General features: G+C 39.4%; 2 protein-coding genes across 2 annotated transcripts; one reads left to right on the top strand and one right to left on the bottom strand.

The window, feature by feature from the left end:
• Positions 1-27,847: 27,847 nt before the first annotated feature.
• On the top strand, positions 27,848-48,012 carry CTSO (cathepsin O). The gene is given in 9 exon segments (XM_060778794.2): positions 27,848-27,911; positions 27,913-28,146; positions 32,046-32,154; positions 34,389-34,528; positions 36,474-36,641; positions 37,828-37,949; positions 41,516-41,679; positions 43,623-43,715; positions 44,933-48,012. Coding segments are annotated over 9 exon segments (1,098 nt in total). The 5' UTR covers positions 27,848-27,878; the 3' UTR covers positions 44,968-48,012.
• Positions 48,013-48,280: 268 nt separating this feature from the next.
• On the bottom strand, positions 48,281-71,696 carry TDO2 (tryptophan 2,3-dioxygenase). Its single transcript, XM_060778793.2, has 12 exons — positions 71,442-71,696; positions 71,021-71,126; positions 69,487-69,577; positions 66,696-66,766; positions 65,357-65,484; positions 64,192-64,378; positions 62,375-62,482; positions 60,863-60,974; positions 60,689-60,746; positions 59,449-59,528; positions 50,696-50,786; positions 48,281-48,440 (listed from the first exon to the last, which is right to left on the bottom strand). The coding sequence occupies exons 1-12, from the start codon at positions 71,582-71,584 to the stop codon at positions 48,287-48,289; spliced, it is 1,329 nt and encodes a 442-aa protein (XP_060634776.2). The 5' UTR covers positions 71,585-71,696; the 3' UTR covers positions 48,281-48,286.
• Positions 71,697-72,089: the final 393 nt, after the last annotated feature.

Genomic DNA, 72,089 nt, shown 5'->3' with positions numbered 1-72,089 from the left:
TGTTCATTTCTCATGTTGATTCTATTAATTCACTATGTTATTTATGGAACTTATTACCTGCTTTAATGATTATTGTGTTATTTGTGAATTCTTAATTGCTTATTTTAATTGTTTTTACTGCTGTTAATTTCTATTTTGTTTTTGCAGACAATCCTGAGTCCCTTCGGGGAGAAAGGACAGGTTATAAATAAAGTTATTATTATTATGAAGAAAACCCTGCATTAAGTCTTGCCTTTGTTGTTAACTGACATCAAGTCCACTTTGGTTTATGGCAATTCTATCAATGAGAAACCTTCAAGTCACCCCTTCATCAACAGTTCTTCTTAAGGTCATACAGACTTAAGGACATGGTTTGTTTATTACATCTGTCCATCTGTAATACAATTTTCCTCTTTTCCTACTGCCTTCTACCTTCAAATGCTATTGCTATTTCTTGTAATTCTTGCTGGAGCTCTAACTTTCTTCTACAGTGAATTCCACTCTATTTGCCCAGATCAAATGACCCCTCAACATTACACCGAGAGGGAGGATATTTGCCATTGGAGGGATGGGAGACACAGAAAACCTTTTATAAGTACAGTAGAACTATCATATCTCTGAGAAATATGTTCCAAGACCCCCATGGATACCTGAAACCACATATAATAATGAACTCTATATTTTGACTATACTTGAGTTGAAGCTTACCATGGAATAGCACTGGAGACCTGGAATAATTCACCAACACTTTTGAAGGGAATTATTTTTTTGGAGTGTGGGTAGTGAAACATGGCTATCAAGGCCATGGATAAGGGAGTCATTTGTTGTTTCTCTATGCTAATTTATCAGTTTCATTGAGGATTACTTGAAACAGGAATATATCTTATAAATCCTCCCGCTCCAATGGTACACATCTGATGCAAATCACCCCAAATCCTTTTAAAAGTAAGTCTGCTTGTTGGCACATTTTTGGGCTCATACATTCTCACATACTTGTGTATTCTATTATAGTCTACTGACATTCTATGTCCCCTCATGTTTAACAACCATTCAAGGTAGATTGCTAATGCTTTTGTGTGTTTTTTTCATTTTGGAGGAAACTTCATTTTCTTTTAATGAAGGCTCTCATTACTGGGAGAAAATGCATATGTTCTCACTTACCTTATGCCTGCTGCTGGCTCATTATCCTTCATTGCCTCTTTAAACAATTTTTTGAAGTGCAGAGAAATCAAACTTCTTATTCCATGCAACCTTATGGGTAATAAGTGACACTTAGTTTTCCAAAGCATGTGGTTTTATGTCTTGTATAATTTACAGGAAAGTGTGTGGATAATATGGAAAATATTCTTTCTTTCTTTAATTAATGGTTTATTGTATGCAAGTCACAGTTCTGAATCAAAACCAGAATAAATTAATTTGGGGTGAAAAGATGCAATCCACAATTATATCTGCATAATGAGCTCCTGGATGACAGATTATAATATCCCAAAATTAATTACTGTGGATTAAATCCAAAGAAATACATTGAGAAACTTTGGAATAAATGCCTACATATATATGTTTATTCTTCTGCCTTCAAAAGATGTATTCAAATGTTATCTTTGTGTTTTATATGTATATAAAAATCAGGCCCACATATAACATAATTAAGCAGCTCGTGATGGGAGTTATGAAGGCTTCAAAGATTATTACCATATTGAAATTGCTTCAACACCTTTAGTATTCTCTATTCTGGAAAAACAGATTAAAGTATCATATAGTTCAGAACTAATATTAGGAAAAACAGTTTTGATTAGGGATGTGGGATAAAGAATGAGAAACAGAATGGAGTAAAATACTCAACCCTTCTCTGCCCACTCCTGTGGTCCTAATCCTAACCCTAATGTTATTTATAATATTAAATATCTGCAGGTGATCTCCAAGCTTGAAAAGGTACTTTTTAGACAATAGCTTCGAGCTCTAGGAGAATTCTGGGAGTTAAAATCCAAAAAAGCAACTTTTCTGAGCTCTGTTCTCTATTTCAGTCTCTGTTGAACTTAGAAGTAAAGTTTTGGTTGAGGACTTTGGATATTTATAAAAACTATTATATTGTACACTAGCCATCCCCTGCCATGTGTTGCTATGGCCCAGTCTGTGTATATGTGTTTTGTGTGAGTATACATTTGTATTTATGTGTATATGTGTGTTTGTGTATATATAAGTGGTTTTGAGCATGCGTTGTAATGTAATTTCTTTTGTTTTTTGGCTGTTTAAGTCTCTTCTGCTGTGTTTTTCAGTGTTTTTATGAGTGATGGTCACTCGTTGGTCTGATATGTGTATTGTGTCCAAATTTGGTGTTAATTCATTCAATGGTTTTTTAGTTATGTTAATCCCACAAACGTATATTACATTTTTATTTATATAGATTGAGAAGATTCTGTTAGTTATAAAGTATTATTAAATGCTCAGAAAACATTTTCGTATCAACTTTGTTTCAAACACTTAAATTTCTACAATTTTAATTAGGTACCATTAGTTCATAGTGCAAGCAACAGAAGAAGATTAAAAAGAAAGTAGTTGGTTGTTTAAATCTTTATTCCATGGCTTATCTTTTGATTGCAATGCTCATTCTTTCTATTGTTAGGCTACTGTATAATAGCTTGTTGTTTTATATCCATGATAGTGCAGGGTTGGACAGACAGAAGTGTTTAAAATAAAATAAAATTTACTTCCTAAGTACTTTTGCACCACAACATACTTTTGCACCGCAAATGCAATCTGTCACAAAGCTCCAAAGCTACAGATCAACAGAAAAACAGGACAAGCTAAAATGCATGCCAAGGGAATAAGAAGAAATATTAGATATAAGTGTGCATTTAGCTACTTGTTTAAGCTATTTACTCCTTAGTTGACTTAGCAAACACAAAGAGTCAAAACAATCCATTATGCGTCCTATGTGTGGGAAGACACATAGGACACATAATGGATTTGCACAAGAAACTTCAGGTCTTTTCCAGTTTCTTCCTGATCTGATTTGATCTATTCCTGGGAGTGTTTCCTCATCCCTGTTATCAAATCCCTGGGCATCCTTTGTTCACTGAGCTGACACCCATTGTATTGACTGGAGCTGTGATATCAAACATCAATTTCAGTCCATTATCGCTTGCCCCACCACATTCCTTTCTGACCGTGCCCCTATCCTGGGTGGATCAATAAACAGACACAGAATTTCAGAATAATCCAATGACAGCTTATTAAAGATTCCCACCATGACGAGGATCAACCAGTGAGGATGTTGGATGGAAATCCTGACCATTCCTAGCCAGCCACTTTCTGGACCAATCAGAAGGCAGCACAATAGTCTTGAATAATTATCAAACTACAATAAATGTGCTATGCATTCACAAATGTGGTATGTCAGTTCTTTGGAGTGCCACCTCTACTGATATCCTCTTTGGCCATTGATAATAATTTCTCTGATTTTGTTTTCAGTCTGTCTGTATCTTATCTGGCTTTCTGGAAAGTTGACACTCTGGGCTCCAAACCCACGGTTCTTGTGGAAGCGAAAATCACACAACATACCAGGAATTCAATAATGATCTGGATGCAGAAGCTGACCAGTAAATACATTAAATATTCAGACTACTCTCTTATTTCTGCTTCCCTGTTGTAGGGGTTCCTGGATGAACCAGATGATCTAGATCAGGCATCCTCAAACTGTGGCCCTCCAGCTATTTGGGCCTTCAACTCCCAGAATTCTTGACAATTGAACAAGCTCGTTCAGGTTTCTGGGAGTTGGAGGCTCAAACAGCTGGAGAGCCACAGTTTGAAGATGCCTGATCTAGATCCATTTCAGGCTAGCTTCGCGTTTGTTTATGGTGATCATCTATACTGATCACTTAGGTTAGTATGTAACTGGATCACCCCCACAGCAGCTGAGCACCAATTGAAACTAATCAGGGTTAACGTGAGGCAAAACTGCCTTGATACGGCTTTGCCCAAGATTAACCAGGCTTCAGACTGTTTTCTGACTTAGGGCAGTTCCTAACTGGAACAGGCCACAACTGCTTTGACTGCCACCTTGTGTTCCACAGGTTCAGGCAGCTTGGGGACAGAGCATGGCATTCCCTTGCTGTTCTCACCACCCCCACCCCATGTCATGGTGGTCCCTAGCCACATTACACCATATACCTGCTCCTCTGATCCCTGGCTGACATCAGTCCTTCTCACATGGAGAAGACTTAAACCTATGTTCTTTATTGTCACATCAAGTGGAAAAGAGATCCAATAACACAAGGTCAGGGTATTTGTTGGTGGTCTTCCATTCAATCAATTACTAACCAAGGATGACCTTGCTGGTAAAATGAAGGAAGAGAAAACACAAGCGATGTTAATAATAAAATGGCAATTAAACTCAAAGACTTTTTAAATAAAAAAAAAACCCTTCCTGCTTGTTAATTAAAAACTTGCAAAAGGCCACAGATGAAGAGATGGTAATTGTTTTCATCTCCCCTCCTAACACATGGATAAAGCGAGGAGGTATTTTACGACACCATAAAAATGCTGGCAATCAAAGAACAAGGAGGAAATAGGTCAAAAGAATTCAGCTTCATAGTGGATGAAGCAGCAGTCCCCTCTGTGGCTGGAATCGAGCATAACCTCCAGGCATCAAAGTTGGAAAATGCTGAAATACCACTATCTGTCTGTCTTGTAGGTCTAAAAATAGCATTGAATGTTTGCTATGTATGTGTGCATTGTGATCCACCCTGAGTCCCCTTCGGGGTGAGAAAGGCAGAATATAAATACTGTAAATAAATAAAGACCAGATTTTCTCTTCCTTCTCTATTTGTATGCTTATGTGCATTCAAACTGCTGGTTTTCTAAGGCAACGAGTACTCAGAGGTGGTTTTACCATTTTCATCCTCTGAAATACAGCACGGTATTTGTTAGTTGTCTCCCATTTAAGTATTAATCAAGGCTGATCCTTCTTAGTTTCCAAGATCAGTTAAGCCCTCTATTATTTTTACGGTACAGAACACTCTGAATAGTACAGAGCTATTTTGGAATCTCCAACACAAAAGAGTCCTTTTAGCAGAGCTGGCGAGGATGCTTGAACTTTCATATAATAACAGGAGGCATCGCCTGGCTCCTTCCTTTTTGGAGGTAATATCAGATCCTTCCATTTTCTTGAAGCTCACTACAAAGAAGGAGGGGCACAAGACAAGCAAAGCAGGCTGCTGCCTGTAGAACTATGACTAACCACATTAGGTCGTGGAAGGATTTGATTCATATGGTGAAATTAAGGCTGTACACCCCCAAATTATAACTCACTTTTCTATAATTGAATTTGACATTTTAGTGCATAGAGGTGGGAAGTCATAAAAGAACCACATCCAGAAGTATAGGAAGCCTACGTGTCCATATGAAATATTTTTCTTGGATGTCTCTGCTTCCTTAACTTGCACACAATTTATACTGGCTGGTATTTTATTTGCCAAAAAGAAACTTTGACATGAAGAACTGAAGGTTGTTTTTTTCCTTGCGAAATAACATCTACATGCAAACTGCCACCTTTCATCCCCACAGTCTTCTCTTTCTGTCTGATATGTTTGATCCTGGAAGGAATAAGGCCATATCATTTTTAACAACAGTTAGCAGAGTTAACTGCTATTAGATGCGGAGGCCCCTTTTAACATGGAATGAAACGTTGCCACCTCAACTGCATTAATTTGTCAGTGATACTGCAGCCTTACAGAAAAATCCCTCAAGAGCTGAACTTTAGAAAGAGGAAGGGAAAGACAACAAAAAAGGCACTGTGTCAGTGTCACACTCACATACATACATGCAGGCAAGCAGGGGCAAAGACATCAAAGAGCACATATGCATGAACAACCTTCAAGGCTCTTCCATTTGGCAAGATGTCTGTGGAAGAGTAGACAGAAGTCTAACAATTAACTGCTTTTGCAAAAATGAGCCAATTTGCAGATTATTCAAAGCAGCTAGGAAGGTGAACTGTCTTCCAGTCCTGCTGTCCTTGTTCAAAATGCAAATGCGTCTAGTTATCATATTCACTTTTGAGTGTACAGAGAAGGATCAAAAATATATACCGTTTCAGAATATTAATCAAACTGGTAATAGAAGCAGATGTGTTGCACTTCAGTGACAGACTCAGCAGGGGAGACGGAAAGGAAATTTTTCAGTTATACTGTATATGCTTCAGAAAGACAGTTTCAGAACTCTTGTCGCATTTTAATGGTGTGATCGCTCATGAAAAGGTCTAAATAATTTTGGAAGGGGACATATTTTTATTCCCAAGGGGAGAATCCCAGGGAAGGGAATAAGCAAGGGGGAAATCATTAATAGTGTGGGTCTAATTCTTTTCTGATTTATTTTTCCCCAAACTTTAACCCCACCGGATGTCCTGTTCATCATTGTTCTCCTCTTAATTTATCTATCCCATAAAGATCAGTAGTAACCTAGCTCTAGGTGTATTTGCACTGTCATGGTTCAGTGCTGTGGAATGATTGTAGTTTGGGGAGGCACTAGCACTATTTGACAGAGGAGTCTAAAGAACTTGTAAAACTTCAGTTCCCATGATTTCACAGCATCGAGCCATAGCAATTAAAGTGGCTTCAAACTGAATTAATTCTACAGTGTAAATGCACCCTCTGCCTCTTTTGTTGCTTTTACTGCTTTGTCTTTGGTGGGTTTTATTATTTTAATTGTTTTATTGTTTTACACTGCCTAAGCATCCAGGTGAAGAAAGTGTTTTAATAATGTTATGATCGATCTCTCTCTCTCTCTCTCTCTTTCTCGCTCATCTATCTATCTATCTATCTATCTGTCTGTCTGTCTGTCTGTCTGTCTGTGTATGTATGTATGTATGTCTTACTTACTTAGGTGATCTCTCATTGTCCAAGTAAGATTACCCCCCAAGGTTGATGTACTGGCGGTGTGTACGTAGGTGACTGTGGACCCCTATTCATGACCTGCATGTTCTCCCGCGGTGAGGGCATCTGTTTCCAGGTCCCGGTCAGGGTTGGCTTGATGCACGTTCCTCTTAACACATTTCTCTCTTCACCCTCCATTCATGCCTCTTCAAATTCTACAGCACTGCTGGTCACAGCTCACCTCCAGCTGGAGCGCTCAAGGGCCAGGGCTTCCCAGTTCTCAGTGTCTATGCCAGAGTTTTTAAGGTTGGCTTTGAGCCCATCTTTAAATCTCTTTTCCTGTCCTCCAACATTCCATTTTTTGTTCTTGAGTTCGGAGTAGAGCAAACTGCTTTGGGAGACATTGGTCAGGCATTCGGACAACGTGGCCGGTCCAGCGGAGTGTGTGTATGTATGTATGTATGTATGTATGTATGTATCTTCTTTGTTTGGTTAGTTTGTACTGCAAAGGCTCTGACGTGGCTTGATGAATCTGGACCAAACATGGCAGACCTACCCTTCATTATCCAACTTAAAATACCTGTATATAGCCAAGTATAAGCTGACCTGAATATAAGCTGAGACACCTAATTTTACCACACAAAAACTTGGGAAACTTATTGACTTGAGTATACATTGAGGGTGGGAAATGCAGCAGCTACTGGTAAATTTCAAAATAAAAACAGATACAAATAAAATTACATTAATTTGAGGCATTGGGTTAAATGGTTTTGAATATTTACATAAAACTGTAATTTAAGATAAGACTGTCCAACTCTGATTAAACCATTATTCTAACTTTCTTCAATGTAAATGTCCTTATATATCCTTCCAATAATCACCATAGTTTATTTTATCTATACATTTTGGGAAAAATGATGTGTGTATATGAATAAGGAAAAGTGGGAAAGACTGGTGCTGAGAGAGGAGGAGAGGAAGGTGTACATTGCACCAAGAGAGGAGGAAAGGAAGGCACATGTTGCACTGAAAGAGAAGGAGAGAAAGGTGTACGCTGCGCCGAGAAAGGAGGAGAGGAAGGAGAGAGCTAGGTTAGTGTTTCAGCCCAACGCCTTCCTGCCAGGACCCTCACCTGAGTATAAGCCGAGGGATGTTTTTTTAGCCTTAAAAAAGGGCTTAAAAACTAAATTGAAGCATGCATGGCCAAGCAACATCAGAATGTGGCCAAGATGGAAAAAATTATTAAATAGGAAAAAGAGACGGATTAGAAGGCTCTAGCAGTTTGATTTCATTTGTTTAGTGGGAAGAACAAAGTTTCACCTTCTCCCTTCTGAATCAATTAGGTACATTGAATTAAATTTATAATGATTGAAGTAAACTGAAAAGAAAGGGGGGAAGGAGTAGAAGAAGAGAGATAATGTCACACTTTATAAGCAGCTGGAAAAGTGGGATAACAGAGGATTAATAAGAAATGTCCTTGCAATATTGGGACACTTGAAGGATATCAGGGCCATAGCCAGAAAAAATCGGGGAGGGTTGACAATTTCGGGGGGGGGTTGACAATTTCGGGGAGGGTTGAAAATTTCGGGGGGGGGGGGGGTGAAACCTGCCTCCTAGCTCATGCTGAAGCAAAGAGCACAGCAGGGGGCAGAGCAACCTTCAATAGCCTGCAGCTCTGCCCCTGTCAACCACCTCCACCAAGCCTGGCCTCCTTAATGAGAGCATTTAACACACACACACCCAACTTGGTTGCTTCACTACATCGGCTATTGCTGCAAGTAATGACAGTGTGAATAAATTGTCAATATTTGTTTGAGATAGTGCTTACAGACTTAGCATGGGGATTTGGTTAACCAGTTAAAATTCATGAGTAAAGCAGGTTTTTTTTAAAAAAAAAATCTGAAACATTTCGGGGGGGGGGGGGGAGGTTGAACCCCTAAAACCACCCCCTCGCTACAGGCCTGAAGGATATGAACAGGTAGACTGGAAGGAATGGTGAAATGGAGGCAGTGAGGAAACCCTCACCCATGTTCCAGAGAGGCCCCTTTTACACCCCATATAATCCAGTTCAAAGCAGATAATCTGGATTTTATATAGTAGTGTAGAAGGAGCTTCTCCAATTTCAAAGTGACAGTCATAATCTGACAATTTGTAGTGGAAACACCCTTATCCATAAATCCATTGCACCAACTTGATGACTTGATTCCACAATTTATTTTATTCTGTATGTCTCCAATCTTACAGAAAATCCCAATATCAGCCCGGTCTGCTGGGGGGAAGTAGAAACAGCAAAGTGCCAAAGATATGAAATGGCTGTGATGCACTAGGAAACTATTTACATAAATGTGATTTGAATTGAGTGCTTGTTAATTATAAGCTTGGCTCAATTTACACTCAGAGGTGGCCTGTTTCATAAGAAAACTTCATACATTAGATAACAAATGAAATGGCAAGATTAATTTCCTTGGAGTAATCAGCGACATCTCTGGTTTTGATCTAGAGCTGTTACTCATGTAGCAAACTGGCATTTATCATATTTAGGGAAAATGGAAAAATATCTGAGCAAAATTTTTTTAATTAGCAGCTGAACTATGATTAATGATGCCTATGTCTATCGGGTGAGAGGAAGAAGAATCAGTTTGGAAAACAAGTTTTTTCTACTTGATAGGCTCTTTCAAAGACTTAGAAACAAATAACAATAGGGAAAATAAAGCTCTATAAGTTGGAAATGTGTACATTACATTAGAACAAATGATGTTAGAGGAATAATAGGGAGTCTAGTGAGTATAACTCATGTTATCCATGAGTTATAATTATCGATTATTCTATTGTTTCTTTTAAAACTGATCTCCATCAGAACAGATACCAGGTCAGTGCATGAAAGGCATGAAAAAACAACATGACACATATGGTCATCTTAATGGCATATGAGCAGCATGAGTCTGAACATTTTTTCACACTGCTCCCACCTTGCACAATCATTGTGCACAAAACATATATAACTACTACTTGAACATTCCATGCAATGGAGCAAAGGGATGGAGTGTCATCCAGAAAAATCATGAGCCACAAGACTCTTTCTGCCTTCAACGTAAAGCGGATTAGCATGGCTACTCCTATGAAAACTACAATATGGTATTCCTTTTATTGTTAGTGGAGGGTGGTGTCATTAAATAGTACAAACAGAATATAATTTGGTTCAAATCCTGGTTTGTTCTGTGCCTTTTGGAGTCTATTCACATTACACATTTATTTATTTATTTATTTACATTATTTTTATTCCACTTTCCCCCGATATATGGACTGAAGGAAAATAAAAATAACTTTAAAGCAATAGTAATTAAAAACAATATGACTACATGGAAATTAAAAAATGAAAATAAACCATTTATGTCATTAAAACCATTAAACATTAAAATAGCAAGATACATTAAAACTTGATACTGTTCCAACACTATGTTCCTTCTTTGGTCCCTTCTACACTGCCCTATACCCCAGGACCTAATCCCAGATTATTTGCTTTGAACCGGATTATATGAGTCTACACTGCCAGATAATCTAGGATAAGGAGATAATCTGGAATCAGATCCTGGGATATAGGGTAGTGTAGAAGAAACCATAGATGCCCATGACTGCATCCTATGGAATCCTGGGGTTTGAAGTTTAGGCAGAACTAGCACTCTCTAGATGGGAATTCTGAAAACCCACCATAAGATGCAAATTCCAGGATTCCCTAGAAAACATTCATTGTGGTTAATATGGATAGTGATATAGGACCTCATCAAATTAAGACTGGGATTTGCCATGCATCATGGGAAATCCAGCAGTTTGGGGATCTCATCATCCCATATCACCTGGTTTTCCCCACACCCCATTTCATGGGGGACATTTCCGCAGCCCAGTTTTCCTGTTTTTGCTTATGCAACACGGGAAACATCCCATCTTGTTACAGTGGCATCTTACAATGCTCCCTCTTCAGTTGTGTGATAATCTCGGATAAGAAGATAATCTGGAATCGGATCCTGAGATATAGGGCAGTGTAGAAGGAGCCATATAGGGCAGTGTAGAAGATGTCCATTATTGCATCCTATGGAATTCTGGGGTTTGTAGTTTAGGCAGAACTAGCACTCTCTGAAAACCCACCAAAGATGTAAATTCCAGGATTTCATAAAACACATCCATAGGGGTTAATATGGATTGATAGTGATATCAGACCTCATCACATTAAGACCGGGATTCGCCATGCATCATAATTTTATGCATCATTCTTTCCCTTCTTATTTCTCTTCTTTCTTCTGTCTCTACCTGTTTCTTTCCTCCCTTTCTTTGCTCTTTGGTTACATCCTTCCTTCTCTCTTTCCTTCCTTCCTTCCTTCCTTCCTTCCTTCCTTCCTCCTTTCCCTCCTTCATTCCTTCCCTCTTTCCCTCCTTCTTTACTTCTGGACTGTCCCTTCCAACGCTATTCTATGAATCTATTTAATTTGTATTATATAGTAAAATATAATAGTAACGTATTATATAGTAATCTATATAAAAGTAATATATAAAATATGGTAATTATACATTATATAATATATATGTTATATATTATGAAATACATATGTATTATATAGCAATATATAAAATAGTAATATATAAAGTATTGTAAGTATATATACATGTATGTATGCATGTGTGTGTGTGTGTGTGTGTGCAACCAGTCAACCAACATCCATAGACATATATATGAGTATATACTGCCATATAATTCAGTGTAGGAGGGAGGGAAAGGGGGAAGGAAGGAAGGAAGGAGAGAAGGAGAGAAGGAGGGAGAGAAAGAGGGAAAGAAGGAAGGAGGGAAGGAGAGAAGGAAGGAAAGGAAGAAAGGTAGAGAAGGAAGGAAGGAAGGAAGGAAGGAAGGAAGGAAGGAAGGAAGGAGAAAAATAAATTTAAAAAGTTAAAGGAAAGAAAGAGGGAAGGAAGGAAAGAGAGAATGAAGGAAAGACAGAAAGAGGGAGGGAGGGAGGGAAGGAAGGAAGGAAGGAAGGAAGGAAGGAAGGAAGGAAGGAAGGAAGGAAGGAAGGAAGGAAGGAAGGAGAGAAGGAAGGCAGGATGCAACCAAAGAGCAAAGAAAGGGAAGAAAGAAACAGCATAGAAAGGGTGATTTTGGGTGCATCTACACTGTAGATTTAATGGAGGGAGGAAGATGAGGTCGGTGAAGGAAGGGGAAGAGAAAAAGGCTTGGAGAAGGGAAGAAGCTGGTGCAGGGAGGAGAAAGAGGCACAGGGAAGTGGAGGAGGAGGCCACCCTTCTGCCATAGCATGGAAAGAAAAGCCTCCCCCCACCTTCTGCAGTGACCATCCACTCCGACCTCACCAACTCTGACAGCCAGTGAGGAGGGGAGGCGGCAGAGGCCACCCTCTCACCATTGTGGTGTGCCTCTGCTCCCAGTAGCCAGTGAGGGGGGGAGGAGGAGGAGGCCCACGTGGGGAAAAGGAAGAGGCGTAGGGAAGTGGAGGAGGAGGAAACCACCCTCCTGACATAGCAGGGCAAGAGAAGGGGCTGCATGTGGCAAGCCTCCACCTTCACTCCCATGGTGCCCACTCTCGCTTATGAGTGTGTGTGTGTGGCTGTGCATGCGCGCCTGGCTCCCAAAGCTTTAAAGGCCACCTGTTTCCCCGCGCTGAGGAGGGGGCGTGGCCATGGTTGTCTTTGTGACATGCGCTGTTTCTCCCTGTAGGAACTTTGGGTGTAGAAGTCCTTTTTTTCCTTTTTTTTTTTTTTAGTGCAGGACATGCATTGGCCTGATTAGGTGTATTGTGTCCAAATTTGGTGTCAATTCGTCTAGTGGTTTTTGAGTTATGTTAATCCCACAAATGAACATCATATATTTTTATTTATATAGATTGTTATGAGCTAAATTGGAGCTCAGTTTTAAATATTAAATGATCGAAACCAAACGATTGTGCAGCAAACTTCCTTCTGTGATGGTTAACATAGTCATGTCCTAGCAGTCTATTATCACATGTCCAGAAACAATTTTCAAAGACACTTTCCCAAAGGATAGAAATGTTAGAGGTATCCATGAAGAGATAATTGCTCTGCATGCCTTCTAAAATGGAACAGATGGCTCCAAAGCTGGACTTTGGCAGGTTATGAAGAGAAAGGTGGAGAAAGAATGTAAAGAAAGAAAATCGTATGGGGATTTAACAAAAGGTGGGCTGAAATCTGAACAATCAAATGAAGAAAGGTACAGGTGTGAAAGATAAGTTTAATAGACTATTCCTAGCCACCAGCATGACAGAAACTCAGTGTTCCATTTTAATGTATTATGCTTCAGACGTCAAAGAAAGGGGACCATAAATAGCGCAGCTAGAAAGAAAATGAAGGGGATTGGTTTTTTATCTCTGTTTTAAATCAGTGTAATGGAGTCCCATTTAGGAAGAAATTCTCATGAAACAATTCTCTGTTCATCATAGGTACAAATAAGCATCTAACTCAGTGGCAAGTAAAAATAAATGCCACTTTCACAAGAGTCTATTATCGTCCAATATGAACAGCAAAGCCTGATTAGCATGCAAATGTGACACATACAATTAACTAGATTCTAACAAGCGGATGAAGCTGAAAGAACATCTCGCTCTTGCAATACATTTTATTATCTCTTCATACCTGTGCAGGCTTTTACAGGACCCCAAAAATGATTATCTATTTTGTTTGCTATAGAAACTCACTGCTACTCTTCTGTGTTGACTTGTGAAGAATTGCTGTTGTCAACTGCTGTTAAGTCAACTTGTAATAAATCAGAGGCCTCCGAATCACTGATACTATCAGTCCTATTTTCTTCCTACTAATTTCTATATTGCCAACTGTTATTGTCTTTTCTAGTGAGTCATGTCTTCTCATGAAATGACCAAAGTATGATAATCTCCGTTGAATCATCTTGGTTTCTAAGGAGGGTTCAAGTTTGTTTTTCTTTAGGACCCATTTATCTTTTTGACTATCTATGAAATAGTGAAAAATTTTCTTCAGCACCACATTTGATAACATTCCATTCTCTTCTTACAGTTTCTTCCCTTTCCGGCTGGGCATACAGTGGCATGGACAACCATGGATACTGTTCCATTATCTGGGCAGAGATCACTAGGGGGCGCTAGAGAGAGAAGGATAGTCCATTTGGGGAGAGGGAGTTGAAGGAGAAAAACAATTTCTCTGTTTTTGATGGTTACTTCCCCTTCCTCCACTTCTTATATCATAAAGGAGCATTGTTTCCACTATGGGGACATGAGTGAGGAAACAGGAGGAAATGGTTTTATTCCTTCAACCCACCATCCACCCCCATAAAATGAAGTATCCTTCTCTCTAGCGCTCCCTAGTGGCCTCCACTTGGATAACCTGTTATCTCATTCTTTCAAAGTGTGGTAGATACATATCACATGATGATGATAAAAAAATTCAGTATTTCATCTGTTGCAAGTCAAGACATTTGATAGATTAAAAATATAATAGCACAACGATTCAACATCTCATGATCAAGAGCCAATCCAATAACCACACTTAAGGGGAAAATACAGTAATTGTATCAAGAAGCTCAATATTGCATCCAAATAACAGATTTGAGTGTGGGAAATTCATCATTTCATGTGAGTAGTGGGTGTTCAGTCACATTTTCTCTGACATTTGAAGTTTCTCTACAGATTGCTTATTCCAGCAAGTAATCAGTTCAAAATTACTGTGAGCTTGGATGAGAGATGAAACATGGCAGGTTTGTCATTAGATGAGGCAGAACTTGGTAACTTGTATAGAATTTGGGCATCTTCTGATTAAAACTTAAAAATTTAAATAGGCCATATTCCACATTCAGAGACCCATGCATTCGAGTAATTGTGTTTGTTGAATTAACAAAATTTAAAGCAGAAATTGTCTTATGCACTATATTAAACCAGGATAATGAAATCTTTGTAGCAGATTCAGACTAGCTAGACTTATAGTTTTTAACTCAAACAAATTGCACATTCTGTCATTTCTCCTAGTAAAAATATGAATGGTTTTGTTGCTACCCTATGGCATGTGAGGCTGCTTGTAGTAAACTAAAACAGCTGGAACATGATGAACTACTAAATAGCAGGAAAACTCAGTTTGTAATTAGCTTTTATATACTATCCAATGTATTGTGGCTTGAATGCGAACACTAGTTGAAATGTGAGATAGGTTGCATAACATTTAAGCATTATGGCTGTTTTGGAAAGAATTGTTGTGTAACTACTTCTGGGCAAAGTTTTTAACATAAATGTGTGTTAGTAAAATGCAAACCCGCTGCTTTCATTTCTATAGCTGGCATTAGCAAGATAGTATTTCAAGCATTTCCCCCTCTTTATAAATTATCTGGATGCAAACATTAGTGCTTGCTTCTATTTGTAAATCTCTCTGCAACCATTAGCCCCTTCAGGGCGGGGACTAATGTTTGCTTCCATTCTCTTAGAACAGTAATGGGATTTATATCCTTCCCAACTAAGCAGATAGGTAATTTGATTATTTGATTATGCATATATGTTCGGATATTGTGTCGAATCCACTGGGATGTATTCCCAAAACAATGTGTATCAGGAGAAAGAGAGTATAAATAAATAAGATAAAAATAAAACCTGGGATTGACATTTTAAGAAGGGGCAATTAGAATTCTCTTCCGGGGCATTGGACTTCTTCATCCAGTTACAAACCTCAAGAGCCCATAAAATAGAACCAAAACAAATAAGATGGAATAACATTGCTATGAGTGTGAAGTGCAAATGGGCCATAGGATACCATTTCAGATCACCTCACATGAAGTCGTGTACAAAGCACATGGAGTTGAACATGGTTACAGAGTCCTCTACAAACTCTCATGCTCAACACATCACATTTTGAAAGGCTGAGTGACATATATAGTGTCTATGTGTACATCTCTATACACTTGCAAGCAGATGGATAGATCTAAGGATATCAGACGTAAAAGAAAGAAGAGAAAAGTGCATATTCTGCCCTTAAGATCTCCCCGTAAGCCATATGCACAAAAGAAACAAAAGCCATATGCACAAAAGAGATATCTAATGTCATAGGCTCTCTTCTGAACATATGTAAACTCTATTGTTGTAGATTTTTGATGGTCTTGTTGGCAGTGCACATATACCCACCTGTATAGTGATAGGCCTAAATTAATGCTTTCCCATTGCCATTGCTGACTAAAGCTTCCACTGCTAGACATGTTTAGGGTGCTATTTTGTTATTCATCTGAGACAGGTTCTCTGATCACAGGATCTCATTTTTTTTTTCCCTGGTACTTCGAGATCTGCAATTTTATCTCATTCCACATTGACTGTGGTGAGTAGCTTGCAGTCCCATCCACATGGAATAAAATCTACCAGTGGCAAAGAGTTCTGCCTGACTTTAATCAAAATCAGTACCCCATTTTGCCCATTCCAATGACACCATCTCATCTTGTTTTTAACTGTTCATATCAATGTGGTAACATTTGAGTATAATCTTAGTGAAATCAGTTGAATTATTTCCTATTATTTCCCCGTATATTCATATATAAGTACAGTATATAGAGTAATATAGTACATCTAGAAATTTTAGTCAAACCAACTCCCAAAAACTTATCCACAGGTCAGTGTAAGTACAGTACCTTGACTCTTCTCCTTCCTTGAGTAGAATGGCAAAAGGAGAGAGCTTAGTCCAGCAATAGTACAGACCCTCACTACTGTTTCTACTGTGATGCTGCTAGTGGCATTTTTGAAAGCCTAGCTGGGAAAGTGATGGCAGCAGTCAGGTGGCATTGTGGCTTTCCCCTCTCCATGGAATGACCTTTGGCTTATCCATGAATCATATCAAAATCCTTAATTTTGACTTCAAGACCAGCCCTCGAACTATGCATGAAATTGACTTATACATTAGTATATACATACGCCAACTGCTTTGGATCCCATGTCAGAAAAAAGACAAGATACAAATTCTAAATAAAGAAATAAATATTTAAAAGAATATTATTTCATAGGCACAGGGGGAAAATCAGCAATTAGGTTTTCTTGTCTTATCTGTAATGACATTACTTGCCAATGGCTAGCAAACTGTGATTAATCAGATTCAGATTAAAAATTAAGATTTTTTTTTGCAAGAAAATGAAGGAATAATTTCACTCATGTACATGGCAATTAGCCAGCAAACAGAATAATATTCAGAAATAGGCCATATGGCCTTATGCTATGAAAACCTGTCAGAATGCTTCACTTTAACAAGGCAGCAAGAATGTCTACTAATCATTAACAGCTGTCTGATTCTAATTGCTATGGTCCCCTCAAACCACTGTGCAAAAGCAAAACAACCCACAGCATAAATATGATGACATTTTTATCAACACTGTTATAACCTGATAGTTCCCATGGGTCTTAAAGATAGTGGTTCTCAACATAGCTTTCTAGGAAGGCCTGTTCGCTGCCAAGGGGGGTGTAATTACCACTGTTTCTTCCAACACATGCCTTGCTTGGGGAGAAAGCAAACACAATCACATCTCTCCTAATCAAAAATATACATTTCGGATTATTGTTGATCTACTTTATGCAACACTACGTCCATTTCAAGACTAGCATTTTTTTGATTCCTTAATAAATACAGGCACTCCCCAACTTATGAACAAGAACAAGGTTCTGTAGGTTTGTTTTTAAGCTGAATTTGTTGAAACAGGTACTTCGAAACATGTCCTGAACCAGTGCTTGGTAGCTGTGATGGTCTGGATGAGGGTGAACAAATTGAAATTGAATCCAGACAAGAGAGGTACTCCTGGTCAGTTGCATGGGCGAACAGGGTATAGGGTTACAGCCTGTGTTGGACAGGGTTACATTCCCCCTGAAGACACAAGTCTGCAGCTTGGGAGTTCTCTTAGATTCATCACTGAGCCTAGAACCCCAAATTTTGATGGTGTCTTGGGGGACTTTTGCACAAGTAAAAATTGTGTGCCAGTTGCGCCCATACTTCGAGAAGTCAGACTTGGCCATGGTAGTCCATGGTTATATCCCAAATAGACTACTGCATTGTGCTCTACATGGGGTTGCCTTTGAAGACTGTTTGGAAACTTCAAGTGATCCAACAGGCGGCAGCCAGATTTCTCACCAGAGCGGCATACAGGGAGCACACAACTCCCCGTTATGCCAGCTCCACTGGCTGCCAGTCTGCTACCGAGCACAATTCAAAGTGATGGCTTTAGCCTATAAAGCCCTAAATAGTTCCGGCCCAGTTTACCTGTCTCTCCATGAACCATCCCAGTGATTACGATCTGGAGAGGCTTTGCTCTTGGTCCCACCTTTTTCACAGGTGCGATTGGTGAGGACAAGAGACAGGGTTTTCTCAGTGGTGAACCCTCAGCTATGGATCTCTCCCCAGTGAGATCAGATCAGCCTCTTCTATCCTTACCTTCAGGGGAAAAAAACGTATGATATGGCTTTGGGACCATGCTTTTGACAAGTAATTGGAGCAGTGCAATAAGTGAATACAAATCAGTGTGATTGAAAAATGGAATGGTCCAGGATTATATTTTGGATTGTGTGATTTTAATTGATGTTTTAATAATTCATGTTTTGATTGTTTGGTTTTAATTGTAATTGTTTATTTGATATATGTGTATGGTATCAAATTGCTGCCTATTGTAAGGCCACCTTGAGTCCTCTCCAGGGTGTAACTCCAGCCAAAAATACTTTTTCATCTTTGGATAGCAAATGTAAGGGTTAACACCCCTGAGATCTTTGTTTTGCTGTCTGTGCCCCTGTTCAGAAGGTTTCACCTCACGTTCTTTCCCTGTGGCTTGTAGAAACAAGGATTAGTGAGAAACTCCAGTGGAGACACCTTTTCCCCATCATAATTCTTCCAGGAATGAATTTCCCTTCCTAGGAGTAGATTTCTCTCACTTAGTTTGTCTCACTCCCCATTCTCAACTATGCATCATATGTAAGTCAGATGTTTGTAACTTGGGACTGCCTGTAATCTTGTGCTCCCAAAAGAAAGAATCCATGACCTCTTCCCTGAAATATTCAGGTGTAGCCAATACCATGCAGGAATATACAACAAAATTTAAAAAATCCACCTAACAACTATCTCTTTATTGACCATCAAAAATGCAGAAAACATACCATGCAAATACTTAAATCATATTTATATTTTAAAATATGCTAAATCATTCTGAAACTACAGTCAGTAAGTTCCTCCAATCAATCAGCTAATCAGTTAATTGGGATTGATTTTAAGTTCCATGCTAAACATATTAATTGAACTGTATGATAAACGGATGATAAACGGATGCATATATTCAGGGTTTCAAGAGTTTTTCCAGTTGAAATTAATAGAAGAACTCTTTTCAGGTCCTTAAAAGGACTATTTGTCTTTTGACATTTTGTTTTATGCTATAGTATTTTCTGTTTATAGCTACTTCAAAATTTTAATCCGTGCTGATTTGTTTGGGTACTATATAGATGTCATTTTATCAATGTTCCCCTAAATATTAATATTCATAATATGCAGCTAAATAATTAATAGTAGGAAATAAAGATAGGCTTCAGTTGAAAGCACAGTTACCGAACCATAGAAATGAGGAGATGAAAATGTCCCATGGGTCACTTTGCCCATTCGTCTTCCTTGGCAGGAGACAGTAGGTGGCTATGCGTGAAATGACTTAGAAACTCCTCTTCAAGAATTTTGCTTTAGTAAACTTAAAAAATGGTGACAATCGGTTTATTAGATATAAAAAAACATATGACAGTTGTCGAATTGAACAAGCAAAACCCAAGGATGCACCTGCTAGAATTTGGAAACTACATTTTCCCTTGAGTATAGGCTAGCCCTTTCTAATGGTTTTCTTAATAATTACACAATTTACCATATATATAACCGCATGTATAAATCAAGGGTAGGTTGGAAGGCCTAAATTATGGATTTTGACTAACCAAAATATGATTAAGATCCTATGATAAAGGAGAGTCTACAAGACCCTTATGATTGTAGCAACCAAGGAATCTGATGGTCACATTGTGATACAAAACCCATCATTTATTATCTACTTATTTTTTAAAATTCTGTTGTAGTCTGGGAAGCATCAGAGGGTTTTTCTGGATGTTCATAGGATGAGGGGGGTCATGGATTTCAAAGGCAGGAGTCTGTGAGTTATTGGAGAGAATTGCAGGCAGTCAAGGCTGATGTTTTGGATTCTTTAGCTTGTTCCCAGACAACAGGGAAAAGTGAACATTCCAGTTCCCTTGAGAAAAGGTCATGGGAAGACAGGAGTTTTCAAGGGAGAACAGATTAGACCCGAGAACACAGGGAATGAAAAGCCAGCAAATTAGATATTCTCAGAGGATTCGAGATAAGACCCTGAAGTCCAGATGTGTCAGGCATGATGTCATGGGTATCTTGGAGGGCTTAAATTAAGTGGTTTGGTTTCAGGCCTTTCAGAGGAGACAATGTTGCTATTCGATGAGTCTCTTGTCCATGTTCATGATTCCAAGTTCATGGTTTCTGTATTGCCAAGATTCTTGTTACATGTTCATGTTTTATGCCTTTGTTTTTTTTTTTTAAGAATTTACCTTAGAGAAGTTTCTGTTTTCATGTTCATGGATGTACCTTTGGATTAATTCCTTGGGATTCCTTGACTTTGTGTTCTATCCTGGCATTTTTAGATTACTGCTACTGAACTATAGCTTCTTTTGCGAATTGCATTTTATATCTGTACTGACTGGTGGATTTGTTCCTTTTTCCTTTTATATTCTTTCTTTAATAAACATTCATATATTGGATCACTGGACTCTGGCGTATTGCAGTGCTAGGGTGCAATAAATTCTTTCCCTCAAATTTCAAGAATGAGTGTGTCATTCCATGTTACACCTTTTTAATATTGCTCTGCTATACTACTCAATGAATGAAAGTAGGTATTAGACATATGGGATAAAACCATGTCCCATCAATAATATAATCATTTTGGCCAGTAACAACCTTGATGTTCAGCAAGCCTATGTTACTTTCCATCCACTCCCCCAAAATTCAGTCTTAGCTTTTGGCAACTGACAGCTTACCCAGTTATCAAAAAGTAAGATGAGCTGAGTCCATTATTTCAGGTGTATAGTTGGTTAGACCAATTCCTGTAAATGTACTGAAAAAAATCTATGACCTCCATTGGTTGCATGTACCATATTGCAATGATGTGGCAGTCCTTTCGTTACTAATTTCTTAATGCATGTGCAATCCTCTATTTTAGCAATAAGTAAAGGTAAAGGTTTTCCCTTGACATTAAGCCCATCATGTACGACTCTGGGGGTTGGTGCTCATCTCCATTTCTAAGGCATAGAGCCGGCATTGTCCATAGACACCTCCAAGGTCATGTCGCCAGCATGACTGCATGGAAGTCTGTTACCTTCTCGCTGGAGCAGTACCTATTGATCTACTCACATTTGCATGTTTTCAAACTGCTAGGTTGGCAGAAGCTGGGGCTAACAGCAAGAGCTCATGCCGCTCCCTGGATTTTAACCTGCGACCTTTACCGAAAGCAAGTTCAGTAGCTCAGCGGTTTAACCCGCTGCACTACTTTAGCAATAGTGATTCAAATGTATTAAAGAAACGAAATAAGTATGACAGATTTGAGTGGTTCATACCTGAACAATGTTAATATATCTTTATTGGGAAAGACATTCTATATTAGTCACTAAAAACACTGCAATAAGAGTCTACTTTTCCCAGTTAATCAATATCATTTTATTATTGTACATAATTATCTTGTTCTAACATTTTAGAAAATATTGACTCCAATACCACCTTTATTCTTGAACTGATCTCTCTGTTCCCACAAGAAAATAAATTTGACCCACCTGTTCAGTTCATACCTAAGCCTAACTTCACAGAAGACTGGTTTTAGACAAAATCTTCCATTTAATTTGTGATTTGGCACGGAATCGATGTATTTCTTGCCTACAATTTGTTCTGGAACAGCCTTCTGCACTAGCATATTGGAAGGTGCGTTGCCGCCCCCAAGTGTCCAGTAGAAAAATTATTTCCACATACTGAGATTTAATCTTTCCTTTAAGTAAGCTGTCTGCTTTCCATCACAATTACAAAAGATAACCACATTAGCAGATGGACACAGAATCAGTGAGACATTTTGTATCATGAGTTCAAAAGGGACATCTTGAAAGAGTGAAACTGCATGTAAAAAAATAAAGCTGGGCTTCAACTGTGAAGCATCACTTTGTCAAATGGCTGGATCTTTAAAATTTAATTAAACTGTACATCCCAAAATAAATATACTTTTATTACATGGATTTCCATGGTATCAGAGCATCTATATTTTCATTAAAATCTATAAAAACAGAGATTAGCCTTTTTTTTTCATGAAAGGTCTTTTTTTTTAAAGCGGAATATAATAATTTAGACCTAAGAAAGAACATAATAAGGGGAAAGTGATCAAGTTAGATTGCATCAATCCCTCTTTTTTTATTAGTAGATCAGTACTATATAAATAAAGTTTTTTTCTCTCTCAATTTCTCTCTTTGATAACAATGTGAGGAATCTGTGTATGGGTTGCTGGAAGTTTTCCAAGCTGTATGGCCATGTTCCAAAAGCATTCTCTCCTGACATTTTACCTCATCTATGGCAGGCATCCTCAGAGGTTGTGAGGTCTGTTGGAAACTAGGCAAGTGAGGTTTTGTTATCTGTGGAATGTCCAGGGTGGGAGAAAGAACTCTTGTCTGTCTAAGGCAAGTGTGAATGTTGCAATTGGCCTCCTTGATTAGCATTGAACAACCTTGCAGCTTCAAAGTCTGGCTGCTTCCTGTCTGGGGGAATCCTTTGTTGGGAGGTGTTAGCTGGCCCTGAATACTACCTGTCTCGAATTCCCCTGTGTTGTTCTTTTTTTACTGTCCTGATTTTAGAATATGTGTATGACATCTTCAAAAAGGATGGACATAAATATAACAGTAAACTAATAAATGGATCAATATTATAAATATTTATATCAAACGATAGTAAACTCTCAGCTAGATATAAATATAATAGTACACCAATAAATAAATAAATAAATAAATATTACACATAAATATATCTTACTATAGCAAACTATCGGCTGAATATAAATGTAATAAACTAATCAGTAAACTAATAAATGAATAAATATTATAAATCAATTTATTAGATGACAGCAAACTGTTGATATGTGAACAAAGAACAATGCCACAGGAATGCATCAGAATACACACTCGTGATATCAATATATAGTGCTATACATGCATATTTTGTATTTGGATATCTGCTTCCAAATAAAGCTTAAGCCATTACAACACAGCAAAGAGTTAAGCACACTTCAGCCCACTTGAACTCACTGAGTTCGAACACAACTCTGGGCTGGATTGCAGCCAACACATGAAGCCCGCAGCCTAGAAGAGCACAAGTTCTGACTGGAAACTCCAAACTCAATGAGGAACTGATGTGCAACTATTGTAACAGAAGAGGCTGAGCATGAATCATAAAATCATAGAGTTGGAAGAGACCTCGTGGGTCATCCAGTTCAACCCCCTGCCAAGAAGCAGGAAAATTGCATTCAAAGCACCCCCGACAGATGGCCATCCAGACCCTGCTTAAAATCCAGACCCTGCTTAAAAGCCTCCAAAGAAGGAACTTCCACTACACTCCAGGGCAGAGAGTTCCGCTGCTGAACAGCTCTAAAAGTTAGGAAGTTCTTCCTAATGTTCAGGTGGAATCTCCTTTCCTGTAGTTTGATGCCTTTGTTCCACGTCCTAGTCTCTAGGGCAGCAGAAAACAAGCTTGCTCCCTCCTCCCTATAACTTCCCCTCACATATTTATACATGGCCATCATGTCTCCTCTTAGCCTTCTCTTCTACAGGCTAAACATGGCCAGCTCTTTAAGCCACTCCTCATAGGGCTTGTTTTCCAGACCCTTGATCATTTTAGTCACCCTTCTCTGGACACATATCAGCTTGTCAATGTGGGTTGTTTCACATATAGAAATTCTTTTCTCCCAATATGATTGAACCTGCGGATAAGTGAGAATAATTGTCTATTTTTAAAAAATGAATTTGAGAATTGATAGGACTCTGGAGCAGAGGTTTAGAGCCCCAAACACAGCAGGGCAGGTTTAATACTAAAACACACTAAGATCTAAGCAGAACATTAAATCTGGAGTCTATAATTCCCTAACTGCATCACTAAAAACATTTGTGACATCATGGCAATGAGGATGTGACTCAAATATCACCATTGCCATGAATTTCACTGTCACACTTAGCCATGTTATGCTTTTCCCTGGGCACAGCTCTCATTTGCAACATGAGTGTTATAAACTGCATCTTAATATCTTAAATAGATGTTAGAAGGATTAGAGGTCAAATTACCCAAGGCTCTTTAAACTTAGTAGACTTACCTTTTCAATTGGGTGGTGGTGGGGTATAATTCCCCGCATTCATGGCCATGCTAATGGGAACTGAAACCCAGAACATCTGCTCTTTGATTCTATGCAAGAGATGTCGTCCATGGTGGCCACCAAGTGTTTAATCTGAGGGTTAATAATAGATGATGAGCAGCTGCGAGCAGCAATGAAAATGCACTGTGCTGCAAACAGATCCTGAAATCTTAAACCTGTAGATGAAATGAGTGCACCCCATTGAGAACTACAGTTTAAAGTGTTGGCTTTCCCTCCATGACATATAAAGTATTACAAGTATGGCAAGGGGTTGGACTACATGACCCATGCAAATCCTTGCAACTTTCCAATTCTTGGATCCTATAAGCACTTACATTTTTCCTTCAAATGGGAATCTTCTAGTTTCCACTCATGACTTGGACTGAAAAATGTCATTTTTGACTGCTAGCATTTTGACAGACAGTATGATGAATTGGTTTGAATTGTGGATGGTAAATCTGGAAACCAAGGTTCCAATCCTCACTCAGTATGGACCTACACTGCCATATAATCCATATTATCAAAGCAGATAATCCAGATTATCTGTTTTGGACTGGATTATATGTGTCTACACTGCCATATAATCCAGTTCAAAGCAGATGTGGATTTTATATGACAGTGAAGATGGGGCCTCAAACACAGAAACCCACTGGGTTTGTTTTTTGTTTTTTTCGTGTCAGGAGCAACTTGAGAAACTGCAAGTCACTTTGGTGTGAGAGAATTGGCTGTCTGCAAGGACATTGCCCAGGGAACACCTGGATTTTTTGTTTTGTTTTATCATCCTTGTGGGAGGCTTATCTCATGTCTCCACGTGGGGAGCTGGAGCTGACAGAGGGAGCTCATCTTGTCCCCTGTGACATCAGCGCCCCTCCCCTAGCAATAATGTAATATTATGTAGCACTAGTGTTATGAATGATGTAATAGTACTATGCTAGTTATGTATTATGTAGTATGTTGTATGTTGTATGTACTTATGACTTGTAAGCCGCTCTGAGTCCCCTTCGGGGTGAGAAGGGCGGCATATAAATGTCGTAAATAAATAAATAAATAAATAAAATCTGTACTCTCCCCAGATTCGAACCTGTGACCTATCGGTCTTCAGTCCTGCCATCACAAGGGTTGAACCCATTGCATCACCGGGGCTCCTAACCACTGGGTGACCTCGCGCATGTCACAGACTCCATCTAAACAGGCCATTTAATGCAGTTCGAAGCTAGCTTCAAAATGTAGTGGCTAGACAGCAAATGGCCACAAAAGTAGGCAAAAGAAATCCCTTAATCAGTGCTCTGTGGCTTGTGTAAACACCATCCAGGCCTTAAATTGGATGGTGTTTCAATACTGGTTCGAAACTGCATTAAATGGTCAGGGTGGATGCCGTCCAATAGCCGCAGGGGAAGGCAAAGCCAATGTCTCTCTGAACAAATTTTGCCAGGAAAAATCTGTTTTCCTAACAAATCAGAGATAACAGGTTATTCAGTCTAACACTTGAAACCACTGCCTAACATAATTATTTTTGGTTGTATATGGCAAAAGAAGATTCTACTCTAAAAGGTTTTTGGCTCTTCTCTAAAAGGCATTTTCAAAAGGTTATGAATGCCAGTTTCCAAATAATAAGGATTGAAGAGAAACAACTGGAAAAGCTGACACAATATGAGGATTTGAAGATCGAACTGCAAAGACTCTGGCACAAGCCAGTATAAGTGGTCCCAGTGGTGATCGGCACACTGGGTGCAGTGCCTAAAGACATTGGCCTGAACTTAAACACAATTGGCACTGACAAAATTACCATCTGCCAGCTGCAGAAGGCCACCTTACTGGGATCTGCATGCATTATTCGTCAATACAACACACAGTCCTAGACATTTGGGAAGTGTCCGATGTCCTCAGCTGCTGCAAGAAGATCGTACAGACAGACTACAACCAGAGGCATAACACTGTTGCTCAGATGATTCATTGGAACTTGTGCCACAAATACCATCTGCCTGCAACAAAGAACTGCTGGGATCACAAGCCTGAAAAAGTTACAGAGAATGAACACGCCAAACTCCTCTGGGACTTCCGGATTCAGACAGACAGGGTTTTGGAGCATAATACTCCTGACCTCACAATTGTGTTAAGAAACAAAGTATGGATTGTCGATGTTGCAATCCTAGGTGACAGCAGGATTGCAGAGAAATAACTGGAAAAGCTGACATGATATGAGGATTTAAAAATTAAACTGCAAAAACTCTGGCACAAGCCAGTCAAGGTGGTCCCAGTGTTGATCGGCACACTGGGTGCAATGCCTAAAGACCTTGGCATGCACTTAAACACAATGAGCACTGACAAAATAACCATCTGTCAGGTGCAGGCCACCTTACTGCGATCTGCACGCATTATTCAACGATACATCACACAGTCCTAGACACTTGGGAATTGTCTGATGTGTGATCCAATACAACAGCCAGCAGAGTGTTTGCTGTGGACTCATCTTGTGTTTCAAATAATACATCACAGTCCTAGGTGCTTGGGAAGTGTTCGACTTGTGATTTTGTGATACGAAATCCAGCATATAGATCTCGTTTGCTGTGACATACTGTGTTGTTGTGTCAGTAAAATAATAATAATAAAACTACAACTCCAGCTCTTCCATAGCACTGAGGTGCAGTGCCTAAAGACCTTGGCCTGAACTTAAACACAATTGGCGCTGACAAAATTACTATCTGCCAGCTGCAGAAGGCCACCTTACTGGGATCTGCACGCATTATTCACTGATACATCACACAATCCTAGACACTTGGGAAGTGCCTGTCGTGTGATCCAATACAACAGCCAGCAGAGTGTCTGCTGTGGACTCGTCTTGTTGTGTTTCAAATAATAATAAGACATCACAGAGTCCTAGACGCTTGGGAAGTGTTCAACTTGTGATTTTGTGATACGAAATCCAACATATAGATCTCATTTGCTGTGACATACTGTGTTGTCATGTCAGTAAAATAATAATAATAATAATAAGAAGAAGAAGAAGAAGAAGAAGAAGAAGAAGAATTTAAAAAACCCTGGAGCCCCCGGTGGTGCAGTGGGTTAAAGCGCTGAGCTGCTGAGCTTGTTGATCGAAAGGTCGCAGGTTCGATTCCGGGGAGCGGCGTGAGCTTCCGCTGTCAGCCCTAGCTTCTGCCAACCTAGCAGTTTGAAAACATGCAAATGTGAGTAGATCAATAGGTACCGCTCCAGCGGGAAGGTAATGGCACTCCATGTAGTCATGCCGGCCACATGACCTTGGAAGTGTCTACGGACAACGCTGGCTCTTCGGCTTAGAAATGGAGATGAGCACCACACCCCAGAGTCAGACATGACTGGACTTAATGTCAGGGGACTACCTACCTTTACCTAATAATAATTTAAAAAACCCTACCACTCCAACTCTTCCATAGCACTGAGCATGCACTATAGAACTAATATTGGTTCACACCTCTTTGACTACCATAGCTCAATGCTGGGAGTTGTAGTTTTGCAAAGAGAAAGCTCCCAGGGTTCCATAGCCCTGAGCTAGGGCAATGCAAAAGGGATCAAGCTACACTCCTTCAGTAATGCAGATGCGGCCCAAGCAGGAAGTCGCTGTTTGCAGGCGAGGGACTTTGCACAGTTTGCTGGGTGGCAGAGGAGGAGCCCGCATTGGCGAGAGGGAAACCTCCACTGGGCGTCCCTATGGAGCTCTGGCTCTGTTTCGTCTCTCTCTTGCCCCTCTCCCTGGTGGATGGCGCCTGCCCCGAGACCCCAGGAACAGCCACGGCTTTCCCCGACCCCCAACTTCGGCGCAGCCAGCAGAACGAGGAGGCAGCGGCAGCAGCCAAGTGGGTATGTATGAACTAGAAAACATAAACAAACAAGAGAGGGCGCCTCTGCGCATGCGCCCTAGAGCCTCCCCGCTGCCTTTATTCTTCCACCGCTTTGCCCAGCCTTCTAGTCTGTTGAATGGATGCAGTTTCACCCCATTTGAACTCTCATGGCTCAAGGCTATGGAATCCTGGGAGCTGTAGTTTGTTGAGACACCAGGCTAAGAAAGGTCCAGACCTTGTGCGACTACAGCTCCCAGGATTCCAAAGCATTGAGCCTTGGCAGTTCAGGTGTTGTCAAATTGCATCAATTATGCAGTGTAGAATACACCCTAAATGTGTCTTGAGATAAACTATACCTCTATGCTGTTGAATGGATGCATTTTAACTCCACTTGAACTGTCATGGCTCAAGTCTATGGAATCCTGGGAGTTGTAGTTTGTTGAGGCACCAGGTTAAGGAAGGTCCAGACCTTGTGCAACTACAGCTCCCAGGATGATATAGCATTGAGCCTTGGCAGTTCAGGTGATGTCAAATTGCATCAATTATGCAGTGTAGAATACACCCTAAATGTGTCTTGAGATAAACTATACCTCTATGCTGTTGAACTGATGCATTTTAACTCCACTTGAACTGTCATGGCTCAAGGCTATGGAATCCTGGGAGTTGTAGTTTGTTGAGGCACCAGGTTAAGGAAGGTCCAGACCTTGTGCAACTACAGCTCCCAGGATGATATAGCATTGAGCCTTGGCAGTTCAGGTGATGTCAAATTGCATCAATTATGCAGTGTAGAATACACCCTAAATGTGTCTTGAGATAAACTATACCTCTATGCTGTTGAACTGATGCATTTTAACTCCACTTGAACTGTCATGGCTCAAGGCTATGGAATCCTGGGAGTTGTAGTTTGTTGAGGCACCAGGTTAAGGAAGGTCCAGACCTTGTGCAACTACAGCTCCCAGGATGATATAGCATTGAGCCTTGGCAGTTCAGGTGATGTCAAATTGCATCAATTATGCAGTGTAGAATACACCCTAAATGTGTCTTGAGATAAACTATACCTCTATGCTGTTGAACTGATGCATTTTAACTCCACTTGAACTGTCATGGCTCAAGGCTATGGAATCCTGGGAGTTGTAGTTTGTTGAGGCACCAGGTTAAGGAAGGTCCAGACCTTGTGCAACTACAGCTCCCAGGATGATATAGCATTGAGCCTTGGCAGTTCAGGTGATGTCAAATTGCATCAATTATGCAGTGTAGAATACACCCTAAATGTGTCTTGAGATAAACTATACCTCTATGCTGTTGAACTGATGCATTTTAACTCCACTTGAACTGTCATGGCTCAAGTCTATGGAATCCTGGGAGTTGTAGTTTGTTGAGGCACCAGGTTAAGGAAGGTCCAGACCTTGTGCAACTACAGCTCCCAGGATGATATAGCATTGAGCCTTGGCAGTTCAGGTGATGTCAAATTGCATCAATTATGCAGTGTAGAATACACCCTAAATGTGTCTTGAGATAAACTATACCTCTATGCTGTTGAACTGATGCATTTTAACTCCACTTGAACTGTCATGGCTCAAGGCTATGGAATCCTGGGAGTTGTAGTTTGTTGAGGCACCAGGTTAAGGAAGGTCCAGACCTTGTGCAACTACAGCTCCCAGGATGATATAGCATTGAGCCTTGGCAGTTCAGGTGATGTCAAATTGCATCAATTATGCAGTGTAGAATACACCCTAAATGTGTCTTGAGATAAACTATACCTCTATGCTGTTGAACTGATGCATTTTAACTCCACTTGAACTGTCATGGCTCAAGGCTATGGAATCCTGGGAGTTGTAGTTTGTTGAGGCACCAGGTTAAGGAAGGTCCAGACCTTGTGCAACTACAGCTCCCAGGATGATATAGCATTGAGCCTTGGCAGTTCAGGTGATGTCAAATTGCATCAATTATGCAGTGTAGAATACACCCTAAATGTGTCTTGAGATAAACTATACCTCTATGCTGTTGAACTGATGCATTTTAACTCCACTTGAACTGTCATGGCTCAAGGCTATGGAATCCTAGGAGTTGTAGTTTTTTGAGGCACCAGGCTAAGAAAGGCCCAGACCTTGTGCAACTACAGCTCCCAGGATTCCATGGCAGTTCAAGTGGTTTCAAATTGAATCAATTCTGCAGTTTAGAATTCACCCTAAATATTTATTATTTATTTATTTACTTTACTTGTATACCGCTCTTCTCAGCCATCAGGCGACTCAGAGCGATTAACAACCAGTATCAGCAACACAGTACAAAATCATTAGTCATTTAAAACAATAGTATCAATTGATTAACATCAAAAACATCAATGCAACAATACAGCAAAACAACAATCCATCACGTCTCATCAAAAGAATCAGCATTCGATCTCGTCCATTAATTCATATTCCAGTAAACAATCAATTGCACTGTTCAGTTAAAAGCCTGTTCAAAGAGCCAGGTCTTCACTCTCTTCTGGAATTCCAATAAGGAGGGGGCCGATCTAATGTCGGCCCCCTCCCATATAGCCCAGAAAACTCACAGCAACCCAGTGATTCTGGCCATGAAAGCCTTTGACGGTCAGCCAGCTGTTAGGAATTGTGGGAGTTGATGTCCAAAACACCTGGAGAGCAGAAGTTTGCTCATTATTATTATTATTATTATTATTAATTACCCGCCCTGTCTCCCCAAGGGAGCCTAAAGTAATAAAGTGGCAAACATTCAATGCCAAAAACACAGGCGACAAATCAAATTGAACAATAAATAAAACCATACGGTGTGCGCCAATTTTCATTTTGCCAAGAAGTGTGGATAAAGTATGTTGAGAGTTGAGGTACGAGCTTTCGGTCCACTTTGCACATGGATTGTGATTCAAGACCTAAGCAAGCAAGCCTCATTCATGCTACCTGTCTGTCAGCGATGGAAAACAACAACGATGAACGCGTCTTCCTTATAAAGTCTCCAGTTACATTAACAAATCTTTGCACACTGTAAGAATATATAGATTTGACAGATTCAAAGATTAACATAAAATGGTAGCTTCAAAGCATACTTACATTGTACAAAGAGAAAGAACAAGAGAAAGAAAGGAGAAAATAACAACATTTTCAGAAAAACAGCAATTGATCTTCTGAAAAGAGCAACGTGTGGCTGAGTACAGCTAGTAGTAATAGTAGTAGTAATACTTTATGTTTAACCTGCCCTATCTCCCCGAGGTGACTCAGGGCGGTTTCCAACAAAAGTGGCAAACATTTAGTGCCAAAACCAGACAAACAAATCATCTCAAAAAACAATTTTAAAAACCAACACAATATAAAACGTATAATAACTAATCCAAAAAGTAACCAAAAATTATTAAAACCAATTCAATATAGTTTGTGGCAGCCACAAAAACAAAGTTTCGGGAGTATAACAACTGCTTTCAAAGTAAGTATTGCACAATTAAACAGGAAATAACGCTTGCAAAACAACAGATTTCTTTCTAATTTTGTTACATTGTGTAATTATCATCATCATCTGTATTTCTATCCTGATGTATCCTTCTAAAAAGAGACCCAAAGCAGCTAACACCAAAAACAAAACAATCTATAATTTAAGATTGTACAAATTTAAAATAGACTCAAATGCAGAAACTATTATAAATAAACAGTTTACACCATTAAAAACCAACTAAAATCTTTACCGCACTTCCTGGCTCAATCTTTAAAACTTCCTTCTTTAAAAGTCGGCCTGAAAAGAAAAGTTTTACACTGTTATAACAACAACAACAACAACAGCAACAACAACAACATTATCATTAATAATAGTAGAAATAATAATAATAATAATAATAATAAATACTATTATGATATAGTCCTAAAGCTGAATTTCATGGATGTAATTATATTTTCTTACATTTTATAGGAAAGCATTTTGAGAATTAGATATCTGAATTCCTTGTCAAATGGTGACAACGATACTGCTTTCTATGGAATGAATAAGTTCTCCAATTTGTTTCCTGAAGAATTTAGAGGTAAGGAATTATTATTATTATTATTATTATTATTATTATTATTTCTATAATAAAATGTTTTTTTCTATAATAAATTATAGATTTTTTTAATTTGTTATTTACAGGGATGCCATTTTGCCATTCAGTGCAAGCCATTATGACAGTTTGATATTATTCTATTCATAACTTTTATTTTTCCAGGAACAACAATGAAAGGGTGGTATTTGTATTAAGAAAATAAGTTATCTAAAATATTTTTACTGCCTTCCTGCATTTCAACATTTTTAAAGTGGAGACAGATAGTTCATATCATTCTGTAAAGAATCATAGAGTTGGAAGAGACCTCGTTGGCCATCCAATCCAACTCTTTGCCAAGTAGCAGGAAAATCACATTCAAAACACCCCCTATAGTTGGCCATCCAGCCTCTATTTAAAAACCTGGGGCAGAGAGTTCCACTGTAGTAATAACAGTGATTAGTATTACTCTACATAACACAATTTTTGTTCCTGGGTTATAAATATCATTTCTTAATTGGTTCTATCATAAAACATGAAAAGGGTTAGTGTTAGAGGGATATCCTTCAGCACATTTTGCTTTAGTTTTTCAATAAATATCTAACAGAGTCCCAACCAATTCAACAATTTGTGGTAGCCACAAAAATGAAGTTTCTGGAGCATAACAACTACTTTCAAAGTAAGTATCGCACAGTTAACAGTAATAACACTTTCAAACCTGGAAGAGAAAATCTTTCAAATGCTGTTAGATAATGTAATCAGGGTAGAGGACCTAAAGTGCATCAACACTGTTAAATTAATGCAAATTGATATGGTTTTAATCGCCATGTTACTTTCCAAGACTCAATGCTACAGATTATTGAGAGTTTTACAAGATCTTTAGCCTTGACTTCCAAAGAGTGGAAGTGCCACACCAAACTACAACTTCCATGATTCAATAGCATTGAGCTGTGGAAACTCATGTGGTATGAAACTGCATTAATTCTACAGTGCAGACGAACTCCTAAAGATTCCTGAAGTTCTCTTTGGAAATCTCTACATCCTCTGGCATGACCAGATAAAGTTGACCATATAGTCACACTGAAGGACTTGGGACCCTTCCACACAGCCATATAACCCAGAATATCAAGGCAGAAAAACCCACAATTTCTGCTTTGAACTGGTGAGTCCACACTGCCACATATTCCAGTTCAGAGCAGATAATGTGGAATTTCATTCACCTGTGTGTAAGGGGCCTTCGAGAGTCCTGGAGATAACATTTCAATTAAATCTTTGAATAAACAAATCAGCAAAAGTCAACACTGCAGATGTGGAGAGGCAAATGAATATATGGAATAGGGAATTGTTTTAATATTGGTTTATTGGCCATTTTTAAATTATAATTTATCTTAACTGGGATAAAATAACCAACTGAAACCAGAGGTTGTTGTTTTGGATGAAATAGGAAACTGTGTTAAAGGGATCCGAAGCTAAGCACTAGCACTACAAGTAGAGACAAGGGATATTATTGCAGAGGATTTATTAAGCAAGATATATTGTGTCAAAATAGTCATTTGGGAGCAAATAGAAAACAGACTTCAGAATTTCATTGCCATAAACCATGTTGGGTGCTTCCAGATGGATGATTCCTAATGCTACAAATCAAAGGGCTTTCAAAAAAGTGTCTGCATTCATATTTTGCATCATAAAGAGGAGAAGGGGAGGCGGTGGGGGGGGGGGGAGAATGCATCACCATCATTTAGACTGTGTTCTTTTTAGTTTTAGCACAAGATTTTATATACAGTACAGAATGATCAGGTGGTAGAGCATATTTATACAGTAGTGGAAGTGAGATAGAGTCTTGCGGGATCCAGAAAGAGTTGCATAAAAAGGTCTTTCAGTGTAAAAGGAGTACACCTGCTTGCCAAAAATCAGTTTTCCTGGGTTCAAAACTCAAGAGTTGTATATCTGTTCCATCTTTAACACCTTACCCATTTTTCATAAAGAAAAAGATGGAAGACTCAAAAGATGCTGGGAGGTTCATGTAGGATTTCAATTGAAAGGAGATGGCATCTGGAACTGCATCAGTTTAAAATTCCATCTGAAGGCAAGGTTATGGCACAATAAATCATCACAGAAAGTGGGACTTACACTGTAAAGTTAAAAGAACATAAATATCTTGCATATAGAAACAGAATATCTTAACTGGCTACAGTTATTGCAAAACTAGATGATGATAAATCCTTTGTTTTATTTTAAAGCTATTTACCTACAGAGTCAACCTTTGAAAGTTCCCAAATTTACCCCAGAAGTTAGAGTAGAGGAAACACAGAAACCCTTACCAGCAAAGTTTGATTGGCGCGACAGGGGTGTTGTTACACAAGTGAGAAATCAAGGAGTGGTAAGTTCTCGGCTTGTGCATAATTTTGGATCATAATGGTACATTGAATTAAATTAGTTAAATTCGTACATACGACGCAATTTCCAAGACATGCAGGAAAGGGGAGGGATTTAGAAATGGAAACACCCGCCCAAAAATAAAGACTTTCTGTATATATTTCAGATTTCAATATTAATGTCAAAAATATGTAGTATGATTTTACATAGGATTTGTGCTGCATTAGAACAGTAAAGACAAATATCACTTAAGTAAAATAAATATTAAATAACCAGAAAAATAAAATAAGGTGTAAACACTAAACTAATCTGGAAATCTGCTATTGCGCAGAATAAACGTCCTGTGATGTTCGGATGCCTCCCAATGTCAGTTTAATTTTCAGTATAACCATTAAGCAACTTTGGTAAAGACAAGAGAACATAAAGTGCTTAAAAACCAATTTTTTATTTTGGAGTTTTGCCCCACCGTTGTCATAAGGAAGGCGGGACTACATTTAATGGGTGGGAGACTCAACCATCTTAATCGTAGTTTAGAAAGGCAAGGCCCCCATTGGTAGAGAATGCAAAAACCCGTAAACTACATTTCCTAGAGTTCAATGCTGATCAGGACCAAATGAGAGCTGAAGGACCCAAATGATAACTGGCTGCAGCAGTCACTGTTTAGAGTTAGTCTAATTATAATAAATGCAATTATTGAATCTGCAAAGATTACTAAAGTAAGCAAGCAAGAATTAAGCAACTTTGGCAAAACCAAGAGAACATAAAGTGCTTAAAAAATTCCTTTTACTTTGGCCTGTTGCCATAAGAAAGGCACTATGGGGGGTAGCCAGCCAGCCGTTTATGAGACTAACTCTAGTCTCATAATAAATAAAATTATTAAATCTGCAAAGAGGACTAAAGTAAGTAAGTAATAGTATAAATCTGTGCTAAGTTGAAGTTACATGGTTGTGTGTCATAAAGACAGACATTCAAGGGGATTGCTGTTGTTGCATTTTGGGGGAATAAATTGTTTTGGTCTAAACTTCAAAAAATCCCCAAAGATTTGTAGATATGTGAATCTTTCTGAAACTCCCGGGGATTGATAAACAACAGTTTTAAAAAATGCATTGTAGTAAAAAATTCAAGAAGATAGCTCTGGTATTTTTTTAAACTGTTGTTTATTAAAAACTTTGAAAATTCACCAAAAATCTGTGGATAAATCAAATATTGTGAAATTTGGTGATTTAGTAAATGTGGTAAATGTAAATGTGATTTAGTAAATTTGGTAAATGTGTTCTGCAGGGGTAAATATGTTCTGTCCCTGAAGTTTTCCTATTGATAGTATTTTCTTTAATTCACATGTGCAGTTTCTGTAATGAAATAGTAACTAAATTTCGTTAGTCTTATTATAGTTCCGAAATTTTCACCACTGAAACTTTAGAATCACTTCAGAAACGAACTGCCAGTTCACCCTAGTTTTGTAAGTTCTTTGGAACCATTTTGTTATGGATCTCACAATTCCTAATAAATTCTATATTTTATTCTTTCTCAGTACTTGGACTTTGTTCAAACATAGGGCAACCTTGAGATGATAAAATGAGTCTTTTCAGCACAAGAATATTTCACAGTGGCTTGACAACAGTGGCATAATAAGCCATATTTTTCAGCACTTGTTTCTGAAGTTTATGTAGGCAGGCTTCTCTATAACTTGCAGCTCATAAAAAGATCTCTGCAGACTCTAGATTAAAAATCCAGCAGTATTCGGCATCCACTTTAACCTGAAATATATAGAACATCACTTTTTGGAAAGATCAAAGTATATTATATGAACATAGTCTGTGCAGAACTATGGGGGGAAAAAGGAATGTAAAGTACACAGAACCGGAATGTGTGTACAACTGGTGATGATTAGTACTTATTTTGTATTTGGTTTGTTTTGGCTTTGCTTTTGTTTTGTTTTTTCATTCTAGTGTGGTGGTTGTTGGGCTTTCAGTGCTGTTGGTATAATAGAATCTGTCAATGCAATCAAAAAGAATGTTCTGGAAGAACTCAGCATACAACAGGTCATTGACTGTTCATACGTTAATTCCGGATGCCGAGGTGGCTCCCCGCTTGGTGCTCTGGGGTGGATGAATCAGGTAATCTTTTCTTACAAATCTACTATGTCTGATAACAATTGAGTATTTTTGAATAGCGCAGAAATATGTCGGAATAATTAAAAAAACAAAACATCGCCCAGTTTGATTGCCCTATAAATCTAGAAATGTTACTTAAATCAACCCAAAAAGCCAGGGTCAATGTAAATATTGTACCTGAACTCTTTATGAAAGAACTGTCTCCTTCTCTAAGGGCCCCTTCTACACAGCCCTATAAAATCCAGATTATCCGCTTTGAACTGGATTATCTGGTAGACTCATATAATCCAGTTCAAAGCAGATAATATGTATTATCTGCTTTGATAATCTGGATTATATGGCAGTGTAGAAGGGGCCTAAGTAGAGTGGGGAAAGCAACACTTAGGCTTCTTCTACTCTGCCATATAATCCAGAATATCTAAGCAGATAATCTACTGGATTATATGTGTCTACACTACCATATAATTCAGTCCAAAGTAGATAATCTGGATTTTATATGACAGTGTAGAAGTAGCTTGAATCCATCCTGGGAGAAGCTAAAATAAGTACCCTATGCTGTAGCTTTACATCTGATCTTTGTGAATACCTGGGGGACAGAATGACCCTCGATTTATCTATGAATCCTACCAAAATTCATAATTTTGACCCTAAAGACTGCCCAGGATTTATATATGAGTATGTGTGTACACACACACACACACACACACACACATATATATATGATTATATATGGTAGTATATATGCGTATATGAGTATATATGGTAGGCCGGAAATCTGTCCAGTTTTTAATATCTCCATCAATAGCTAGAGAAGCATCCTAGTGATGGTCACAGACAAGACAACAACTGGGCTACTATAAGAGTACTTCTTTTCCTTACAACATCCACATTAGTTTCAGGATCTAGGGCAGAGTTTGAAAAAGTTAGGTGATCTTTAGATGATCACCTACAGAATTTCTCCAGCTAGCATGACTGGAAAACTCTGGGCATTGTGACCATCTAAGCTCCAGTATAAATCCATGATGACCTCTTCTGTCCAGCTTGATCCCTGTTCATCCATAGAAGGTAAGATTATGACAAAGAAGTTCCCCACTGATTTGAATGCAGTATTACACTGATCTGCTACTATAGACGCCACCATCTCAAAAGCATAAGCACATTTGCCATTGATTTAATTTTCTGCTTATAGACAGGTGTGAAATTAGTGAGAGATTCAGAATATCGTTTTAAAGCTGAAACAGGATTGTGCCGTTATTTCAGTCGTGCAGATTTTGGAGTCTCAATCAAAGATTACGCTGGATATGGTCTCAGGTAACAACTGATGCTCACTTGCTGGCCTTACTTTATGAGTCCACTCTACCTTTTAGAGAAGCTAATCTAGTACCCTCCATGTGCTTTTGTAGGCTGATATAGATCACTTTTATATCATGTGTATTCTCAGCTGTCTCTGTTTCAATTTTTGTAAGTTACCTTGAGCCCTAGAATTGGTGACGAGGTCCAAAAGGAAATTCATATACACATAAATAAATGATACATTGTAAGCCAAGCTACAAACACTTGAATGATTCTAGGATTTTTTTATTATGCATGTCATAGTTATTTACATAATTACTTTTAATAGGTTAAATATTATATTCATTAGTATGAGGTATAGGCAGTCCTCAAGTTACGAATAAGATAGGTTCTTTAGTCTTGTTTTTAACTTGAATCTGTATGTAATTTGGAATAGATACATTTTTAAGTGTAACTTTCGATAGCATAAGGAAGAGTCAACACCCCAATGGTGTTGGTTTTGCTCTCTGTGCCCCTGTTCTGTCTCTTTGATCATAGAATCAAAGAGTTGGAAGAGACCTCATAGGCCATCCAGTCCAACCCCCTGCCAAGAAGCAGGAATATTGCATTCAAATCACCCCTGACAAATGGCCATCCAGCCTCTGCTTAAAAGCTTCCAAAGAAGGAGCCTCCACCACACTCCGGGGCAGAGAGTTCCACTGCTGAATGGCTCTCACAGTCAGGAAGTTCTTCCTAATGTTCAGATGGAATCTCCTCTCTTGTAGTTTGAAGCCATTGCTCCGCGTCCTAGTCTCCAAGGAAGCAGAAAACAAGCTTGCTCCCTCCTCCCTGTGGCTTCCTCTCACATATTTATACATGGCTATCATATCTCCTCTCAGCCTTCTCTTCTTCAGGCTAAACATGCCCAGTTCCCTAAGCCGCTCCTCATAGGGCTTGTTCTCCAGACCCTTGATCATTTTAGTTGCCCTCCTCTGGACACATTCCAGCTTGTCAATATCTCTCTTGAATTGTGGTGCCCAGAATTGGACACAATATTCCAGATGTGGTCTAACCAAAGCAGAATAGAGGGGTAGCATTACTTCCTTAGATCTAGAATAATTCGATTTTGAAAAAAAATGGTTTGTGGTGGAAACAAGGTGATAAAGCTTCAGCTGAGACACCTTTTCCCGATGATAACTCTTTCAGGAGTGAATTTCTATTCCTGGGGTAGATTTCTCTCACTTCTTGTTGTCTCACCCCTGTTCTTAACTATGAGTCAATTTGGAGCCCCCGGTGGCACAATGGGTTAAACCCTTATGCTGGCAGGACTGCTGACCAAAAGGTTGGTGGTTTGAATCTGGGGTGAGCTCCCGTCTGTCAGTTCCAACTTCTCATGTGAGGACATGAGAGAAGACTCCCACAGGATGGTAATACATCTAGGCATCCTCTGGGCAGCCTCCTCTGGGCAGCATCCTTGCAGATGGCCAACTCTCTCACACCAGAAGCAACTTGCAGTTTCTCAAGTTGCTCCTGACACAAAAAGAAATTGTAAGTTGGATGTTTGTAACTCGGGGACTACTTGTATACAACATAATCACAATAAATGTTCCTAAAGAGATAAAATTATATGAAGATAGGGTTTCTGTGAGTTTTCCGGGCTGTACGGCCATGTTCCAGCCTGGAAAACTCACAGCAGCCCAGTGATTCTGGCCATGAAAGCCTTCATCAACACATTGCATCTGAAAACTTCTAATGTGTTTGGCAGCACTCGGACTTCTGTCCTAGTCCATCTTTTCTCAGATTTTAAATTGAGATTTTTTTACCCCTACTGGACATGATTTTATGTGTGCCTTTACCTCCATGTTCCTTATAGATTTATGGCGCTCTCATGCATTTCATCGGTTTTTCTCAGGCAAGGAATGCTCAGAGACAATTTTACTGCTTCCTCATTCTCATGAAACGTAGCACCTAGTATTTGTTGACAGTCTCTCATCCCATTCTCTCTTAAGAATACAGGAAAATTTTATATGTTCCAGTAGGAGTAATGCACGAAATAGAAGTAGTAGTAAATGCATTAAAGGCATCCATTGCTCTGCTTTCCATTTTAAATGCAAAACATTGCCATTATTGATTCCGGGACAGAATTGATTGTTGATGGAGAACCACATACAGGAAATACTATAGTTTTCAAGTAGATGTGATACATAAGAAGCCAAATATGTGATGTACTTGTTACCCATAAAAAGGAGACAGTACTGTTTGTGTTTCCCTTGCAATGTGTACTCTGTTTGTCCCATGTGACCAGAGCAAATACTGACATTGAGTACAACTTGTACAAGTAGTGACCTTATTGCAGCTTTTTTTAACTATGTGTGTGCCAAGTTGCCTGTCAGCTTGTGTTGACTCTGTGAATTTTTCATAGGATTTTTTTGGGCAAGGAATTCTCATAGATGGTTTTACCAGGTCCTTTCTCTGAAATAGGAAGATTTAGTTTATATGCTTCTATTGAGACTGTTTGTTTATTGTTTTTTATTTGATTGATTGTTCGTCTGTTTTTGGCATTGAATGTTTACCATTTTGTTACTTGTTGGAAATGACATTGAGTCCCTTCAAGGAGATAGGGCAGGTTATAAATAAAATTATTATTATTATTATTATTATTATTATTATTATTATATACAACCATCAGTCCCTGCCATCCATTGGTGGACTTCCATCCAGGTATTAAACAGAGCTGACCCTGTTTAGTATGATGTGATGCCTTTAAAGTATTTAGTAGTTCAAAAAATTGCTCATGCACAGCTATGATGGGGGTGCGGGTCCACAAAGGTTTGGAAATAGCTTGGTGGCAACTCCCCCATCTGTTTGATTTCATGTATATCAATAAAAAAAATGAAAAAGTAAGATAATAAATGTGAATCTTTTTTTTAGTATTTTATTACTAATTCAGATTGCCAGTTTTTTGAATGCCCTATTATTAATAGTAACTAATCAAAAGAAAAATACATTCTTACTGAAAGCTTCGTGCCACTGAAATTTTTTTTGCTGTACTTCACGCACACGTGCACCAATGAGTGTATTATATTCCTATTTCTGGATTTATTTGAGCAGCTAATGTTTTCCTAATAATCAGCTTATCCACTATATTTTAGTAGTACAAATGGTTTCTTCTGTTGTTATTTAAGGGCAGCATTTCTGCCCACTGAATCCAGTTTATCTATCTTTTACCAGTGGTAGCACAACTGCTTCATCTTGAAAGGCCAGAAACTCCCTCAACATATTGTTGAAGGCTTTCATGGCCGGAATCACTAGGTTGCTGTGAGTTTTCCGGGCTGTATGGCCATGTTCCAGAAACATTCTGTCCTGACATTTCACCCGCATCTATGACAGGCATTATCAAGAGGTTGTGTCTCACAACCTTCTTGAAGATGTCTGCCATATATGTGGGCGAAACGTCAGGAGAGAATGTTTCTGGAACATGGCCATATAGCCCGGAAAACTCACAGCAATCCAACTCCCTCAACAGCTGTTAAAGCTCTGTTTATTGCCAACTATTTCGATACTAGCTTGACTACTTAATGGGGGATTATTTATCTATTTTTCAGTGACCAGGAAGACACAATGAAAAAAATGCTGCTTGAATGGGGTCCTTTGGCAGTAATTGTAGATGCAGCAAGCTGGCAAGATTACCTTGGTGGTATCATACAGTATCATTGTTATAGTGGAGAATCAAATCATGCTGTTATAGTTACAGGTTATGATACAACAGGTAAATGTCAATGTGTTGGTTACACAATTAATTTTTTGTTCTATATCTGTCCCAAGACAGCTCCATACAGTCAGAGTTATTTAGAAATAAACGTCCTTTGATTACAATTGGAATTACTTTTATCCATGTATGTAGAACTTAAACAATAAGCTAATGTAATGTAATGGTTCAGTGTTGGACTACTACCCTAGAGACCAGGGTTTGATTCCTTACTTAGGGCACTTCCACACCGCCCTATATTCCAGAATATCAAGACAGAAAATCCCACAATATCTGCTTTAAACTGGGTTATCTGAGTCCACATTCAGATAATATGGGATTATGTGCCCTGATATTCTGGGATATAGGGCTATGTGGAATGGCTCTCAGTCATGGAAACCTGGAAACTTTTAACCCCAGAAGACCCAGTGATAGATTCACCTCAGGATTGCCATGAGTTTGAAATGACTTGAAGGCACAAAACAATAACAACAAGAAAACAAATGATGAGACTTCCTAGTTTTTTTAATTGTTTACCATGTTGCACATTTGTCAAGTAAGAAGTCTCATCAAGACACATAAAAGGCCCATTTTATCTATGTGGTTCAGAGTTTGATATCTGCTTTAGGTAAGCAAACATACTATAATAGTAAAGGATGCATTCAGGGCAAGCAGCAATTATGTAGGAGACATTTACTTCTTGGGAAGAGAGCAGTGACCAATCTCGATAAAATAGTTAGGAGTACAGACATCACACTGGCAAAGAGGATCCGCATGGTTAAAGCAGTGGCATTCCCTGTAGTAACCTTTGAATGCTAGAGCTATACCATAAGGTATGCAAAGGAAAATAGACGTTTTTGAACTGTGGTGCTGAAGGAAAATCCAGAGAGTGCTTTCAACCGCAAGAAGATCAAACCAGTTCATACTCCAGGAAATAAAGCCCGACTGCTCACTGGAGGGAATGATATTAGAGGCAAAGATAAAGTACTTTGGCCACATGATGAGAAGACAGGAAAGCCTAGAGAAGACAATTATGCTGGGGAAAATGGAAGGAAAAAGGAAGAGGGGCCAACCAAGGGCAAGATGCATGGATGGGATCCTTGAAGTGACTGGATTGACCTTGAAGGAGCTGAGGGTGGTGACATCCAACAGGGAGCTCTGGCGTGGGCTGGTCCATGAGGTCACGAAGAGTCAGAAGCGACTGAACAAATAAACAACAACAAAGCAATTGTGTATTATTTACATAAAAGATTTATATCCTGCCTTACCTTTAGTAAGATCAAGACAGAATATGTGGATCTTCTGTCCCATTAGCATCAGCATCTTAGCCTTATAAGAAGATACCTGTGAAGTTCCTCAAACAGACAAAATATTAGGCCAAGATAATTAATTGAGTTTCATGGCGGAATATAGACTTCAACCTGGATCTCTAAAGTTCTAGTCCAACATAGATTACACTTTTTTCCATTCTCAGCTGCTGCATTCAGTGGAGTCAGGTTATAGTAGGTGAGAATAGGTTTTTAACTTAGTGGTGCTTGAGTTTCTTATACTCAATGAGAGTTCCTTATACTAATCTCTTACTGGGTTATGTGTGCATAAAATGAATAGAAATATTGTTGTTATTTAGTAGTACAGAGGTAGGAACTATGTGGCCTTTATCGTTTTGTTGCACTGCATGGTATGGAAGATTTGGACTTGTAGAGTATGGAATCAAATTAAAATTCCATTTATTTCCCTGGTTTTATAACCATAATATTGCATTGTTGATACCCTGACATTTTAACACACAGCTCTTAAAGCATTCTTATCTGTTTATCTTTTTAAAAAAACCTAGTTTCTTTAGCAAATCCTGTACAGTATTCTGTTCTATATTTTATGAGGTTTTGTTCTTTCTGTCTGACTAATGGAACAAGTCTTTGTGAAACATTTAAAAAAAAAAAACACTAATCAAAGTCATTTTACAGGTAGCATTCCTTTCTGGATTGTAAGGAACTCCTGGGGATCAGACTGGGGGATAAATGGCTATGTTCATATTAAAATGGGTTCCAATGTCTGTGGTAAGTTAAACCAAAAACTTTGTGGCTTATATACTCATGCAGAGGACCCTCCAGATACTGAAACAGATGTTCCTATTTTATGGTCCTATTTGACAAAGATACAGACTAGGGGACGCCTGACTCAACAGCAATCCATGTGAAAAGATCTTGGAATCCTCGTGGACAATAAGTTAAACATGAGCCAACAATGTGAGGTAGCGGCTTAAAAAGCCAATGGGATTTTGGCCTGCATCAATAGGATAGTATCCAGGGAAGTCATGCTACCCCTCTATTCTGCCTTGGTCAGACCACACCTGGAATACTGTGTCTAATTCTGGGCACCGCAGTTGAAGGGAGATGTTGACAAGCTGGAATGTGTCCAGAGGAGGACGACTAAAATGCTCAGGGGTCTGGAGAACAAGCCCTGTGAGGAGCAGCTTAAAGTGCTGGGCGTGTTTAGCCTGCAGAAGAGAAGGCTGAGAGGAGGCACAATGGTCATATACAAATGTGTGAGGGGATGTCATAGGGAGGAGGGAGCAAGCATGTTTTCTGTTGCCCTGGAGACTAGGAGGTGGAACAATGGCTTCAAACTACAGGAAAGGAGATTCCACCTGAGCATTAGGAAGATCTTCCTAACTATGAGAGCTGTTCAGCAATGGAACTCTCTACCCCAGAGTCTTGTGGAGGTTCCTTTTTGGAGGCTTTTAAACAGAGGCAGGATGGCCATCCGTCGGGGATGCTTTGAATGTGATTTTCCTGCTTCTTGGCAGAGGGTTGGACTGGATGGCCCACAAGGTCTCTTCCAACTCTGATTCTATAATTCTAAGTCCATTGTTAGCTTTACAGAGTAATAAAATGCCTGAAAACCAACCTTCTGCAGAAGGAAAGTTTGGATTCCTGGTATGATAAAGTCATAATAAGGACTGCCATGCATGTCTGCCTGGATATATTTCAAATATGTACATTGATGAATGCATCATTATTCTTCTGAAATTAATTGTCATGGATAACTAATGCAGAAGAACAGAGTCCCTGTTAAAAGCCCTTGATACCTCTATTGGGCATATTTGTCATCTAAAATTAAAGCTGGTAGGATTGTAGTTTAGTGTATAGAAATGAAGAGTTAAAAGAATATTTTACATAAAAAGAATAAAAGAATATTTTACATAATTGTTTTCTTTGTGAAATGCACAAGACAGATTTCTTTAGTAATCAAAATTTGTATTTGATTTTTCTAGGTATTGCTGATGAAGTTTCTACTGCATTTCTATGAAATTGCTGCTTTGCATAAAGAATCTGTGGCAATCCTGATGCACAAAATATGAAAACAAATTATTTTCCAGGTTTTACACTATTTCTGGGCATTAAAATTACAACAAATCTCAGAACATAGAAGTATTTCATTCCAGCCAATACCAGGGTCATTTACTGTTGGTGAACTTGATGGCTGCAATAGGAACACAGATTGTACCACAACCATTTATTTGGTAGAAAGAGGGTTATATATTACCAGTCCTGGTATGGAATTTGGGAATCTCTTCCTATTTTGCTTATCAAAAGGTTTTCAGTAAATGTTACTATGGCACATTATACAGGGAGCTAGATACCAGGATTGATCAGATATTGGCTGGCATCCTGGAGGTTAGTCCCTGCTTGAGTAGACCCATTCAGTCAACTGTTGAATAGTGAGTCCATAGTGGCTAAATCTATTTGATTTGATGGATCTACTCTGATCAGCATTACAGTGGGGTCTAGGACCTCATTACTCTAGGACAGTGGTTCTCAACCTATGGGTCCCCAGGTGTTTTGGCCTACAACTCCCAGAACTCCCAGCCAGGGATCCACATGTTGGGAACCAGTGCACTAGAGCATGGATCCACTTGAATATTTGTGGCTGCTTCCTGCAAAATTCTGTAGATTGTAGTTTAGTGTGTGGCCTTTAAACTGCTCAGTCGGACAGGTCCTGGGCGTCCCTAAACTACAAACCCCAGAATTCTTCAGGAGGCAGCCACAGGAATTAAAGTGGATCCATGCTCTAGTGTGATGAGGCCCTAAGTTCAATATGTTCTTCCCTTGAGACCTTAGACAAAATATATTGTGTGTCTCAGTATCTTGTCTATAAAAGGGAAATAATGACCAACAAGATTCTATATTTCTTATGAAGTCTAAACACAAGGAAAGGCTACATAACATTTTGCAAATAAAAATCACAGACTGCTTCTACACTGCTGTATAATGCAGTTTGAACTGCATTATACAGCAGTGTAGAACCAGCCAGAGTTTTGAGGAACCTGGTTGTTTAGGGTGCACACTCCTGCTTTTCTTAGGGCTACAGAGTGTGATTCAGCTTCTTGAATAGGAGTGGACACCTTACAAGTGTCAGGGGGCCACATTGGACCCAATTTCCTATTGGGGCTACTCCATTGTTACAGGAGATTGGCATGGTGCTCAGCCATCAGCACAGACTCCACAGCAGTGGTTCTCAACCTGTGGATCCCCAGATGTTTTGGCCTACAACTCCCAGGAATCCCAGCCAGTTTACCAGCTGTTAGGATATCTGGGAGTTGAAGGCAAAAATATCTGGGGACCCTGTAGAAGAAGCTCTACAGGCTTCCTCTAAAGGATATGGAGGGGAAGGCTGGATATACCAGTGTCTGCACTTCTGTCCATGGTTCACTGTCAGCAACATGAGGAAATGGCCAGGTCTTCTGCAAAGGGACCCCCCACCCCAGCAGAGATGTTTTTTCCACTCCTGTTCCTGAGTGTTTGTGCTGTACTGGAACCTGGTATTATTTCTGTCTGGTAAATTCAGCCACAGGATAATTCTAGTCTTCTGCATCCAAAGTTGTCAGCTTGAGTCAAACTAACCTTTATCCTGTTTGTAACTGAAATTACCGGTGATGCTGTTTTTTCTCCTCAAATGTATTGTGAGTAGCCTTTTATATGCAAATAAAAAGTATTTGAGCATTTCCTCAAATATTTCTATAGTGACATTTGATAGTTCAGTGATCAGTTTTGTTTGAAATATTTCTAAATATTCATATCAGCTCAATTGTAAAGATATATTTTATATACTCGAGGCAACTAGTTCTTAATTTTTATAATAAAGAAAAATGAAGAAAAATATTTAATCTCTTTCTTAATTTTCTTCTCCAATAAAAAAAGTCCATGCATTTGTACACTAAATATTTTGGGTCAATTGTAATAGAAGAAGACACACTTTGAGCGTTCCATCATACCCATATTTGCCCCATTCTAATATTTCTTGGGTGGGGATTTGGTTTTTGCAAACTTTGATACCAAATTTAAGTGGAAAATTGGGGAGGGAACCTGCCTACAAAAGAACACAAGCCATTTAATGCTTTAAATGGGTTGCCTTGATCTTGATCAGATTTAGAGGGTTTTTTAGTGACTTGAGTAGCATGTATGAACATGTTGCATGCCTTCAAGATTTATCACAGGGTTTTCCGTGACTGAGATTTGCCTAGGATCACTCACTGGGTTTCATACCCAAGTATGGATTCAAATACTGGTCTTCATGGGCATAGTGCAACACTCAAGCTACTACCTTGTGCTGATTCTCTATGTGTCACCCACTTGTAAAGGGAACCAGAGACGTACACACTAGTAATAACCCCACAAGTTTCCATGTTGGAAGAGGAGCTGAAACTTAATTATAAGAAACAATTGAGTTTAAGCAAAGTGAAATATTTTCAGGTCTCCAGTTCTCCTCAAATAACATTAATTCTTAATGACATAACAATCTCTACACAATAAAACCAAGTAGTGTCACTACTTATTTTGACCTATAAGGATAGTGGCGTTGTTTAAAAAATCAGTCATTTTATTTCCTCAGATATCACATGTGGAATTTTGCTTTATTTCTAATATTTTTTATTTTTATACTGCCTTATTAGGTAAGGTTTCTCTAGATATAATTTATATATAGGATCAACATGCAACCAAATTTGTGACTATTGTTAAAAAAATTGAACAGTCGAAATTGTGCCACAGGCAAGAAATCAGATAAAGCAATTTAAATAGCAACATTTCAAACAATTCATTAGGTAACAATTGTTTAAACCTTTACTTTAAAATGAATGGAAAATAAGTTGACACATTCATATTTTTTTATTCCTAATGACCTCTCTTGAATACAGTTGTATTTCAAAGCAAAAGTGCTGCTCACAACCCATATATAGTTGCTAACCTCTTTTGGGGAGACCCCCCCCCCCCCTCAAATACTATCAGGAGTAGGTTCGGATCAGGAATACCCCAATTTCCACACTGCCTTCTTTTGCAATAAATTAAATAAAAATGTTTGAAATAAACAAGACTTCCAATCACTGACAGCTCAAATTTCAGCTGACCTTTACCCCAAAATGTAAAAGTGCTATCCACAGGAGGGGTGTCACAAGGGTGAAATTGTCCACACTTCTTCTCAGTTGCCCAACCCTGCCTTAATTTCTATAGTGCATTTGTGCATAAATACACACACATCTATATAAACATAAATGTATATTATCTAACAGTATATAGGTTATAATATCAAAGGATGAAGCTTATTTTCATTATTTATCCAAAGAAGAGTTTTAATCTGAATCATCGCTGCTGAAGTAGGAACTGTCACAATATTCTGCTGTATAAAGGAATTTATGAACAGTTGGGTTCAGCTTTGGGATCCAGTGTCTTGGCACCAAATATGTTGATAGATTGAACAAATCAACAAACACCTTGTATCTGTCACTGGAAAGGAAAAAGAAAGGCATTAAGGGGAAATACAGTCAATATTTTCTGGTGTCTTGTCTATTTGCAGATGTGATTAATAACTTGAAAAGCTAATGCACTGAATACTCCAGCCAAACTTAATATCATGGATCCACTGAAAAGTAATGTTCAGGGTCAAAGTCATGGCCTTGTGATGGAGCCTAGAAAGATACCCTGCTCAATTATATTGAAAGCCACCAAGAAGTCCCACAGAACCAACAGCAACAAAGTGCTCTGTTGACTAAAGCTGTCTTCATCCCGTAACCAGACCTGAAGTCAAATTGAAATCAATCTAGACAATCCATCTCATCCAGGAGTCATTGGGAACAAGCAAGAAACCAAATCATGCTCTAGTACGTTTTCCAAAAATGTTGTCTTGCTATAAAGAGGTTTTCACTACTTCCATTATCAACTTTGTTAGTCCTCATCTATTTTATGAGCCAAGACAGCTAATGGTTTGGTAGATGTAAATATGTCTGATGCAAGTTCATATACATGAGAGATTGTATACATCTGGTCACGGTGGTCCATGCCTTAGTTACATCTAGGTTGGATTACTGCAACGCACTCTACATGGGTCTGCCTTTGAAGACAGCCTGGAAACTGCAACTGGTATAAAGTTTAGCAGCCAGATTGCTAACTGGATCTAATTATAGGGAGCAGACAACACCCCTTTTAAAACAGCTCCACTGTTTGCCAATAAGTTTCCAGTCTCAATTTAAAGTGCAGATCATCACCTATAAAGTCCTAAACAGTTCGGGCCCTTCCTATCTTCATGACCGTTCCCCCCTATGCTCCTAAGATTGACAGGGAGGCCCTCCTCACCATCCCACCACCATCACAAGCGTGGTTGATGGGGTCGAGGGAGAGGGCCTTCTTGGTGGTGGCCCCCAGCTTTGGAACACCCTCCCGAGGGAGATTAGGCAGGCCCCCACACTGTCCTCCTTTCAGAAGGAATTGAAGACTTGGATGTTTAGACAAGCCTTTGAGAATGTCCACAATTAATGACAGAACTGCACTTTCGCCACATTCTCTAATTCATGAGCTACAACTTGCACTATCCCATTCCCCTGTTCCTGGTTACGGTTAGCCATGTTTTACGGCAGTTCTCACCATAGGTTATTGGGCGCTGTTTTGAGTTTAAATAATTTTTTGTATGCTTGTGGTTTTATTTTTTATTGTATTGTGTGCTTATTTTTTGCATTGTTCCAGGCAGATTGTAAGCCACCCGAGTGCCTTCAGGGAGATTGAGGCAAGATACAGAAATAATGTTTTTAAAAAAAAAAAAAAAAAAGAAGGCCACTGCTCCTCTACCAAGACCACTATACCTTCAAAAGGAAAGATGTAACCTACAGAAATGTAAATTCTCCAGTTCCTGTGTAAAACTAGGTGAAAGCTATCTATAGCCTAATTCAATAGCTCAAGTACTGTACCACTTGAAATTAAGCAAGTAGATACAAGTTCACCTGGTAAAAAAAAAAATGGAATGAGAAGCTATTATGAACAGAAAAAAATAATGATATAAATACAGAAGCAAATAAATGCCCCTTTTCTGTATCTTCTTTTACCATATTATTAATTCATCATTACTGCTTCCAAACCTGCCCCAGGTCATTTTTACTGTATGGACTTAATTGTATTGTTTTGAGAAAAGTTGGAGATAAGCTAAACTCATCATATTCACCTTCTTACCCTTTGAAATCTTTTAACACTATAGCTTTCCTAGTAATCTTATGTTTACAATAAGATGGCTTGGGAGACATGGACTTGAAATTACTATCCAAATGCAGCCAAATGTTAAATAGATATGCAAATCAGCCTTCTCCAACATATCCTTCAAATATAGTGGGCAAGTGCCACTGTTATGATAACTGTAGTGCAACTTATCTGGAGGTCACTTAGTTGGGTATCTCCATAGACATTAAAGAAATGCTTCTCTTCGTAATGCTATTTTTTTGTTCTCACCCTTTTTTGATATGTGCATGTGTCTTGTTATTTATAAAGGATGATTATAAAATTGAACTCATTTCCCTACAAAGCATGCTTCTGGACTATACTTTTTATGAATCCTAGTCAGAATAGTTGATGGTGATTGATTGGAATGACAGTTTAAAAACATTTGCAGACAGCAATTGGTTATGCTGTTTAAGATCCACTCTTTATGTAGCCTATAGTGACTATGCTATCAATCATCATAGAGACATATTTCACGTGCCTTTACAGTATCAACTTACCTCACAGTTGAGCGTAAATAGTGATACCCTGATGACCCTCCTGTCCCAGCCTTGCTGCCAATCATTCTGTGCACCATACATACGTGATTATCTAAGTGTACAGACAAATTATTTAAAGTGCATGGTTAACCCCATGACATATAAATGTCCTACCTTAAAAGTAAATCAACCTTAATTCCTTTTAAAATAATAATGTAAAGTATAACCACTGTAACTCCAGGGGATAAATGTCCAGAATTTGCATAGGTATACATAAACTCCGAGGGTAACTAACCCTGTTGAAATGATGAACTTCTGGCTCACAGATACCATTAGGTCATTCTGGAGCACCCAGAAAATGCTTAGAGAGAATATATTTTGTCAGATATGAATGAATGAATGAATGAAATTGTGGATTGCAGTTATATTGTATTTCCCACATATATAATTATATAATATTAGTGTGCTGATTGTGTTTTATAGCCCAACTCTATACACTGTTCCCTCACTTATTGCGGGGGTTACGTTCCAGGACCACCCGTGATAAGTGAAAAACCATGAAATAGGGACACACACCCCCCTTCCCTCCTCACCCTCCTTACCTACATCTTCCTCCTCCTCCTTGCTGCTGCCTGGGCCTATTGCCTTCTCTTGGCAGAGGGGTCATGGGGCCCAAGCAGTGGCAAGAGGCCCTGGCGGAGGAGAAAGAGGAAGGTAAAGAGGGTGAGGAGGGAAGAAGAGCCACCCCCTTGCCCTCTTTACCTCTCTCCTCCTGGTTGCCGTTGGGGTCTCTTGCTGCCAAGTGGCAGCAAAAAGCCCCAGTGGTGACCATGAGGAGGAAGAGGGAGGTAAAGAGAGCGAGGGGAAAGGAAAGCCACCCCCCTCACCCTCTTTATCTCCCTCCTCCTGGTCACCGCTGGGGCGTACAGTGTTCCCTCGCTACATATATACCTGCGAAACAGCGAGTCCGCGGTAAATGAACCACAAAGTAGCGAGGGAATCATAGAATCATAGAATCATAGAATCAAAGAGTTGGAAGAGACCTAATGGGCCATCCAGTCCAACCCCCTGCCAAGAAGCAGGAATATTGCATTCAAATCACCCCTGACAGATGGCCATCCAGCCTCTGCTTAAAAGCTTCCAAAGAGGGAGCCTCCACCACACTCCGGGGCAGAGAGTTCCACTGCTGAATGGCTCTCACAGTCAGGAAGTTCTTCCTAATGTTCAGATGGAATCTCCTCTCTTGTAGTTTGAAGCCATTGTTCCGCGTCCTAGTTTCCAAGGAAGCAGAAAACAAGCTTGCTCCCTCCTCCCTGTGGCTTCCTCTCACATATTTATACATGGCTATCATATCTCCTCTCAGCCTTCTCTTCTTCAGGCTAAACATGCCCAGTTCCCCAAGCCGCTCCTCATAGGGCTTGTTCTCCAGACCCTTGATCATTTTAGTCGCCCTCCTCTGGACACTAGGCCTGTTTGATCAAGAAAAAATTTGTTTCTAAAATCGTTTTGTAATTGGGGTGTTTTTTTGTTTCGATATTTAAAATATTTACAAAACTTTCCAAAAAAATGTTTTGTTATTTACGAAATTTTGTAAATATTTACAAAACATTTTTTAAACTCCATTTGCCTAGTATTTTAAATATCGAAATTTTTTCTTGATCAAACAGGCCTAGTTTCCAACAGACCTCTGAGGATGCCTGCCATAGATGTGGGCAAAATGTCAGGAGAGAATGCTTCTGGATTGGTCATACATACAGCCCTGAAAAGTAAACTCACACAACCGGCCTCCCCCCCGCGCCATCCGGCTCGGGCTCCTGCGCCCTCCTCCTCCTCCTCCTCCTCCTACCAGCTGTGTTGCAGGAAGTGCTAGGAGGAGGAGGAGGAGGAGGAGGAGGGCGCAGGAGCCCGAGCCGGATGGCGCGCATGCGCTCCGCTCACCTTTACAACCGGCCTCCGCTCCTGCTGTTAGCCCCGCGCGCCATCCGGCTCGGGCTCCTGCGCCCTCCTCCTCCTCCTCCTCCTCCTCCTAGCACTTCCTGCAACACAGCTGGTAGGAGGAGGAGGAGGAGGAGGGCGCAGGAGCCCGAGCCGGATGGCGCGCGGGGCTAACAGCAGGAGCGGAGGCCGGTTGTAAAGGTGAGCGGAGCGCGCGCGCGCCATCCGGCTCGGGCTGCTGCGCCCTCCTCCTCCTCCTCCTCTTCCTCCCAGCTGTGTTGCAGGAAGTGCTAGGAGGAGGAGGAGGAGGAGGAGGAGGAGGAGGGCGCAGGAGCCCGAGCCGGATGCGCGCGCGCGCGCTCTGCTCACCTTTACAACCGGCCTCCGCTCCTGCTGTTAGCCCCGCGCGCCATCCGGCTCGGGCTCCTGCGCCCTCCTCCTCCTCCTCCTCCTAGCACTTCCTGCAACACAGCTGGGAGGAGGAGGAGGGGGGCGCAGGAGCCCGAGCCGATTGGATGGCGCGCGGGTGAGCGCGCGCGCGCCATCCAATCGGCTCCTGCCACGGTGCACTCACTGCTGGGGTGCTTGGGAGCGCCGGATTGGCTCCCAGGCACCAGCACATGACCACAGCACTGAAGTCAGCACAGCAGCCGCCATTCCATTTACGAGACGAGCTGAAACTCGTAAAAAAATGGGGCTGCTGTTTCGATATTTTTAAACCCTTCCGGGTTTGAAAATATGTTTTGATATCGCGTCGGATATGCAAAAAAACCGATTTAAATACGAAATAACGAATTAACGAAACAAAACCGACAGGCCTACTGGACACATTCCAGCTTGTCAATATCTCTCTTGAACTGTGGTGCCCAGAATTGGACACAATATTCCAGATGTGGTCTAACTAAAGCAGAATAGAGGGGTAGCATTACTTCCTTAGATCTAGACACTATGCTCCTATTGATGCAGGCCAAAATCCCATTGGCTTTTTTTGCCGCCACATCACATTGTTGGCTCATGTTTAACTTGTTGTCCACGAGGACTCCAAGATCTTTTTCACACGTACTGCTCTCGAGCCAGGCGTCCCCCATTCTGTATCTTTGCATTTCGTTTTTTCTGCCAAAGTGGAGTATCTTGCATTTGTCACTGTTGAACTTCATTTTGTTAGTTTTGGCCCATCTCTCTAATCTGTCAAGATCGTTTTGAATTCTGCTCCTGTCCTCTGGACTATTGGCTATCCCTCCCAATTTGGTGTCGTCTGCAAACTTGATGATCATGCCTTCTAGCCCTTCATCTAAGTCATTAATAAAGATGTTGAACAGGACCGGGCCCAGGACGGAACCCTGCGGCACTCCACTTGTCACTTCTTTCCAAGATGAGGAGGAAGCATTAGTGAGCACTCTCTGTGTTCGTCCACTTAACCAATTACAGATCCACCTCACCGTAGTTTTGCCTAGCCCACATTGGACTAGTTTCCTTGCCAGAAGGTCATGGGGGACCTTGTCGAAGGCCTTACTGAAATCCAGGTACGCTACATCCACGGCATTCCCCGCATCTACCCAGCTTGTAACTCTATCGAAGAAAGAGATCAGATTAGTCTGGCATGACTTGTTTTTGATAAATCCATGTTGACTATTAGCGATGACTGCATTTGTTTCTAAGTGTTTGCAGACCGCTTCCTTAACAATCTTTTCCAAAATCTTGCCCGGTATCGACGTGAGGCTGACCGGACGGTAGTTGTTTGGGTCATCCTTTTTTCCCTTCTTGAAGATTGGGACCACATTGGCCCTCCTCCAATCTGCTGGAACTTCTCCCGTTCTCCAAGAACTCTCAAAGATGGTTGCCAGTGGTTCCGAAATGACTTCTGCTAGTTCCTTCAATACTCTGGGGTGTAGTTGATCTGGCCCTGGGGACTTGAACTCATTAAGAGCGGCCAGGTATTCCTGGACGACTTCTTTCCCAATTTGGGGTTGGATGTCCTCCAATCCCTCATCCACTCCATCTTGCTGAGGTTGAAGACTCTCTTTTTGTGAGAAGACTGAGGCAAAGAAGGCATTAAGTAGTTCTGCCTTTTCCCTATCCCCTGTCAGCATTGCCCCATCTTCTCCGCGAAGAGGTCCTATCGCCTCCTTGTTTTTCCTTTTTCTACTGACATAAGAATAGAAGCCCTTTTTATTGTTTTTAATGTCCCTGGCAAGCCTGAGCTCATTTTGTGCTTTAGCCTTGCGGACCTTTTCCCTACAGGTGTTGGCTAATTGTTTGAATTCTTCTTTGGTGATTTCTCCCTTTTTCCACTTCTTGTGCATGTCTCTTTTGTGTCTCAGCACAGTTAGAAGTTCTTTGGACATCCATTCTGGCTTCTTTGCGATTGCGTCTTGAGTATTTCACTCTTGAGAAATTCCCATCCATCCGTAACTCCCTTGTCTTTTAGTATCTGTGTCCACGGAATGCCGCTCAGCGTTTCCTTCATTTTTTTGTATGAATACTGTACACATCTTGTTAGAAGAAAGCCCGCTGTTCAGTAGGGCTTCATTCTCATTATTCACATACAAGATCACTGTTTAAAGTGCTTCACATGGATAATCTTGAGTAGTACCCTATACTAGAGTTTCACACTGTAAAAACAGGATCTAACAGAACCCAATGGAAGTGATTTCTCTCTTGAACCATACCTGTTCCATACATCCATCAAACCATAGCAGTGTATTATTCTTGGGCAATACAGAAGGTTGCAGAAAAGAAGAGAAGAAAGTTCTGCTGTAACCACCAATGGAACATTGGATTTAGCCCAATATTGTAAAATTCTGTTTTATTGTATCAGTTTAGCAGTTAGGGCCACAGGATAAGTTTAATGGCTTAACTAAGTAAATGACTTTATGGTTGACACAAAGTTTGAACTTAGGGCCAAAGATATTCATGCATTCATTGTGCAATGTAGTCTCTCACTAATATGCCAGTTTTGTTCATTTTACATATTGAGATGTAAAATAGAGTATTTAGAAAGAGAGGCACAAGTACACGCTTACTCAGAGATCAAAGGTCTGGTCACTTTAACATAGATATAAATCTCTACTGTATATTCACTGGGCATAATCTTCAGTAATATACTTGGATCACTATAGACGAAGTGCAGTTTGCTTCCATTAACTTGAACAGTACTAATTTTGGACCTATTGAATGTGACCAAAACTCATCCATATGGAAATCTGCCAGAGCTCACCCCATAGGTGACTGCAGGGAGTTAGTATTTATGTAAGCATCCTGTTTTGCAGGAATTCCCGATTAGCCGTGCCTTTATTAATTTTCCCTTGTACATTTTTTCATTATAGCACTATCAAATAAATAAATAAACAAACTGTGAAATGATGCTTTCATAACAGTTTAAGTAACATTGCGAGTTATAAGATTATGTTAGTTACACCACAGGGAAGATCCAGTGTAGTATTGTAGTCTTGGTATTGAATTAGGACTACATAGTTTTAGACAAGTAAATAGTCTAAAGAAAAATAGTACAGGTCAATGACTGGCTTAGAAAATGGTGTCAGGAGGAACGCTTTGGCTTCCTCGACCATGGCCTGCTTTTCCAGGAGGATGGCCTACTGGCAAGGGATGGGGTGCATCTCACACAAGTAGGAAAACACCTTTTTGCTCACAGACTCGCAAACCTCATTAGACGCACTTTAAACTAGGTCCACCGGGGGAGGGGGACAACAGCCTTGCGAACACTACTTTACCCACATTATCTGGGAATCGCCAGAAGGCTAAACGGAGGGCTGCACAAACACAACAAGGACCAAGTACCCAAAGCACAATAATCCCAATTAAACAGCTCAGGGGAAGATCTCAGGGGCTCACATGTCTTTACACTAATGCACAGAGCATGGGAAATAAACAAGACGAACTCCAACTTTTAGCACAACACCACAAATATGATATCATAGGGATCACTGAAACCTGGTGGGATGACTCCTATCGCTGGAATGTAGATATCGAGGGGTATAACCTCTTTCACAGAAACCGAACAAAGGGGAGAGGAGGCGGAGTAGCCTTATATGTCAAAAACTCTTATGCTACAGAAGAGATTCAAGACAGCAATCTGGGAAACCAGCTTGAAATCATCTGGATAAGAATCAAGGGAACTGGGACTCAAAAAGATGTCGTTGTAGGCGTCTACTACAGACCCCCAAGCCAGGAGGAAGAACTTGATGAAGTCTTCTGCCAACAGTTGACCAAACAGGCACAGAGAAGAGATGTAGTAGTCATGGGCGATTTCAACTATCCCGATATTTGCTGGAAAACAAACTCGGCCAAGAGTACAAGGTCCAACAAATTCCTCGCTTGCCTTGCAGACAATTTCATGGTCCAGAAGGTAGAAGAAGCAACAAGGGGATTGACTACTCTTGATCTCATCTTAACAAATGCGGAGGACCTGATCGACGCGGTCGAAGTGGTAGGATCCTTAGGGGCAAGTGACCATGTGCTCCTGCAATTTGAGGTACAAAGGAAGGCCGAAACTAAGACAAGTCAAACCCGCATTTTGGACTTTAGGAGAGCTGATTTCCAAAAAATGAAGGAAACGCTGAGCAGCATTCCGTGGACACAGATACTAAAAGACAAGGGAGTTACGGATGGATGGGAATTTCTCAAGAGTGAAATACTCAAGGCGCAATTGCAAACTGTGCCAACAAAGAGAAAAAATAGGACAAGTGCAAAGAAGCCAGAATGGATGTCCAAAGAACTTCTAACTGTGCTAAGACACAAAAGAGACATGCACAAGAAGTGGAAAAAGGGAGAAATCACCAAAGAAGAATTCAAACAAATAGCCAACACCTGTAGGGAAAAGGTCCGCAAGGCTAAAGCAAAAAACGAGCTCAGACTTGCCAGGGACATTAAAAACAATAAAAAGGGCTTCTATTCTTATGTCAGTAGAAAAAGGAAAAACAAGGAGGCGATAGGACCTCTTCGAGGAGAAGATGGGGCAATGCTGACAGGGGATAGGGAAAAGGCAGAACTACTTAATGCCTTCTTTGCCTCGGTCTTCTCACAAAAAGAGAGTCTTCAACCTCAGCAAGATGGAGTGGATGAGGGTTTGGAGGACATCCAACCCCAAATTGGGAAAGAAGTCGTTCAGGAATACCTGGCCGCTCTTAATGAGTTCAAGTCCCCAGGGCCAGATCAACTACACCCCAGAGTATTGAAGGAACTAGCGGAAGTCATTTCGGAACCATTGGCAACCATCTTTGAGAGTTCTTGGAGAACGGGAGAAGTTCCAGCAGATTGGAGGAGGGCCAATGTGGTCCCAATCTTCAAGAAGGGAAAAAAGGACGACCCAAACAACTACCGTCCGGTCAGCCTCACGTCGATACCGGGCAAGATTCTGGAAAAGATTGTTAAGGAAGTGGTCTGCAAACACTTAGAAACAAATGCAGTCATCGCTAATAGTCAACATGGATTTATCAAAAACAAGTCATGTCAGACTAATCTGATCTCTTTCTTCGATAGAGCTACAAGCTGGGTAGATGCAGGGAATGCCGTGGATGTAGCGTACCTGGATTTCAGTAAGGCCTTCGACAAGGTCCCCCATGACCTTCTGGCAAGGAAACTAGTCCAATGTGGGCTAGGCAAAACTACGGTGAGGTGGATCTGGAATTGGTTAAGTGGACGAACACAGAGAGTGCTCACTAATGCTTCCTCTTCATCTTGGAAAGAAGTGACAAGTGGAGTGCCGCAGGGTTCCGTCCTGGGCCCGGTCCTGTTCAACATCTTTATTAATGACTTAGATGAAGGGCTAGAAGGCATGATCATCAAGTTTGCAGACGACACCAAATTGGGAGGGATAGCCAATAGTCCAGAAGACAGGAGCAGAATTCAAAACGATCTTGACATATTAGAGAGATGGGCCAAAACTAACAAAATGAAGTTCAACAGTGACAAATGCAAGATACTCCACTTTGGCAGAAAAAACGAAATGCAAAGATACAGAATGGGTGACGCCTGGCTCGAGAGCAGTACATGTGAAAAAGATCTTGGAGTCCTCGTGGACAACAAGTTAAACATGAGCCAACAATGTGACGTGGCGGCAAAAAAAGCCAATGGGATTTTGGCCTGCATCAAGAGGAGCCTAGTGTCTAGATCTAAGGAAGTAATGCTACCCCTCTATTCTGCTTTGGTTAGACCACACCTGGAATATTGTGTCCAATTCTGGGCGCCACAATTCAAGAGAGATATTGACAAGCTGGAATGTGTCCAGAGGAGGGCGACTAAAATGATCAAGGGTCTGGAGAACAAGCCCTATGAGGAGCGGCTTAGGGAACTGGGCATGTTTAGCCTGAAGAAGAGAAGGCTGAGAGGAGATATGATAGCCATGTATAAATATGTGAGAGGAAGCCACAGGGAGGAGGGAGCAAGCTTGTTTTCTGCTTCCTTGGAGACTAGGACGCGGAACAATGGCTTCAAACTACAGGAGAGGAGATTCCATCTGAACATGAGGAAGAACTTCCTGACTGTGAGAGCCGTTCAGCAGTGGAACTCTCTGCCCCGGAGTGTGGTGGAGGCTCCTTCTTTGGAAGCTTTTAAACAGAGGCTGGATGGCCATCTGTCAGGGGTGATTTGAATGCAATATTCCTGCTTCTTGGCAGGGGGTTGGACTGGATGGCCCATGAGGTCTCTTCCAACTCTTTGATTCTATGATTCTATGAAGTCACACTAACTCAGCTTTAGAGGAAGGCAAACCCCAGCTGAATAAATCTTGTCAAAAACCTGTATAGTAGTTTCACTCTAAATTGGAATCAATGCAAAACAACCTAACTACAAGCAAGGAAATACATGGAAAGAAAACTTACATCTCCATTTAGTCATCAGCACATCAATATCCATTAGGTTGGTAAGAAGCTGAAAAGGAACTTGAAAGCGAGGTTCTTCTCTTTAAAAAGGAGAGAGAGAAGAAGAAGAGAGCTTACTTAAATTCAGCTAATTTATAATACTATTATGTAGGTAATGGTAAAGGTAACGGTAAAGGTAAAGGTTTTCCCTTGACATTAATTCTAGTTGTGTCCGACTCTGGGGGGTGCTGCTCACCTCCATTTCTAAGCCAAAGGGCCGGCGTTGTTCATAGATGCATCCAAGGTCATGTAGCCAGCATGACTGCATGGAGTGCCGTTACCTTTCCACTGAAGCGGTACCTATTCATCTACTCCTATTTCCATGTTTTTGAACTGCTAGGTTGGCAGAAGCTGGGGCTAACAGCAGGAGCTCACCCCGCTCCCCGGATTCGAAGTGCTGACCTCTCGGTCAACAAGTTCAGCAGCTCAACGGTTTAACCCTCTGCACCACCAGGGGCTCCTATTACATCATATATGAAAATATAAGATCTATTTTTTTACTTAGATGTGGATTTGTTTTACAAGATGTATTCATGAGAAAATATGCATTGGAAAAGGTTTCAGAATATTTACATTCAAAATAGGGTGCAATGAGTAGTCTTAGCAATTTTTTCCTGCTGTGAGAAAGTGCTGTTTTTGAAGTGCTTTTACAGTGTGTAGTTTGCACAGAAAACAGCATTTTCTGCACAGCAAATGAGATTTTGTGAATTTTGCACAGAGTAAGCTCTGCAAAGATTCTCATTAATCCAGGATTTTTCTTACCAGAATTCTTGGAAAAACATGTTTTTGGATGATTTTCCAAATATTTGTGAACATATTGAGCATTTAACTCTGTTTACATTGATGCCCATTCATTATTATGAAGTCTACTTTGTGATGTGTATGTGTGTGTGTGTAATACTAAATCAAACAAAAACTGAAATATTCAACTCAGTAGTAATGGCATGTAGTTTTTTGCATCAAATGTCATACTCGAAGAAGGTGGGATTTCAATGGTAGAATATTTTCATTGAAAAGGGGAGAAGGAATGAGAGAAAAGCAAATTCCTTGCAAAACGAATACAGCAAACATGTTATTCTAAAAAAATTTCAATATACTTTTTGATTATGACTTGAATAAGCAATCACAGCCCCTCTTCTTGAGAGATTGAAATAAGACTATCAGTAGAGACACTTAAGGGGACAAATACATTTGTATATACCTGTAGAAGTAGATCATTAAAGCTCCTTTCATTGCTTTGTAGGACAATCGTCTTTCACCTGTAAAATTTAGTATCTATTTAATAATGTACAATTATATTAATCATATAACAATTTAATTTTATGTGGCTACTAGTACCTGACAACTGACATCTGCACAAAATATATCTACTTACCTTTACTAAGAAGATGTTCATGCCTTTTTTCATCAAACAGTGAAATGAGGACTTCTTTCTGTTTTTGAAGTTCTGCCAGTTGGTCTTCTTTTTCCTCTGAGTCATCTTTGGCCTATCAATCACATTAATTATTATGTTAAGAATTACAAAACTTCACTTTTTTTGCTTATTATTCATATAAAGAAGATTTCCCCACCCATCATTCTTTTGAAATGTAAAACTTAAATTTTATCAACAACATTTTCTGCTTAACACATGATAACTTTGCACCTAGGCTCTTTCATTCTAGCCATGTTATTGAAAATTATCCTAGTAGATGAAAAGTATTACAGACTTTCCCCAGCCATTGTTTTTATACATGGTCTGTGATTTCAGTCTTTCCTAAGATCTAAAATTTACTTCAAAGAAAAAAAGTCCTGAGTACAATAAAAACTCTTAATCTCAATATATGTGGAAATGATGGTTAACTACATTAGGTTTATAAAGCCAAGGTGGTCTACTGGGATTCTGAGGGACTAGGATTCAGATCTTTGCTCATTTGTGAAAACTCAATAGATGACGTGGATGAGTCCTCCAGTGAATTTGCAGTTCCCTTACTCTGCCTCAAAGGAACGGAATGGCAACCTGCTCTCAATAAATCTTGCCAAGAACAACCACCTATGATAGGTTTCGTATGCAATGGTGTTGGCTTGAAAGCACATAATAACAATAGTGCTAGGCTATAGTATTATCAACTTGTATAAAATAATTGGATAAATGAGACAACACTCTGGTGAATTAGGCTATAGTTCATGAAAGCGAATGTTTCTCTGTTACTTTTCTCAAGGACGTGATTATTATGTTTTTATTTGTTGCAATATACCAAAAGCAGATAATAATTTTTGAAATTTCCCAGCTTACAAGGAGTGATTTGCATGTTCTATATGCTGTTCTAAATATAAATAATTAATTGACTATTATATTTATAGACTACCAAAGAGAGTATAAAACCATTCAGTGCAAGTAGATTCTTGCACTACTTTGTCTGTGTTGCCTTCTCTCTTGGGGATACTATAAATACAATAGTGAATTAATTGATAGCTAATAATTCAAAATGTTTAGCTGACATCAGTCTCACACAGATCCATGCATATAGTCAACCACAAAAATGTCCATTTGACGATCTATAATATAATAAGAAGAACCCTTATATGAATATAGCCTAATCACATGATAAGTGAAATGTAAACTACCTTATAGCAGTTTGGGTGGTTTTCAAACCATACCACCTCTTTTGATTTCCTTCCTTCTTTCTCTCTCACTCTCTCTTTCTCTCTCATAGACATAAAAGAGATGTTACATTCTCTAGTGTAAACTCATCTTACTCTAACATGTATGGGAAATGACTTATAAGAATGGATCAGTGGATGGAATTGAACTTCTCTCATTGGTGGCCACCTTGCCTTACAAATGGATGGCTGAATTAAGGAGTGAGTACTAAAACTAAAACTATGACATATTATAAAAATGTACCTGCACCATTGCAAATTCCTCTTCTAATCCCTTGAGTATATTTGCTTCAAATTTTCCCCAGAAATTAAATCCTTCTGGTTCAAGTCCAGGTGTTCTTTCCAACCATGCCTTATAAAAACAAAATGGATCAATTTATTATATAGATTACATATTATGGATAGTTGATAACTAATTCGATAAATGATTTTATGAACTAGAAATGTGATCTTAAGAAAGGCTTATGTCGAAACATGCACTAAAGAATATTCTAATAACATTACATTTACAGCTGACTATCATCTGGCAATTTGGATAAAGTAGCGATTGGCAGGAGGCAAGGGTTTTAGCCAGTCATTATGAAAACAAACATTCAGCTTTGCTCTTTTCAAAGGGGTGAGGATCATGCAGTTGTTGAACTTAGACCATCCTTCCCTATTGGCTATGGTGGCCTGGGATGATGATGATGATGGTGATGATGATGGTTATTATTATTATTATTATTATTATTATTATTATTATTATTAACTTTATTTGTACCCCGCTAACATCTCCCGAAGGACTCGGTGCGGCTTACAAAGGCCAAGGCCCTCAATAAAACAACAGCATAACAAATACAACAGTAAAAACTCAAAAAGCAAACCAATAAACATTAAAGCAATAACAGTAAACCTTAAACAATAACATCATGACACATTTAAAAACAAAGGGCCGGGCCAAATGCAATGAATAAAATTAAAAATGCTGGACATGACAGGTGAAATGTAAGGATTTTAGAGTAGGTGCGATGTGCAGACAATCTTAAATCTCTAAAAAAGTGCATTTGGGACATGATGCTGGGGGTTTCCTATTCTGGAAAGGCACACTGGAACAGCCAGGTCTTTAAGCTCTTCCTAAAGACTGCCAACGTTGGGGCTTGTCTGATGTCCTTAGGGAGAGAGTTCCAGAGTCGGGGGGCTACCACAGAGGCCCTGTCCTCATCCCCACCAAACGCATTTGCGACACAGGTGGAATTGTGAGCAGGGCCTCTCCAGATGAACGGAGGGATCGTGTGGGTTCATATACGGAGATGCGGTCACGTAGGTAGGCAGGTCCCAAACCGTTTAGGCCTTTGTAGGTGAGCACCTGCACCTTGAATTGGGACCGGTAAATGAACGGCAGCCATTGGAGCTCCTTAAACAGGAGGGTTGACCTCTCTCTGTAAGGAGCACCAGTTAACAACCTGGCCGCAGATTATGAATATTGCAGTCAACAATATCAGGTGGTGGCAAAAAAGCCAATAGGATTTTGTCCTGCCTAAATAGGAGTATAGTGTCTAGACCCAAGGAAGTCATGCTACCCCTCTATTCTGCCATGGTATATTTCCCCCAAACTCCACCAGTGTTCACATTTGGGCATATTGAGTATCTATGCCAAGGTTGGTCCAGATCCATCATTGTTTGAGTCTCTGGATGTAGATGAACTACAACTCCAAAACTCAAGGTCAATGACCACCAGACCACATATTCTTTCTGAAGAACTCATTATCTCACTATAGGTAAACGTCTTTTAAAAAATACCTAAAATGTTCTCCACTGTAAAAAGTGTCTATTCATTATTCTATTAACTGCAGCCAACTAAATAGCCTTAAGCAAGCAAGGAGATCATTTTTAGCATTAGTTAAATAGTGGAGGCTCCAGTAGGGATTAGGGTCCAGCCATCATTAATGTAATGATTAATTGGCAGCAGTTGGCTAATTGTTCATCCTTGCATCCTCAATATCAATTACAGTTGGAGGTAAATTATTAGCTACTGAAACTGCTTAGAGCAAGCCAAGAGTTAGCAGACATGAAATCCCATACTTCCACTAGTTGTAGTAGAGTTGGCTCCTGTTCTGATTTAAGCAATAATTCATTTTCCTTTCCCTTGAAGTTATCCCTGTAGTGTCTTCTGTTGTATGGTACTCTGAGGCTTTGAGGAACACCAATCTTATTTTCCAATAATCGGAACTGTAAACTCTGAAATCCTGATGCCGGACTCAGATAGTCTCTTTGACAACAGGGAAGGAAACAGAATATTGTTAAAATGAACAAACATTGTAATATGTAATACTTTCATGCTCCACAACTATAGCATTATTGTTTCACTTTAACTGCCATGGGACCATCTTATGGGGCCATCCCTTGGAATCCTGGAGTAGGCAGTTTGGGTGAGGAACTGGGTCTTTCAAGCAGAGAATCCTAAATAATTTTTCCTGAATTGTAAAATCCAGGATTCCACAGGATAGATCACAACAGTTAAAATAGAAATCTAGCACTGCAATTCTATAGTGTGAAGGGGCCCACTAATTTGGTATGTTCACTTGTGAGAAAATGATTTCTGTAGCCAACAAAATATCTGACAATATCTAATATCCAGGCATTTTCTGAGCAATAAATATCAGTCACTGGGTGTATTTGTTTTTGCTGTGATTTTTAAAAATTCATTTGTTCTAACTGATTGCACACTGCTACAAAATCCCCACTATTTATTTGATTTACATTTGGTAAATAAAAAATAGATTTAGAAATATTGTGTTGGTACTTGTTTTTTTTTTTCTATTTACAGTTAGAGCTTTAGGGTTTACTGAATTGGGCCACAGATTTTAATGGTTCTAACTCTATGGATGGCTAGGTGTGCCCTCCAACCTCCTGAACTATTTTATGTTTACTCAGAAATAACTCTCACTAAATTATATGGTTCTTACTCTTAAAGTAAGTATTCACAGGATTAAAATCATAGTCTTTGCTATGTGGTTTACAGCAGTGCAAAAAATTCTGACATTTATGTTCTAAAGGCAAATTTTCCAAACTCAGGTTTTTCCCATTTTTTAGCTGTCAGTGCACACATTATTCTTACAATTCCGAACTATCTAATCTAACGTTAGGAGCAATAAGATATAAATTAACATATGGCAAATTTCCTATTACTCCATTGTTAGGTTATTGGTTACTCGTGCATCACTACACAAGATAATGTGTTGTTTACCTGAAGTCAAAAAAGTCTAGGGCTGTCATAGTTTCCAGAATAGAAAATTGTTCCACTAGTAATTTAAAAATAATCGAAATTCTGTGAATCCGAGCAACAACCTTAAGCATGTTTCTCTCATCTCTCACCTGAAAGAAAAACAAATTATTATCCCAACACAACCGACAACAAAATGTTTTTCACAATGTAGATCTATACCTGACTATGCAGTTGTACCATTAAGTTGAGTAGTTCTTGTTCCCAGCCAATGGAGTCAGCCAGTCAGGAATGATTTTTAAACTGGCTTTGAAAATCATTAAAGGGAGGGACAGAGAATGGGAAAAAAATGACCTGAGTGTGAGTGAAGCATCTACACAGATTTGGGTGTATATGTCCAATGCATGCTGCAGCATGTATCCAGCCAGAAAAAAAACTCACTGGGAATTCCAAATAAGCCATAAAATCTACTGCAGCTGATTAGTGTATATCCCACTAATGGAGAAATACAGAATGCTGGTCAGGACAGAGGGAAAACCAAGAAACAAATCTCTCCAGAAGGTAAACAAGAACCACTGCTCCCACAGGAAACCACAGCATTCCCATAGCACTGCCCATTTTCTATCTCTTTGTTGCAATGCTCTGCCTTGATCTAGCGCTCATCTTGATTGGGCATGCTGCTACCCATCAATATCCTGCAAGGATGAGGTAAGGAAAAAGATATTCTAAGATTTGGGTCAATCCACAACCAGAGGATATTTGTGGCCATCATTCCAACCTGGAACTGGTTCATAGGGTGCTTGTGTAGGTGCTCCGTATCAAGCTCCTACTCTTTACTCCACACCCTGACCTGGTTTAAATGGCTGTGGAGAACTGCTCTAAACTGACTAAGGCTACATCTACCCAAATAATCCTGATTATGTTGCTCTAGAACTGCTGTGGATACAGAATAAGGACCCTTTTTGAGAGGGAATGGTTAGGTGAGACAACAGTACAATGAGACCACTACCATGGCATTAGATCATGCTTGCTTGGAGTTCAGGTGGCTAAACAATTTGAGAACTTGTAATCCTGAAAATACCATTTCCAGGATGTCTGTAGGACTTGCCAAGTAAGTCTAGAGAGGATTTTCAGTCTAACAGTGCAATGACATCTACATCAACTAAAAATTAAGCTGATCTGAGTGCAATGGGATTTCCTCTCAGGTAACAAATATCCAATTATTTTCTAGAAAATACGAAAACGTCTAAATGAAATATTATATATCATGAAATCTAAAAATGCATTTCAAATATTCAATGTTTATCTAATAAAAAAGAAACAAAGTGGACTTTGAAATTAAATATATTCATTTCCTACTTACGTGACCATTTTGAAATATCACTCGGACGGAATCAAGTTCCCATAATATCTGAGTGAACCATAGTTCATAGGCTGCAGTCAAAAGACAGTAATTGTTATTTTCCCTTTTGGCTATACTGTTAAAAAGTTAACTTTCAAATATTAATAATCTAATTTATTATGAAATTGTTGTATAAATGTGTCACCTTGTTTGCTTGATAATGAAATATAAACAATACACATAGTCTTCTCCGCACAAGATGGTGAAAGAGCTTTTTTAAAAAATTATCAGCACATAGTAAGTTTTGCCCTGAATAAGGAACTAAATAGTTAACGTCCTTCAACAGTCTGAATACTTTTACCAAACCATAAAGCACAGCACTTTATTCAAAAATCAAATTCAGATACTCTGTCGCTTTAAAACACTACCTTTAAAAGGCATCTTATAATTTGTACCCAGCTAATGCTGCCTTCCATTGATGACCCAGGAATATCCAAAGCAGGAAAGATGTTAATTGCCTTTTGACATCAACTAGCTTCTTAAAATCCTGGCTTTATGATGTACTCAAGAAGCTGACATCAACTTGTCAAGGGCAAAAATAGCCCATAAATTGACACAGTTGCTTCAATTTATATTCCAGACTCTTGCCCAGAAGCATTTCCCTGGGAAAACTACTTAAGCTTGAATTTTTTCAAGAAGACATTTGAATTACAGGTGAATATCTAAATGCAACCTCTGAGAGACATATATCATTCTCGCTCAGCAACCTGAAGCAAATGTTGATGATTTCAATCTCATTAATTGATAGATATTCATCCATCAAGGGGGAAAAAAATCTTACATATCCCTTCTTTAGATCCAACTCTTGTTCAAGAATAGGGTGTGTGGTAATATTGAGTAAGCTTATTAAAGCTTATTAAAGACTTGGAAATTTTATGGGGGGAAAGCATAAAGCCTCAGATTTTATTTGGAATGAAAAATAGATGAAAGGGGAGCAGATCTGCGCATTGTACATTGAACAAAGTAATGTGTATTACTAGATAATAGAACAAACTCAACAATAAATGCTCTAAATTTGCTAGCAAGTATTTTGTATTTTAAAAGACAAAAATTGAGAGAATTTCATGATTTTGAATCCCTTTATGTAAAGAGAATGTTTCATCTCAGAGCTATTAATACATTATGTATTTGCCAATTATTACAAAAAGTTATAAGCCCTCAGTTCCCCCAGGCTGCCCAGGCCCAGAGAAAGCAGGATGGTCATGGAAACACAATGTCTGTTCTGAACCAGAACTGCCCAACTATTTACATGTGTCCATTGTGCGGGTGAACTCTGGAGCTTCAGGAGGCTTCAGAACATCACCAAACTTTGAGTAATGCATGGAAAGGCTAAGAGAAAGGTTTTCCCCTGACATTAAGTCCAATCGTGTCCGACTCTGGGAGTTGGTAGTCATCTCCATTTCTAAGCTGAAGAGCTGGCATTGTCCATAGACACCTCCAAGGTCATGGGGCCAGCATGACTGCATGGAGCACCATCACTTTCCTGCTGGACCGGTATCTATTGATTTACTCACATTTGCATGTCTTTGAACTACTAGGTTGACAGAAGCTGGGGCTAACAACAGGAGCTCACCCCACTCCCCGGATTCAAACCGGTGACCTTTCAGTCAGCAAGTTCAGTAGCTCAGTGATTTAACCCACGGCGCCACCGGATGCTCCACAGGAAAAGGCTACATTAAGCATTAAGAAGACTTGCTGGGTATGCTGGGTCTTGTGCATCATGTGAATGAATGCAAGAGTCCATTCACCCCCATCCCACCTCATTTGGACTCGGTAGATGGGCCCTAAGTGGGTGGAAGTTGCAAGCCAACATAATCTAGAAAAATCAACCATTACTCACACTTGCCTAGAAAATTGTCTGATTGCTTTTATATCCACCCCTTTGTCAGGTTCATTCAGGTGAATTTGCTTTTCTTTCACCTTTTTGTCCACACAACCTTATATTATATCTTATTCTTAAAGAAAGTGGCTCGCCTATATTTGCATCACAACTTTAATGGGGAGGCCCTTCTCTCAGCCCCACCACCGTCCCAATTATGGCTGTTGGGGATGAGGGAGACGGCCTTGGTGGTGGCACCCTGGCTCTGAAATGCCCTCCTTAGAGAGATTAGATTAGCCCACACTCTCCAAGCTTTATGGTCTAGTCTAAAAGCATAGCTTTTTAGATAGGCCTTTGATCTTGAGTAGATTTTAATGGTTAGACATGAGGACTTAGTCACTGCTTCACTCTGCACTTGAATTGTTAATTTTAAATCTGCCAGTTTAATTGGCAGGCATCAATGCATTTTATGAATTTTACAAATTCTATTATGTGTCATTTTATGTATGTTTCCTGTTGTAAAGTTATGCTATTATATGTTTATGTATTGCTCATTTTATGTTCAACACTTGTAGTTCTTCTGTGAGCCACTGCGAGTCTCTTTGGGGAGATGGTGGCAGGGTATAAATAAAGATGATGATGATGATGATGATGATGATGATGATGATTATTATTATTATTATTATTATTATTTAAACTCAAACTGCTATAACATTGTGTATTCTATAACTACCCCGGAAAAATGTTTTGTTTCATTCTAATGGTGTTTGAGATATCAGGAAATGTGTTTGATTCCAGAAGACTCCTCTGAGTCCCCTTCGGCAGAGGAGGAGGGATATAAATAAAGCATTATCATCATCATCATCATCATCATCACCATCACCATCACCATTATCCTCATAACAACAACAACAACAATCATAATAACAATACCTTGATGGGTTACAATAAACAGATGCTCATCATGGATTTTGTTTCCCTTCTTTTCACTCTGAAGCACTTGTGCACTTAATATTTTGTCCAGCTATAAAAGAAAGAAAGAAGACTTGACCTTGTAGAAGTATGCTTAATTCCAGCAAAACCATTTTTTGTTCATTTGATCGTCAATTCTCTATTTAAAAAGTCAACAGAAGCATCTATGTCTCTATGTAATGTTCAGGAATGTTTTCGACACGTGGAAATACAGAGATAGTGATGTTATTGTATGTTTGTGTGCCTTCAAGTCTTCCGATGACTTGTCATAACATTGTGAATGTCATAGGGGTTTCTCAACTGAGGAATACTCAGGTGTAATAGCACCTTTTATTCATTTATGGTCTCCCAGCCTAGCACTATCCAGAGCTGAACTGCTTTGCTTTTAAGATCAGGCAAAATTTGGTGCCTTTGGGGTATTTAGGCCACACTTCTCTAATAAGATACTATAGAAATGATCCCTGAACATTATAGAGCGATAGAAAGACTTAAATCCACTCTATGACATCTATTGTGTATTAAAACTTTGGTCATGTGTTATTGGAGATGAAGTGGCAGAAGAGTCCATTCCAACACATGACCTCCTCCCTCAACTAGATCGTCTGTATTTCAGTCTACCTGATTGGTCCTTGCCTCCAAAAGTGCATCTAAAATAAGAAGAGAAGAAGCACTTTTGGGCCAAAATGTAGCCAGAAGGGAGTGTTTTTAAGCAGAAAATTCAAGCTAATTTGGATCTGGAAAACATATTCTCTTGATGAACCAAACATTTTACTGCTACTTGATTGCAGAAAGGCATTTTAAAGAAAAGTAAAATTTCCAGGCTGTGATTCTCTCCAAAATACTATACTACTGCTGGGATAGTGTCTAAAACTACACAGGGAGCTGTTCTACATTAACTGGGAACATAGGTTTAATCTGTCCCTTTTCTGTACTCTGTCTTGGAAAATAATATTCTTTGAATCTCCCAGTCAGTGCGTGTATCAACGCTGAGGCTGTTTTCAGCTGTATAAAGATGAAAGGGATCTGAAAGTGTTGTGATGGTGATGTCATTGCCAATGGCATGCAAATACTTTTCCTACATCATTTACACTGATTTTCAAATGGAATTTGCAACCTTCTGTAGTGTTTTAGACAACATAAAAGTGACAACTTAAACCCAGCCCTCAAAATAAAGCAAAATTATAGGAGCATCAGTACTATGAACAGCTTAAAAATAATGAAAAACTATTTCCTATATCTAGTTTTGTGATATTCAAAACAATATAAAACAGAAGCAGTGGCTTAGAAAGTCTTGTCCATTGAAACCAATATATTATGATTCTGTTACTTTTAGAGCCCTTCCACACAGCCCTATATTCCAGAATATCAAGGCAGAAAATCCCATATTATCTGCTTTGAACTGGGTTGTCTGAGTCCACAACTGGATAATGTGAGATTTTCTGCCTTGATATTCTGGGATGAAGAGCTTTGTGGAAGGGCCCTTAGTTGCACTGACCTGTAGATAGTCTCCATAGATAAGGCCACCTTTGCTCGCTTTATTTAGCCCTTCTTGTGATTTGTCACCTTCTCCATCATCCAAAGATAGTTTATTAAAATTAAATCTAGGAATAAACAAATAACAATAAAACTCAATTAATACCAGTGAAACTGTTTAAACACAAACATGTTCAACCATTTTGCTGATTCTCATTTTTAATATAATTTTAAAGATTGATTCATCAGGTACACTTTTACTGTAGACAGCATTATAAAATCTGCCACATTGGTAAATATGATTTCAGGGGGGGAAATATCATTAAAACAAATTACATCATTAATCAGAAGTCATTTCCCCCTTTTTCATTGTTCAATTAGACCATCAAGCTACTACCAATATTAATTACAGCATTACACATGATAGAGTGAAATGTACTTACTGGTATTTGTTCTCCCAAAATGGACAACCACTCATGTCTCTAGAATCTAATGACAAGACTGAGTTAAAATTCCTCCAGAGGTAAAATATATTGACATTTCCTGAACTACAAGAGTAAACACTTTTTATGTAACTTGAGCCCATATGTTTTGGGCAATCCTCTTATTTTTCTGCCCATCTCTGTCTACATACAGCTACGATCATGGAGAACATCCTTAAACAAAGTCCATGGAAGTATTTGCTTTGTCGGTGGATCAATTCTTCTTCTAAAGCTTTGCAGAAATACTGACAGAGGTCACAGGTCACATGTTCAGTTTTCACTTCATACCATCCAGGACAGGCCATTTTCAATTATTTACTGAGTCCAATTGACACAGCTGAAAGAAACGGTATGCATGGTGATATAGATGGTGCTTTTATTTTTGCATAGAGATAAAAAATATCCTTAATTACAAAACCAGATCTGCCATGATTCTTGGGCTGGAAACAAGATGTCTCAAAAGAAACTAATAAAAGGCATACAACAAAAATAGTAGCCAAGACCTTTGACTGACAAGTCTATATAATTCAGACAATGAAAAATATACTTTAAAGGCAAAGTTTAGTTCTCATCAGGGGAAAAAAAAATCAAACTTTAAAAAAATGCTGA

The sequence above is a fragment of the Anolis sagrei genome, chromosome 5 (assembly GCF_037176765.1).
Source record: "Anolis sagrei isolate rAnoSag1 chromosome 5, rAnoSag1.mat, whole genome shotgun sequence".
NCBI classification, from domain to species: Eukaryota; Metazoa; Chordata; class Lepidosauria; order Squamata; family Dactyloidae; genus Anolis; species Anolis sagrei.
This window is presented reverse-complemented; position numbering and strand designations above follow the sequence as displayed.

What these genes read in the sequence shown, in the direction of transcription:
- TDO2 (XM_060778793.2), bottom strand. Translation starts at nt 71,584, where the DNA reads ATGGGCTCAAGTTACATAAAAAGTGTTTACTCTTGTAGTTCAGGAAAT. An exon ending in AGGAATTTGCAATGGTGCAG is followed by an intron (nt 60,975 to 62,374) that starts GTACATTTTTAT and finishes TGTGATTGATAG; the next exon opens with GCCAAAGATGACTCAGAGGA. An exon ending in GCTGATGACTAAATGGAGAT is followed by an intron (nt 50,787 to 59,448) that starts GTAAGTTTTCTT and finishes CTGTACACTTAG; the next exon opens with ATAATCACGTATGTATGGTG.